Genomic DNA, 69,849 nt, shown 5'->3' with positions numbered 1-69,849 from the left:
GACCTGAATCAGAAGAAAACATAAACCGTCTATGGAGATGAAATCACGCAAACATCTGAAATATGGTATTATTGGCCCTGTGCACAAATTAAGAAGTGTAGGTGTTTGAAAAAGCAACTGCAAAACTGATCCTAATGTTTCATAGTGCAGAATACAAATGGTCCGTCATTTTTCACGATTGATGCAACTTTGCCTCGAGGGTGGGGCTGGAGGTGGGCGGGTCATCCAGCACCAACAACCCGAACTGACATCTGTTACCAAAACCCAGAACTGACATCAGACACCAACATACAGGACTCACAATAAGTTAACATCTTCCCACAACCAGAGCTGACATCAGTCAACAACATCCAGCACCGATATTAATCACCAACACCCAGGACTGACATCAATTATCAGCATTCATCAACTGATCCATGAGTGAGACTGAGACCCAGCTGCCTGACGGTTGTTGATGCTTAACTCACTGGAAGCTAAGGGCCGGATGTAGAAACCATTTTTGCGGTCTGGGCGTTTCTGGCCCCAAAACATACTTTTACATATGTACAAAACATACTTTTACATATGTACAAAACATGCTTTTACATATGTACAAAATATACTTTTACACATGTACAAAACACAAGTTGTGATTCGGTAGCACATTTCCGAATTTCAATTTGTCTTTGTGATTCAGTATTTGAAAACGGCGTGTTTAGGACGTCCCGCCCAAATACTGAATCTGAATGGGATGTATCAATGTTTTGCTACCAAATTACAGTTGCATAATTTTCAAGTTTTACTGACTCCTTAAAGGAGGTGTTAACCCATTCGCAATGGGATCCCGTCCCCTTTGAGAATAAAAAAATATATATATTTTAACAGCAGGGAGTGGTCCTATGGGGACCACTGCCTAATCTAAAAGAGAGAATCGCAATTAGGAAATCGCTTACCCTGAAATCTGTACATATGGCCCTAAGCTGCTTCTTATATCGCCTGAACCTGCCGAAAACACCTGAAATACATCCATTTATTTTGTTCTTGAATCCTCAGGTGATTAATTCCACACATCCATAAATGTTCGCTTTCATTGGTTCAGGCAAAGTGATCTACTGAATCAAGGCGGACAACTTATTGGTGGTCTGCGTTTGCCTGCCCCCAGTCCCTTCTCAAAGCAGTGTTAGCGCTGCAGCCTGCTGAGTATAAGGATTTAATTACCAGGGCCTGTTCACCCTCAGTTACAGAACTCTGTAATGTGCCGAAATAAAATTAAAATGTGTCTCTGAGGCAAAGTCTTGTCACTCATGTTCAGTTAAAAATAAAATAAAAAACTCAGGAAACACACAAGAGCTGAGACATTCACCGGAAGGCTGTAAAACTCTACATTTGGTAACCAGACAGTATTCCGAACATCTTGGCTTCTGTGGTGTGGCTTGGAGTGACCGTCCTCTAAATCTGACTCCTCCCACATAATCCGAAAAATGTTACTGATTTTGTGTATCACAGACCCTGAACATCGGGATTGTTTCCACTGTAAAAAAAAATCCCACTCATCACCCTTTACCCTGGTTTTTCTGCATAATGCCAGAAGCTGAGCAGGATACATTATCCAGTCTAACACGATGAAGGCCGTTTAACTAGGGTTTCTGCCACCCATTCTGTGTTATGTAATATGCTCTTCCCTGTGTTCCTCCTTTGTTTTGTAAGCCTTTCTTTTGTTAAGCACAATGTTTTCATTTCAGTCCTTTGAAACAAATAAGCCTAGAAATTGTACTTTGTCATGTCGTGTATAAAACACAACCACACGACCACCCCTTGAAGGCAAGGTATGGATGGGAGAATTATTTCTATTGTGACACTCATTCTGTCAGCACACAAGAAGATCCCCCTCATTTGTCGCACTTCATCCAGATATTGTATGATCACATGCATTGGTGGCCTGCTTCCTTCAATGCTGGAGATGTTCTGGTACTGCTTCCTTAACCCATTCGCTGCGTTTGTCGGCCAACAGCTGTCGCGAGCACTACCCGCACGTCTGTTGGCTGACGCGGCCCGCCCACTCCGCTAAACTGCCGCACTGTGTCGGAATTGCCGCCACAGTTAAGCAGTTAAGAAATACATTTACTGGACCTCTTTCCGCTGTTTCTTTTGAGGAGAGCTCTGTATACTTTTGTCTTCTCAGTGCATCTGCACAGCTGCGGGCATGCCATGATGTGGCCGGGGCACTAATTTGCCCTAGGATCAGGTAAGACACCATTGTTTGTCTCTTTCAGCTAGCTTGTTGATGCATAGCCCGGACATCCTTTTGCTCTACATACCACGCCCCTTCTAAAAACAAATGCTAACATTTTGATGCCATTAAACAAAAGAGTTGCATCTCTGAAAAGCTTGGGCGTGTTTTAACTCTTTACAGATTGATTTTGAGAGACTCACCGGTGTACTCTAGTTCTCCTTTTGCAAGCTCCTGCTTGGCCCGCAGGCATTTTATGACTAGTTTGGACGCAGAAGAGGGAAGAGTCCCTGCTAGAGTCAAAAGGAGGTTGTTACATCGAGAGGAACATTGAAAAGGGTCTCTCTCCATGTGCCTTGAATCTTAGCCTTCAGGGGTTGAATCTGATTCACAGGATTATTTGACCAGATTCTGTTATACGCACTGTTGATTGGATAAAATTGCTTCGAGAGGCTGTGAGATGAGATGCTGCAAGGGTTTTGTAACCAGAGGAGTACAGATGCTCACAGATACCCCCGAAAGGGCTCTAGGTTTGGCAACTTCTAGAACTCTACTGAAGAGGAGAATTATGTGAAAATGGCCAACCCATTTTAGACCAGTGACAACATGCAAGTTGAGCCATGATCCACCTCCTACTGTGCCAGCTTTGAGACAAGCCAATAGCTTTGCTTCTTTGCCAATGATCTGCCAGCACCATCAACAGTTTTGAATGATGGACTCCATCTGTGATGCAGAGGGCCATACTGAATGGTGCTCGTTCCCACCCACGTCTTGAACGTCAATCAAAGGGGCGTTCAGTCCACAGGGACAATAGCCGCTTCCACTCCTTTCACAGAGGTGCGGCTACTTTTTTAAACATGTTGTTTGGCACCTGTGAGCTGAACTGCAAGCACCTGTACGCCACCTTGCTCCTAGCTACTCTCTGCCACCCTCACCTAGGTTGAATATCCCTTCAGGATTACAGTTCGAACTGAACAACACTCCCCAGCAGAAGTGGAAAATGCGCTTTACTTCTATAAGATGTCTGTAGGTGTTAACCCCAAGTCGGGAGTTATTTTTATAGACTTTTGTACATTTTGAATCCCAGAAATGAGCTCCAGGAGCATTATTTGTATTCATTCATTTTTGTCTTGCAGCGTTTTAATCTGGCCTGGAATATTACATTCTTAATTTCATAACTGTATTGTTTGTTTTGCGGACAATACATCCCACTACAAACACCCACCACTCCCGGTTGACAGAAGAATCAAAATGTTCCTTTTGACTGTCCTAAATCTCACCATGTGGCCAGTTCTGTTCATTCTGCTTGGACACTAGATAGTCGCCAGATCAATACTATTGAGACATTCCTCTCGTTGAGCTGCCAGCAACCCAGGAATGCCCAGGAACACACAACACAGAATATTTACCACAAGTCGCTAGTTCCTTCCTCAGCCCCAATAACTCCATCCAAAGGAATACTATTCTCGGACACTACCTCTCGGGTACTTGCAAATTATAAGTGTGATTATTAGTCAGATGGTAAATGGATATTACTGGTCAGGTCGTCTAACTCTAGTTCAAATCATTGCAAAGCTACACATTTCACATCTACCTGTGTGAACCTCACTGTAACTCTGCAAGAGCTTGTCTTGTACAAGCCTAAAGTCAACAACCAGACCAGAGACGGGCCAGGTACCACAGCTTTCATCCTAATTTGAATGATATCATCTCACCAGGGAAGCGCCAGGAGGCGCCTCAAAGGAGAGCTCCGCTCGGCGGAGCGCGTGGGACACTTGAACCTACCGTCCTAGAGGAGGGGGGAGGAGAGCAAGCACCCATTGTTGCCACCACTGCCAGGAGTCCACTCGTGCAGCCTACAGCGCCGCCGCTCCGGGACTACATCTCCCGGCGGCCCTAGCGGCGGCCCTAGCGGCGGCGCTGCTTCTCACACACCAGGGAAGTGCCAGGAGGCGCCTCAAAGGAGAGCTCCGCTCGGCAGAGCGCGGGGGACATTTGAACCTACCGGCCCAGAGGATGGGGGAGAAGAGCAAGCCCCCACTGTTGCCGCCACCGCCAGGAGTTCACTCGTGCAGCCTACAGCGCCGCCGCTCCGGGACTACATCTCCCGGCGGCCTCTAGCGGCGGCGCTGCTTCTCACACACCAGGGAAGCGCCAGGAAGTGCCTCAAAGGAGAGCTCCTCTCCGCTCCGCTCCGCGGGATGCCGGGCTAAGCCCGGGCAAAGGGCGGGCCCTTTGTGGCCCGAGGAGGACCCGAGGAGGACGGGACGGGCCGCCCCACTTGGCTCCATCAAAGGAGGAGGTACAGAGACGTGTAATCCTTCTAATCTTTACCGTTTTGAACTGCTTACTGTTGTTTCCGGGGTTTTGTTTCCCAATTACTATGTCCTTCTGGGAGGAGCTGAATGCCCTATGTGGCACAAACTATGTCCCGGATGTATCAACCCCCCCCCCATAGCGGGCAGGGACACTGACCAAATAATCTGCACTCCCCAGGATGTACCTTTATCCCCCGAAACAATCCTCTCTCAAATCAATACACTGCCCCGGGGCTTAACCAGTAAAAGTCATCATGACGAGGAAATAGACAATACCAATCAGAATCTATCAAATACCGATCAAATGTGCTGTAGCCCCTCATTATCCCCCCCCAACCCAACCTTATCAACGTCGGATAAGGCTGGGACTCGAACAAATGACTCTGTATCGCCCTTCCAATCGACCCTACTGGCTCAAATCGAGCGACTGCTAAACTCTGCTTTATCACCTCTGGTTGCAAAAATCAATGATTTGGGGGACAGGTTGACCAGGATTGAAAAAACTGTAACAAGGACCTATCCACTCACTGAAAATACTGATACACCCATACACTCTACTCTCACTACCAACCACGAAAAGCCTATGATCATTGCTCCCAGGAAAGTCCAAACTTTTGACTCCCCTGTTACAACAACCATTCCAAGCGGCCGCAATCCTACTTTTAATCCCGTACATGCCCCTCACAGAGTTCCTAGGATTTCTCAAGAAAGAAGGCATCGAATTGATCTACCCCCCGAAGCCGCCCCATACATCACCGTTCTCTCTGGGGTCCCTGCACTCAGTCAGGGCAAACGTGAACTACACCAGGACCTGCTGAATGAAGCCATCTTTTGGCTCAAAAACAATAGACTGTTACCACCTGCTCTAGATGGCGGGATCCTGAGCGTCAGGAGGGTGGGGTGGCTAGGTTTGCTGCCCGAAGATATTCCGGGGGACTTGATATTAATTAAATTTAAACACAGGAACATTGCCCCCTATTTACGATCTACCCAGCCCAAAGTTGGAGATGGTCCCATCTGTATCTGGGACCTGTATGACTTTTACCCTGGCCCCCGAGCACCGAATTATAATACCTGGTGAAAAAAGGGGACTCTGTGTATCTTGGGTGATTATTCTGATTAGGCAATTTGCTAAACTGCTTTAGCTTGTTTTAAATAGTCGGTTTTCTTTTATCCTTGCAATGAATTGTTGAGTTATTTGTGCATGTATGTATTTCTTTCTGTTGCTTTTATGGTTTTAAATTCAGAAACCGTATAAAGCTTATTTGAAACTGATATCATCTCTCCAGCACCTTATGCATGCCCATGTGATATCTGCGCCATTAAACAAATATTGAATAACAAAGTGATGGGGATCAATTGAAGAAAATTATCCCTGCTTACTCATTGATTATTACAAAATGTGTATTGTTACAACTGCTACACCTATTGTTATATACACTGTTTTATGCTTCACATGCAATTTATAACTACAGTAAGCGTGTGAATAATATCCTTCCTGATCCTCCAACTAACATACCAAATACTACATTTTCTCTTGTTTCTGTCGCTATTCATAAAATTGCTAAACTTTCAGTTGTGGGCTAAGGTAGATTCAGTTGCATCTATTAAATATCAGATGCAACAACTTGCTGACAGTTTATACATCAATATACTTATTGTGGCTCCTTTTAATCAGTGAAGTAAAAAGCGAACTTGTTACTCCCGCGCTGATGGCAAACACAATTCGGACGTCTCACCCATACTTTCACGGCTCTACATAAGACTGGCCCAGAATACCTCAACAATCACATCTGCATTCACAAACCTTTCAGACACCTCTGCTCATCCAGACTCCTACTTGCACAAATCTCCGGCATGGTGAAAACCAGATTCGGTGGTCGAAATGTCTCGTACATAGATCCTAAAACTTGGAACAAACGACTGCTACACAGAAAGACCTCCTCCTCAGTTCTTGAATTCTGCAAGAAGCTGAAGAACCGGCTCTTCGAGTAGTCCCACTAGGCCCAAGGAATGCCTAGACTCACAACTACTCTGCGTCGGGCTACCCTGGTGGGTGATAGTGCGCTCTACAAATCTGCAGACCATTCTAACCTTGCGCTCCTCTCACTCACAAAATGAAGTAATTGAACGCATCAGGACAATCAACAAGAACATTTTATGATAGTTTTTATCTATTATTCTAATTGTCATGAATATTTGTTCTAGGAAAATATATTCACCATAGCTTTATTTGATCACTAAAAATATAATAAAATCATGAAAGCAATAAAAACATGCAAGATATTAAATGCATATAATGCATAAAAACATCCAAAGGGAAATGTGGCCATTCGGTCATATTAGCATAAGCAAAATAATGATTATAAAGGTTGAAACATATTCCACCCCACCCTGATATATATATGTTGTTTCAGATCCTTCTTTCATAAAAGAACACTTGTATTCTCTCGGGGCAGTTCCTTTTCCAAGCCAAAGTGAACTGAACAATTCAATCAGTTAAACCACAAAGATGTCCCTGCTTAGTGATGAGTCGGACAGACTGCCAACAACCCCTGAAGATGCTTTTCACACGTTAGTATTAGTACAGCTGCGGAGTATTGATTTAATACAGTAACTGAACAACTTTGACTTATTGATCTATCATTGCCTGTGATGACATTCAAGGACATATGCTGTTCTTAAAACCTTAGGTTGGTGCCAGAACATTTCTGATTCCCATTTACACCTTCTGTCAGGTCCACCTTCTTAATACCATTGCCTGCATGTTACTTTTAATGAATATTTTAATAATATTATCATTAGTAGTATGTTACATTCTAGTAGCAATTCAATACGTTTTATTTCGACAATTCATGTCATATAAGCATTTTACATAGTTACATTCGGCATAGGAAGTATTACATTTTTTTTAAAGCATTACATAAATTACATCTTATTTTTTTCTCATATGAGAGCCAAAGCATCGCAGCATACAAATAGATTAGATTCACAATCTGGGCACCATCCATTTTCCAATGTCCTCAAATAATAATCCATAGTGTTGATGTAAGGCCTCTATATGATACATTAGGAGAACAGAGTATGGGCCAAAACACAGCTTTGGCAAACAGGTTTGTCTATAGGTAGCTGATAGGTAAGTTTACCCAGCCCACCCCAACGAACCTGGGCAAAATTACATTGATGCATATAAATTACCAGAGAAAGCAGATCTAACGTCCTGCCCAATTCAAGGAGGAGTGACCATAACTACCTATGGGGAACCAAATCAAATGCCGATTTGAGGTCGACGAAGTTAGCATACATGCCGCCTCTGCCGATTTACACACCCTCCAGTATAGAAGTAAGGAACGGAAGATGTGATCAATAGTGCTGCTCTTCTTGCGGTAACCTGCGCGCGGGCATGAAAGGGTATCATTATCCATTATGCAATCCTGGATTTTAAACAAAACAAGTTGGGCAAAGATTTTTGGGCAGAATCAATTAAACTAATAGGTCACTAGCTCCCAGGCAGGCACCAGTCTTTTTTTATAAATAGGAATTAGTGCAGTTCCCTTGGAGGAATCCGGAGTGGGGGCACCACTCGAGATGACGCTAGCCAGAATGAGTAGATACTTAGACCACTTTGCCCAACCTTGCAAAAATACCTGAGCAGAAATGCTGTATTTTCCCAGCGCTGCCTCTGGTAACTGCATATAGGGCTTTAGTGACATCTGCAGCATCATATAGACCTCGGACTGGGGCTACAGGGAAAAATGCCAATGCATTATTTTGCACACTCCTGGCAGAATTGGAGGAAGTGATCTAAGACTATAGATGGAAAAATTGAGCAACTGAAAGGGACAATAGAATGATGGGGTGGGTGGGCTTGCCAGTCTCTACCCCACTTAACTAGTGCCCAGAATCTAACAGAGTCTTGGCAGAACAAGCAGCTTGGAGGTCTTTCCATCTCCCCTCATCCCGCTCTCTTTTCACTTGGGCATGAGTTTTAGAGAGATTCCTTGCGAAGAATGCCTGCTGCATATCTTCAGCTTTTATTGCCCTGACCAATAGGTAACAATTCTACTGTGCTCCTTATTAACCCCTTCGACGCTGATGACGGCTCCCGGCCGTCATGCACTACAGTGCTAATGCGCTGATGACGGCCGGGAGCCGTCACGACCACGCCCGCAATTGGTATGTGCCGCACAGGAGCAGAATTCCGGCCGCGGTCAAGGGATTAAGCCAACTTTATGCTGTGAAAGGGGGTCTACTGTGCTGAGGGGGGAAACGCCGGCCGAGCTCCGCTCCGCTGAGGCGTTAAAACCCCAAGCTGCCCTGTGTCCTGTGCGGCGGCGGGGGGCTCTGTAGTTGGAGGGGCTACATTTCCCAGCAGCCCCTACCAGGAAGACGCCGCCACTGTCAGCAGCCAGCGCCAGGAGGTGCTTAAAGGACTGCATGCTGCCGAGGACACTGTGGTGCTTTGGTCCTGCTGTGCTGAGAGGGGAAACGCCGGCCGAGCTCCGCTCCGCTGAGGCGTTAAAACCCCAAGCAGTCCTGTGTCCTGTGCGGCGGCCGGGGGCTCTGTAGCTGGAGGGACTACATTTCCCAGCAGCCCCAACCAGGAAGACGCCGCCACTGTCAGCAGCCAGCACCAGGAGGCGCTTAAAGGACTGCGTGCTACCTCGTCCTGCGAGGACGCGCGTGGGACACGCCGGACGAAGCCCGGACTAAGGGCGGACAGTCTGTAACAGTCCGAGACAGGAGGAGACTGGGCTGGGCCACAGATCTTGATTTTTTCGCACCGCCGCCTTCGGTGTCCCTTTACAGTGAGATTGACACTTATTATTTTATATTTAATTAAGTTAGTAAATAACTGTGTCATCAGACATTTATTGCCTCAGTCATATAATAAGTTCTGGAGTAGCAGAGATTTCACAGGATATATCATGTCTAAATCCAAAAGTGAGAAGGTTATAGCGGGGGAAGGCACCATTGATAATTACCTGGTTAAAATGGTAAATAAAATAATACCGACAGGAGAGCCTCCCTAGGTAGAGAGGGTCCCCCTGACGCTCCCCTAGACATTCCTACCCCTGTGGTGGTACCACCGGAAGATGATTATACTGGGATGGGCTCGCGGGCAGTCATAACAGTGGAGGCCCAGGTTCACCCTGAGTCGCAGGATGAAGATCTAAACATATCCTCTAGTGAAATGGAGGAAGCCCTACCAACCCCAAGACCAATTAGAACCTGCAGGAAACAACAAAGCAAGCGTGGGGGAAAAAAAGTAAAAAATGGGCAGACACCTCCAAATCAGCTAAACATATCCCTACTGTGGCTACCATCCCACAGGATGGAAGTAATGCAGCCAGTATTAACCTAAACTCAGAACAGTTTGAGCTACTGATTCACTCTCTAGAAGCCAAATTCGAAGCCAAATTATTAGAGCGTGTTCAACCCCTAGTGCTCAAACTGGATACTCTTGCGGCAGAAGTAAAGAGGCTAGGAGTGATGCTAGAAAAACAACTGGCTCTGACCGACAGAGTAAAACCTACCGAGAAGGGTCCAGTTGGAGTAGAGAAGGAAGTCACAGTTGATACCAGCAGAAACCTTCTCAGCCCATGGCAAGAACTAACGCATGCATACCCGCCCCACCTCCTCAACTAGCGCAGTCTCACAATCTCAATCAGGCCCAGAGGGTAGATTGGGCAGCAGCCAAGTAAGGAAAAGTACATTTATAAATCTTCCGCCTGACTGCGCCCCTCATGTAGTAGTTCTAACTAATGTCCCACTCTTTGATCCCCGTTCTCCCCAGTTAATCGAGGAATCACACGAATCACTTAAAAATAAAACTGTGTCATGGCTAAATAGGAGCTGTGGCTTCCCTGCAAAATTTGCTACAGAAATCTTATCAACTAGAAGGGCAAACTGGATTGGGCCATCCAGGAAGACGTGTAGCGGTGTCATATGGATACTTCATTACATATATTGCGTTAAGTTAGCATGAGTGTATTACATGTTTAAACAGCCGGTTTGCCTTCGGCTTCAGTTTTGCACACGACACATACTTGTTGTTGTAGCTTTCACCCTAGAAGCGGTGAGGTGGTTTATTTGAGAATAATATGTTATTTCTATGCTATCAGCTTTGCCTGGTACACTTGGTACAACTGTCTGCACACTGAGAGCTGCACACTCTAAGATTAACCTAACACAAGGTTGCTGAGAGGCCTGATCCTCGCACCACATGAGACATAACACAAATAATGTTGATGCCAACATTTTGGGCTCTACGCGGGTTTAAGATAGAGTTACACGGAATGAACGTAGACACTTGGTGCTGCGCATGGAGAGAGCTGGTTGTGAAATATGAGTTTCCCCTCGCTGGATTGGAGGGATGGACTATGTTCAGCTGATGGAGAGTACAATCATGTGATGTCGCTGGGGATAACGTCAATGTGGCACATGACTTTGGAAATCGGATACGTGCCTTGTTTTTTCTCTTCCAAACATTTGAATTGATGAAACCTGGTCCTACGTTTCATATTTTTGAGACCTGGTGGATGACTTTTGGTTCAAAAGTTTTGTTTTTATTTTTAGATTTGAGGCCACTGTAGGCATTCATACATATTCATTCATACATGTTTTAGCTCAAGATTATTGAACTTTGCTTTCAATTGTTGTGTCTGATTTAGTATTGCCTTTTCCCTTATGTTTGACGGTGCTCGGACCAATGGGGGGGTGTCATATGGATACTTCATTACATATATTGCGTTAAGTTAGCATGAGTGTATTACATGTTTAAACAGCCGGTTTGCCTTCGGCTTCAGTTTTGCACACGACACATACTTGTCCCTACTGTGGCTACCATCCCACAGGATGGAAGTAATGCAGCCAGTATTAACCTAAACTCAGAACAGTTTGAGCTACTGATTCACTCTCTAGAAGCCAAATTCGAAGCCAAATTATTAGAGTGTGTTCAACCCCTAGTGCTCAAACTGGATACTCTTGCGGCAGAAGTAAAGAGGCTAGGAGTGATGCTAGAAAAACAACTGGCTCTGACCGACAGAGTAAAACCTACCGAGAAGGGTCCAGTTGGAGTAGAGAAGGAAGTCACAGTTGATAGCCAGCAGAAACCTTCTCAGCCCATGGCAAGAACTAACGCATGCATACCCGCCCCACCTCCTCAACTAGCGCAGTCTCACAATCTCAATCAGGCCCAGAGGGTAGATTGGGCAGCAGCCAAGTAAGGAAAAGTACATTTATAAATCTTCCGCCTGACTGCGCCCCTCATGTAGTAGTTCTAACTAATGTCCCACTCTTTGATCCCCGTTCTCCCCAGTTAATCAAGGAATCACACGAATCACTTAAAAATAAAACTGTGTCATGGCTGAATAGGAGCTGTGGCTTCCCTGCAAAATTTGCTACAGAAATCTTATCAACTAGAAGGGCAAACTGGATTGGGCCATCCAGGAAGACGTGTAGCGGGAATGCATAATTGTACATTTTAGACATCCACAACATGTCACTACAGTTTTGCTAAGGGCAGCCTCCATGTCGTATGACGCAAATAGTATTTGCCCCCACAGTACATTCATTTTCAATAAATTAGGCCCCCAGGGGCCCGCCGTGTGCCCCTGTGTGCAGCAGGCCCCCACAGTACATTCACTTTCAATTAATTTGGGCCCCCACAGCAATATTAATTTGGGCCCCCGGGGCCAGCCGCATGCCCCGTGTGCAGCGGGCCCCCACAGCAACATTAATTTGGGCCCCCGGGGCCCGCCGCGTGCCCCGTGTGCGGCAGGCCTCCACAGCAACATTAGAAAAATTCATTTGGGCCCCCAGGGGCCCGCCGCGTGCCCCCGTGTGCAGTCGGCCCCCACAGTACATTCATTTTCAATCAATTAGGCCCCCAGGGGCCCGCCGCGTGCCCCTGTGTGAAGCAGGCCCCCACAGTACATTCACTTTCAATTAATTTGGGCCCCCACAGCAATATTAATTTGGGCCCCCGGGGCCAGCCGCATGCCCCGTGTGCCGCGGGCCCCCACAGCAACATTAATTTGGGCCCCCGGGGCCCGCCGCGTTCCCCGTGTGCAGTGGGCCCCCACAGCAACATTAAAAAAATTAATTTGGGCCCCCGGGGTCCGCTGCGTGCCCCGTGTGTGGCGGGCCCCCACAGCAACATTATTTTGGGCCCCGGGGCCCGCAGCGTGCCCTGTGTGCGGCGGGCCCCAACAGCAACATTAAAAAAATTAATTTGGGCCCCCGGGGCCCGCCGGGTGCCCCGTTTGCGGTGGGCCCCCACAGCAACTTTAAAAAAAATTATTTGGGCCCCCGGGGCATGCTGCGTGCCCCGTGTGTCATGTAGAAACAACAGTGGTCCCTGGCAGGGAGATGAATGTTTGAAAATGAATATAGACTCAGTCAGTTCTATATTGATGAAGACATACCCAGCCGGGCAGTGGTCTTCAAAGTTTTATATTTAAATGAAAACGTACAAAACAAAATAACACCTTCAACAGTTCACGTGCGTGGGGCACAAGCCTGTACCCAACCACGACCGTGCACAAACAAAAACATACACAAAAGGGCTTTACAAGGCAAAATCAACAATCTCTGTAGAGTTCCAATTTTTGGACAGAGAGATTACTTATAGGTACCATTACAATGTTTTATATTGTACATTTCACAGGTATATGGTACACAATGGGTCGACGACGTTTCGGACCCCCTTGTTAAATAATGGGGTCCATCATCAGGACAAAGCAATGGTTGCCTTTTTAGTTATTAGCCTCTTTAGCCAGGAAAGCAATAAACAAGCTCAGTTAGGAGCAAGCAGGCAGTGGGTTGAAACAGGAACAGTAGAATACTCTATTCCGTGTTTTTAGAGTTTTTAGATTGATTCGGGAATTCAGTAGGAATTATGGAGGTCCAGGGGCGGGAAAAGATTAGTATCTTGGGTCCGCTTGTCCAGTAATTCAGTCAAGGATTCTCAAGGGTCCAAGACAGGAAAGAATAATTATCTTGAGTCCGTTTGTACCAGAAGATCAGTGAGAAGTTCTCGAGGGTCCAGTGGCGGCAGACGAGCAGTGTCTCTTGTCCGCTTGTACCTTCGGAGCCGAATATTGTCGGTAGCGCCGAGTCGCGCTGGGGTCCTGAAACCAGGGGGCCGGGTCAGTCGGCAGGGATTGAGTTCCTGGTAGTGCGGCGGGCCCCCACAGCAACATTAAAAAAATTAATTTGGGCCCCCGGGGCCCGCCGGGTGCCCCGTGTGCGGCGATCCCCCACAGCAACATAAAAAAATGTATTTGGGCCCCCGGGGCTTGCCGCGTGCCCCGTTTGCGGTGTGCCCCCACAGCAACTTTAAAAAAATGTATTTGGGCCCCCGGGGCATGCTGCGTGCCCCGTGTGTGGCGGCCCCCACAGCAACATTAATTTGGGCCCCAAGGGCCTGCCGCGTGCCCCATGTGCGGCGGGCCCCCACCGCAACATTAAAAAAATTAATTTGGGCCCCCGGGGGCCGCCGCGTGCCCCGTGTGCGGCAGGCCCACACAGCAACATTAATTTGGGCCCCCGGAGCCCGCCGCGAGCCCCGTGTGAGGCAGGCCCCCACAGCAACTTTAAAAAAAATTATTTGGGCCCCCGGGGCCCGGCGTGTGCCCCGTGTGCGGCGGGCTCCCACAGCAACATTAAAAAGTTATTTTGGGCCCCCGGGGCCCGCTGCGTGCGCCGTGTGCGGCGGGCCCCCACAGCAACATTAAAAAAATTAATTTGGGCCCCCACAGTAGCTGCGTGAGGTACCTGATCGGGTCTCGTCGTCCGTCCCGGTCGTTGGTTCACGTCTCCCTGCCTGCCGCTGCTTCCTCCTGGTTCCTTCTGACTCCTCTGTGTCTGCCGCGAAATCCTGGAATCCTCGACTGGAGCTGGAGTGGTGAGAGTGAGAGAGTGATTGGAGTAAGGAAGTGAGGAGGGCAAAATAGAAAATAGTCGGAAGAAGCCTCCGTGTAAGCCAATACAAAACGGCGGATTTCGCGGGCGGTTTGGCAAAAATCTCGGGATTTTAGCAAAGCTGCCGATTTCGCGATTTTTTTGCAAATCGCGATATCCTGCAGGGTCTGACTACACCTCACTTTGGTGCAGTATAAGGAGCCAGTTTCTTACAATACCTCACTGTATGTCTCTCTCAATTTAAATGTGATGTTGTTGCCCAGTCGAAGAAGCAAGCTGCTCTGGTAACTTCTTCAACACTGGAGTTACACACCCGGATGAGGGAAATATAACTCTGCTGGGGTCTGTACTTCAGCATAGCATCTTGAAAGGTTAGAGTGTTCACCAATTTTTTTTAACAGGGGATTTTAACACTCATGTGTATGGACATCATGCAAGGAGGAGTGGAAGCTATGGGCTATGCACGACAAGCAGGCTTACACATGGAACATACTCCCAAGGGTGTTGAGCTTAACTCCATCTTGCTTGAATTTGATCTAACATCTGTAATAAATAAGCTGCCTCATGGGAAAACAGACATTACTCCCACCTTTATTGGGAGAGGGTGAGACCGTTATTGATTTCACCTTTGTATATACACCCTTTTACTCTCTGGTTACCGATTTTTCTGTGCAGGCGAGTGAATGTAGTGTCCACAACCCCATTTGTGTCTCAACTGGCTGGACCCTAACACTCGAACACACCAAGGTGGGCGGGGGGCTGGTGTCCCCCTTAAAGAGGTGGAAGCAGGAAGGAGCATAAAGTGGGGGTGTATTGTCCCAGAGCTACTCCACGAGTCCCTTTTAACTCGGTGTCGTAGCGGGTTTGCCACCTGTCTCGACGATGAGGCAAGTGCTCTGGACATCATGAGTGCATTTGGATCCATGTCTACTGTCATAAGGAACTTTCTATGGGGTCTGTTAGCAACCAGGTCCATGATGGTCTTACTTGGCGTGCTACCTGGCTTCCAGGAACCTGAGACAGGCCTTGGGTGGTAAGCCCCGAGACCGGGTGGCGGTCAACGGACTACGAAGAGCATATAAGGTTGCTCTAGCAACTCGCGAGTCTGTCCTGAAGGAGGATGCCTGGATCAATTTACTGGAGGCTAGTACACTGCGTAATAGCTCAAAGTTCTGGGGCTTTATTAACAGCCCATTTCTATCTGGAAATAATGCTAATTTACTGGATGCCCAATTCACAGAGGACTATTGGGTACATAATTTCGAGGGTATCTTCCAGTCGGATACCCCTCCAATTGAGGGGCAGGAAAGGGTGGAAGGCAAGTCGGAACTTATTTTCACCACGGAGTGCCGGTATTCTGGGTCTATCTAAAAACAAGTACCCGCACCAGATGCGATCCCACCAGATCTCTACATTGCCCACTTAAAAACCTGGGTGCCTGTCCTCACAGCTGTCATCAATACTGCAGTCCAGATTGGCCGTACAAATTCTTGGGCTTTATCGATTATAGTCCCGGCATTTAAAAAGGGATAACGGGACAGTACCTATTGTTATAGGCCCATTTCTCTGCTGGACTCTGTGGTGAAGGTGGTGGGCCGCATGGTACTTGACACACTTGTATCATGGGTTGAGGAAAACAACTTTTTATCCGATATCCAAAACGGCTTTCGACCAGGGAACTGTGGAACAGTGTTTAAACCTGTACATGGTTCTGAACAAATACACTATGGCTCGTTCCAGCCCCATATACCTCGCCTTCATGGACCTGTCCTCGGCATTCAACTGTGTCAATAGGTCCAAGCTGTGGCAGTTGATGTCCTCCATTGGCATTGACAGTAACATAATTTTATTCATTATGTACAAAGTAGGATGATTATGTCCTGGATAGCTGTGGCGCTTCACGTTATTCAGGTGGTAGTTCTGCCGTAATATATTGGTATTGGGTGCCTAGAGTAGGGTTAATCATCCAAATTACCCCAGATATGATCATGGATCATTAGCAATTTCTACAAATCTATATCACACCAATATAAAATATTGATATACAGTTTGCATGTACAGTTATATCATAATAATAACAAAATAGATGGTTCCAAAGGTCTTTAATGTGTGGTATCTTGGAATACTTCACGCCAACACTTGTTTCGTCGTACTGGGAATACCCATGACTTCTTCAGGGCTTCCAAATATCGAAGATTGTCAATAAGCCTTCTGACTGGTTATAATTCCGTCCCAGCCTTATGGTGGCTGGGTATAAGATGTAGTGTATTCGTCAGTACTGAATATCAAACGGAAGCCTCCTTATCTGTGTATGTCACTGCTTGTTGACAATAGGTTAAGAGCAGGAAGCATCAGTAAATGCCATCCCAGATCGACAATTATGTCCGAATGAACGATGCTTATGATTTTCGCACTGTAAGAGGTCCACTTGCCATATCCGCCTTTTATTTCATTTTATTCACCGTAATTAAACTGCGGTTGTCTGCTATTCAAAGGACCTGAAAGTGACCAGTCAGCTTGACATCAAGAGAGGGGTGCATCAGGGGTGTATTTTAGCACCCTTTCTTTTTAACCTATCTATTAATTGCTTAGAGAAAGCCCTTTTGGCCACAAATGCGGATTGTCCCCAGGTAGACAAGCATAGCCTGCCAGTCCTCCTATACGCGGACGACGGAATCCTCTTGGCGAGGACAGCTAGGGGCCTACAACTTCTTCTGAATTCTTTTGCCCTTTTTATGGAGGACTTGGATCTGTTGTTTCATCATGCCAAGTCGTTCATTATGCAGGTGGGACCTCGTAAAGCTAAGCAGTTCACTATTAAACTCTGACTTTCATCAATACCGAAGACCAATGTTTTCTCCTATTTGGGAGTTGTGTTTGACGATTCCTTGAGTTGGTGCCCTTTGCTTACTTGGAAGAAAGGGGATCTAGTGAAAGCTTTTGCAGCTGTTTTTAACTTTACCAGCAGAGGGGGAGGGAAGCCAATAGGGGCTCTTTTGAAGACATATGAAGACAAATATATGTCAAAGGTTAGTTATGGGAGTGAGATTTTGGGCCACATTGGGGTAGGAGCAGTGCAAAGTACTGGAAACTCTTTCCTCCAAATGGCCCTTTCTGTCCCACAAAGCACTTTGTTTTATGTCGTGCACAAAGAGTTGAGAATGCTTTTCCTCTAAAATGTACTGGCTTTCCGTCCCCTGGCTTTGTGGCTTAATATTTGGGCTAAGCAAGAAAATACACTTAGCAAAGACATCCTACGGGAATGCCTTTCACTTGACCGTGTCTCACGCATCCGATGGCTCCAGTATATAAGAGTTGGCCTCTCCAGGGTAGGTAGGAACTATTCGCTAACCCTGAGCGCAGATGTAAGAGTGACTTTTCTCTGGTCAAAGAGTGTTTTTTAGGAATAAGCCACTGTGATAGAGAGAGAAATGAGCGGTGTAAGCCTAGTGTGCATATATACATTGTGTTAAAAACCGTACCAACCAGCGAACTTTATCTTCTAGGGCTTAAAAGCATCCATAATCATTTTCAATGACCCGGTTTTGGCTCAACCTCTTCCATTACCACATGGCACACCCTCGCGTCCTCCACAGAGGCCAGTGCCTCATGCCCTGTAGCTGGAACAGTGAGTCTCGTCAGGACATGATGCACTTTATAATGTTTTGTAGTTTTTATGCTGTTCCTAGAAAGTTATTTATTATTCCCATTCTCAAAAAAACTGGTTTTAGGAGGGTAAGACCAGCTCTTATCTTTTTACAACTGCTCTCTTATGACACTGTTTTGCATACGCTTTACTTTTTACGGTTCGCTGTTAGACTTAGGTCAAACTGCGATTAACTTCTGTACTGTACTTCATGAATTTTTATCTTGTGTTTTGATTAACTTGTACATATTATATTTGTCAATCTGTAACTTGGAAAATGTTTTATCATTTTATGTATGACTTTTATGGTTTTCTTTCATAAAACCGAATAAAGTTTGTTGATAATAATCACTAGGGGATTCATTTACAGGGTAGCATGGTATCCCTCACAATAACTCAAGGAGTCACAGTCCACACAATGTACATGCGTTGTTCCCCCTACTCCAACCTTACATATACCCCCAATCACCTGCCCAAAACTCTGCCTGCTGATGCCAATGTGGTACTCCGTCAACCCGCAGACAATATTTTTTGGCCCCTTTGAAAGTGCCCATACAATAAAAATGCTGCAGTTGTAAACACATATCAACTACCATTTGTTGTGTTTGAAACATTTTATTGAATAATAAAACCTAATAAACATAAGCTGATTATTAAAGCAAAACAGAACATCAGTTGCCATACACATAAGAGACGAAAGTTGTACATAAAAATCAACAAACTGTAACTTAGCAAAGTTAGGAACAGCACAATTCTTAATTTCGGGCAGTCTTTAAAGTTCAACAATAGAAACGTTCATAAAGAACAGGAAAGGAAAGAAAGAAGGTGGGATACAGTGGTTTCATTAATGTAATGCTTGCTACATATAGAAAAACAAATACTAATTATTTTCCTTAAGCAATAAAGTCCTCACATTAAAATACTAAGAGAAATATATTGAACAATGAACATTTCATGTGTAATTAGCATTCAATTTGAATATTTTAACATTCTCAGCATTATTTGACTCATGATTACAACCTGAATGCTTTCTGGAAAGGAACCACCTCATGGGGTTCAAAATTACATCTTTTCTAACAATAGGATTAAAATGATAAACTTGAATTTCAATTCGATTTTTTGATTCAAGCCTTTTTAGAGATCAACAATTTTAAATATATACAAAATCCATACACTTTTGTAAAATTGTCACCTAAACTTGAATTCAATCCACCTTTTGATTAAACACTTCCCATTCCAGCAAGCATCACCGGACCACTTGTTGTTATCTTCCCAATTAGTGATCATGTTTCAGATGGCAACAACAATAAATATGTTTAGAATTTTACCTCCGAAATAAAAAAACATGCTATTTCTGAATCATGGTGCACAATGAAATGTAGGAACAGAAGGGCATCTTTAGGTATAGCATTCATTAAGGTTTGACCAGGCTTGAAACTAGAATTCTTAAACTTTTGAACATTTAAATGTCATATTTTAAAAGAATTCACACAGACACAGCATGAGCTCCGTGAAAAATTGAAGATGAGTGAATTGTACTTAGACAACATGTGCTGATTAGTAATCTATTGATGTAAAATACAGTGGTCAGGCAATGCTTGTGGATCTAATCTATTCAGATTTTAATTCCATAGTTTGTTCAATAAATTGACTTTGAAGGTCCATCTCTCATATCAGTTCTATTACAGTTTTAATTGCGATATCACTAAAAGAGATCAATGATAAATAGGTTTTAAAAGCCATGGGTGGAATAGATCCTTGGTCTAAATCTAGATTATTGTCTGCAATAGAAACCAGTACAAACAGATCAAATAGAAAAGCATTGAAAATGTTTATTATAGTGGTTTAGAGTAAACACAGATAACACACATTGTTCCTGGAACTCAAAAAATGTATCGAAAGATTATTATTACAACCTATTTTATGTCCAGAGACGGGTTTAGATGCTTTCCTGTTTAAGTGACAACATTTGCAAATATATTTAAGAAAACATTAAAGCTGGATGTCACAAATTCTGTCTTTAAGTATTGTGTAAGAGTTATGTGTGATGGTTTTTATTTGATCTGAAGCAACACTAACACTAAATAGGTACGTGCACCGGTTATCATTCAACTAACATTATTAGCAAACTTAATTTGGAGGGAATTGAGAACAATTGACTCATGTACCAAGGGTTTTATTGTTCAAAAATCCACTGGTTCGGTAATTCACAGAGTTTGCAAATGCTAAACCGCTTTTTGAAATGTACTAAGCCCATTTAACAATTAAGAATTTGGAAGGGGAATATTAATAGTGTCCCTTCTAAATACGGAATACATCCTTAAGGTATGCATTAAGCTTTGAAACCATACGTGGGCTGAAAAACAGTAACAGGAGGTAGTAACCCAAGGGTAAATTTGTGAATCTGAAAGTAAAATGGGGTGCATTAAAAATGCCTTTATTTAAAAGCCATCACAGACACAGTAGTGTGCTGACTCCACAAGCAACCCGTTTTACCAAATGGATTATTAATACATGAACCTCAGTATTTCCTATATATTATTGAAATGTAGTCTCTAATGTTTTTGTCATGTGGTGTAAATATTTGTTTCTATTATTTTATTTCCCATTTCCATATTGTCATGAAATGTACCTATTCTTTTTGTCAAACATATTGAAATATCTTTATCACAATTTTTGGGGCATTCTAAAAAGTGTTTTCACTCTCTAACCTAAAGCTTCCTAAGAAAAATACTGACGCACAGTCCTAGTTTCTCCTAGGTCATTTAGCTTTCTCACTAAACCAAGCACAATATTGCTTTGAGAGAGGTGGTTATTGTAGTTAAAACACACTGGAGTTAGTTTAGAAAGGACAGATATAGAATTTCCTTTATCTTTAGAAATAATACTTGCAAAAGTATATGTGCAATCATTTCAGATAATTTACTGATAAAGATATCAGATAAAGATCCCCTAATTTCTTATACCGTGTGGTATTAAAAATCTGCTTGAATTAACAGACTTCTCTTCTAGATAAATCCAGGTATGAGAAGGTATTAATGCAATTATCAACTTTCCGTTATTTTAACACATTTTCTCAGTGCAAAGAGTATTTTTCCTACATTGATCACAACATTTCATGCAATGGTCTGTGCTTAAACGTACAATGAAGGGGTAAAAATGTATTTCCACCACAATCAAGAAACCCTTGGGTCTATGAGGATTACTGTGGCAAATGAAAACCTAGCTAAGATGAATATCCCTTTAAAGGGAAGATTTCCCTCACCCACCATAGTTGGCATGCTTCCTCATTCAGAACCTCCTCCCACCGTTATACCTAGTTACAGTACAGGGTCCAGCCCCCTCACTGAGAGGGAGGAGTTCAGGCATGTTTTGTTTTAGAGAAGGGTATACGAAATACCACAAAAATGAGCTCAGGGTAGTGGGGGCAGCAGAGTGAAAGTTAATAAGAGGTCAACATGTTTCAGCCTATGAACCCTCCAAAGAGGTGCTTGCGGCTTTCTTCGGGACCTAATCAAAAGCGCTGCCGCTCATTGTACTTAATCAATAACAAGCATTGGCATAGCCAATAGGTCTCGCCTTTGGGACCTAATAAGTGTTTAGCCATGCAGATCCAGTAACAATGTGAAATAATTTCTCTTAAAAAGAAGACTAAACTAACTAAGCTAGATGTGACTTTATAACTGGTTAATCAAATGTTTCTGGAGGTTTAGTATATATAAAGAACTCCTTTTTTCTATGGCGTGTCATATAATGTACACAATGTCAAAAAATTCAATACTGCTTTAATATCAATATACTTTTGAAAGCTTGAAGTGAAAGAGAATCCTAAATGTCATTTGCTTATGAGTAGGCGCTAATGACTATTTGGAGATGACAATGTAGTTAACATTTTTTTCGTAAAAGATGTGTTAGAAGTATGGGTAGGGAAAATGGCTATTTTGGTCAAAGGCTCCCCTTTCTTTATGCATGCTAGTTTTAATTTGTAAACAGAATCACTATTTTTTTAATGTGGTACACTGTAATGTTAGATGAATCTGTTTTACCCTTTTGATAAGCAAGAGAAGACGATTAACCGTTTCTTCGTCCCTGGTTTTAAATGGATTCAGGTTGGAACAGAAGAGGTTTTGGTTGACTTTGCCTCAGATAATGGTTGTTTCCCGCATGCTGCTTTCATGCGACTTAAATCCCTTCAATGGAAGAGGCGGCTGCATGCCTGCATATATGGCCAGATCAGTACTTGGCTGTTTCGATTCTCCAGTGGGGCTAGAATAGAAGCTGTTAAGGGCAGGGGCTTAGCTTCCCATTGGTGCAGCAGGTGCAGTGGCACCAGGTCCCAGGTACCTTAAAGACCCACTGAACCCTGATAACTGCTGTTTGTCACAGTACAAACAAAGGCCGGAGGGGCCCACAGAACAATGATTATTGCTGTTTTCCACAGCCCAAATAAACGGCAGAGGTCACATTTCCTTTCTTGCCTTGGGGCCCAGGGCACACTGGCTAGGCCACTGGTTAAGGATGCAGTGGGGAAGAAGTGGCAAGACAGGTGAATTATCTAAACAGCTCGACGATGACTTCATGCCTGGGTATTAAAGTATTCATTACAATTAAAGACTGAAGCAGGAATAGAAATCATAATATAGGAAGGCCTATGTACAAATGCAGCTCGATTAGGGGCTGCCTTTAACTTCTCACTTATCACCTCTCCTAATTTACAGTTTTATATTAGATGCAGACATAAATCGTGACCTATGAATATGTTTATCTATCTTTAGGTTCAAATGACCCATCTTTTCCATATGCAAGTATCAGACAGGTCGGAAACGCCTAATGGCTTTGAACTTGATAAAGCCACATTAATCACTGTCTTGAAATACAAATGGCAGCATTAGGCACGCAGAGGTGTATTCTACATAATCTCATTATGTTCAGGGTATGGGAGAGTATTAAGGGCATAAAGCACTCTGACAAAAACATTTTTGCCACCATAGAAATTCAATCTTCCTTGTCCTACCCTAGTATACAAGTAGTACCACATTCTTTGTATACCTGAATTAAATAGGCACACAAAATAGTACCGTATTTAAAGGCCCAGTTCAGAATTACATGGAAGGTGCACTGTCCCAGACTACACAACGGTGCAGTTTTCAGTGGGTGCTATCATCCCACACAGGGGGGAGCACACCCGATTATGCTGGAAAAAAACATGTGGTGCCCCAACGTAGGCGCAGTTGTAAACCACCAGTCTGCTTACATAGTAAAGCGTCTGGCAGCTATTAAGTGAATGTGGCACGTTTCCCCTGCAGGTGGTTGGGGTCTGTCACCATCCTGTCAGGTGGGGGGTATACAATCAGTGTGCCTCCTGACTGCTTGTTTGCCTTTTCCCCTGTGTCAATAATACAGTGCAGTCCTTGGAGGAGTAGTCAATTTGTATTCATGAAAGATACTTGTGTTTCTCGGATGTGTAATCCCCAGATGATGCCTGAACTGTTCCCCAATGGGCTATTTGTACATCGTATTGAATTGTATGGTCTTATGAGGACTGTTAATAATAATAAAAAAGATTTAGTGAGTGCTTATTGCCCTCTATGTCACTCTACTTCTAAGCACCTAATTGTACAGTGCTTACTGTCATCTGCTCACTTACATTATGCTTAATATAAATAGTGCACAATTTTGGCGTTTGTGTCTGCCTTCAACGTGAACCTGATACAAATAGCAGTACCTACAAGGTGGATGGTACAATTCAACAAGAGTCTAAGATACTCCAGCACAGATGATTTTGCATCAACATTACGGGGCATCAGTCTTGATGGCAAGCCAACTTAAAACTTATCAGTATTGTATACATTATTATCAGAGACTATACTTGCCTCTTGGATACAACTTTACAACGGAATTTTATTAATTTGTGTACAGTTGTGTGTATACAATAAAACAACCTCCCCACCATAATTGATCTGTCTGTTCATCTTTTTGGGATCTGGAGTAGCATGCTACTCGCCGAAAAGCACTTCAACACTTCATCAGGGGTAGCAAGCGCTATATAAATGCAAAACCTTCCCTCTTCTATCCCCCCCACAATCTTTCTTAATCCAACTAACCGACCAACATGTCCAGCTCTCATATACATTTTATATTTCCCTATACTAATTCACCACTAATCATTTTTGGATCCTAGAGTGGTGTGCTACTCGCCGAAAAAGCGCTTTAAAGTTCGTATGGGGTAGTAAGTGTTATGTAAATCTAAATACATTACAATTACTGTTTACATCGGGCTGCACTAACACGAGGATAGAAGTAGAGTGGGGATTAGAGTTTATCTGCCCAGAACAATGCATACTACAGAAAGTGTGTGAACAGTCTATATGTTGTGCGCCTGGCAGAGAAAAACACAGCAGAGGTGGGAAGAAGGTAGGTAATCTGATGGTCAGACCTATGTGGAAAGAGGCAATCACTTTGGGCAGAAAAGAGGGCTTACACGGAGGACTACTTTGTTCGGATGGACAGCAAGAAAGGGAGGTCTTGAAGATAAGCCTGAAGCTCACTCATCCTGCAAGCAGAGGTGATGGCAAGCAAAAAAGCAGTCTTCTAAGGAGGCGAAGAGGACAATTATGTAGGCGCTCAAAGGGAGCACACATAAGATAAGTGAGGTCAACTCCCACTAGGGTATTACGAAAGATGAAGGAGGAAAGAGATGAGTAATGCACTTCAGAAATCCAAGAGCTCGGGGTACCAGACTTGGGACTGATCGTGTTTGATCTTCTTCAGCAATCTTGGCAGAAGTGGTACAGGAGGCCGCAACTCCACTCGCCACGAAAAGGGTCGCCGAGCGAGAGCCTCTTTGGAAACTCTAACACGCAGAACTGCTGACATTGAGCGTTCTCTTCGATGGCGAATAGATCTAACCAAGGCTCTCCCCACTACTGAAAGAGACCTAGCACGACCTTCGAGTGAAGATTCCATTTTGATCCATCGTGCACTGGCGGCTGAGTTTGTCCGTCCTTGCGTTCAGTGAACCTGTTAAGTGTTGAACCACCAGAGATATGCCCTGATGTTCCAGCCATGTCCAAAGGCGAAAAGCCTCTTGACATACGGTCCACGACCCCACCCTGCCCTGTTTGTTGCAGTACCACATGGCGGTGGTGTTGTCCGTGAACACCTGCACCACTCTTCCTTTGACAGAAAGAAGGAATGCCTTCAGTGCAAGACGAATCGCCTGGAGCTCCAGAGGGTTGATGTGGTGCCTGGACTCCGCCAGAGACCAGAGGTCTTTGATCTCCACCATTCCCATATGGCTGCCCCAACCCAGGAGTGACGCATCCGTCACTACTGTGAACTCAGGTTAGGGAAGGTAGAGGGATCTGCTGTTGACCCAATCCTGGTTCGTGAACCACCACTGCAACTGACTTGCAGTCCCCTCTGAAATCTGAACATCATCGGAAAGATTCCCCTGGTGCTGCGCCCACTGAAACTTCAGGTCCCACTGCAGAGCACGTATATGCCATCTGGCATGATGCACCAGCAGGATGCAGGAGGCCATGAGGCCCAGCAGCATCAGGGTCATTCTCACAGAACACCAGGATGGAGGCTGAAACATCGGTATCATAGCCCCAATATACTGGACTTGCTGCTAGGGAGGATAGACCCAAAACTGTGCTGTGTCCAGAACCGCTCCGATGAAGAGGAGCATATCGGATGGAATCAGGTGCGACTTCAGCACGTTAACTGAGTACCCCAGCAAATGCAGGAAGTCCGTCGTAGTCTGGAGGTGGGAGCCTTCAACAGCCAGTCGTCGAGATAGGGGAAGACTGGAACCCCTGATCTGCGCAGATGAGCTGCGACCACCGCCATCACTTTCGTAAACACCCGGGGGAGGAGGTGGGCTGGTAAGGTCCAAGGGGGAGCGTGGTAAACTGAAAATGCGCGTGGCCTACCGTGAACCGTAGGTAATCCCTGTGGGCAGGCAAGACGGGGATGTGAAAGTAAGTGTCCTGCAAGTCCAACGCTACCATCAAATCTCCAGGGTCGAAGGCAGATAAGACCTGAGCCAAGGTTAACAACTTGAAGTTCTCCTTTCGGAGAAAGCGGTTGATGTCCCTGAGGACTAAGCTAGGATGCAGGCCTTTGTCCTTCTTGGGTACCAAGAAGTAGTGGGAGTAGCAACCCCGACCTACTTCTGGCACAGGGACGCGTTTGACAAAGAGATCCATAACTTCCTGGAAGAGAAGGGCCAAATGATCCTCCGACATGGGATGAAATGACCACAAACTGCATGACCCTTACGCACTCCGCTGCTTGCGGAACTCCGCGTAGACCACCAGAGTTTTTTTGTCACTTTGCGGAGTTCCTCACTGAGGAACTCTGCATAAGCTTAATCTTATCATGAAAAAATAGATATCAGTCATATGTTAAGAAACAAGGGTGAGTAGAAACCTTTTTGGTGGAGTAAAATTTAAGACATTATTATTGTAATTTTTTGGGCAATTAGTTGATTTTTGCAAGCACTAACACTTGTCTGTGTAAAGTAAAGACCTTGAGAGTTTTGTAACTTTCAGATACTCAAATTGTGGATTCTGTTTCAATGAAAAATATTTCCAGGCCTGAAATTTCTTTGGAGGTTGCATGCGGGCAGCCTAAGTTATCCTGCAAGAGTTTCTTGATGAATTCTATTGCAACTACAATATGTGCTCTCTCATGTAAAGTCAGGTTGTTAGAAGCTTTTCTGCAACTCAAGATACGCCTTACTTTTCACCTGGTGTGGATGCATTTCTCATGTTTAGTGATATCTCCTTTCTGAGTATAACGTTTCTGGCTTTCCCCTCCTGCATATGGCTTTAGTCCAGTGTGAATTCTTTCATGTGAAATGACATTGTATTCAAGACTAAACCTTATCTAACATTCAGAACACACATAAGGCTTTTTTCCCCCGTGTGAGTTCGCTCATGTCAAGTAAGTATGGGCGGAAAATCCGTTCCGCTCGCGGTTTTTGCGGATTTTCGTTAGATTCGCAAACCGCGAGATTCGCGAATTTCCCGCAAAATCCGCAAATCCGCGAGCAGCGGATTTTATGGCTTGCTCGCACTGTTTGCGTGAGTTCGCGGCTTCCCAGTTCAACTTCGCGCCCCGCGAATAAGCGCTAAATTGCAGAAATACGATCTTAGCAAAACTGAAACTACTTACCAGGTTCAAAAGTTCAAGCTCATTATTAGTAGCCATTTCCTGTAGTGCTTCCTGAGGGGCCCCTCCAGAGTTCAGTTGCCTACTTGCAACTATTATGTGACCCTGCTCTGACCCTCAGAATAGTTACACAAAGGTCCTGAATTACAGCTAAGGCAGACAAGCAGGAGCCAGGCTGGAAGTTCAAATCCAGTGACACATTAATCAGCCCCTAATTCATTATTGTCAGTTGGGGCAGGGCAGGTGTTGTAACTAATTTTGCAACAATGAAAGCACTTAGCAAGTGCAAAAGATCACTAATCAGGAAGCACTAAGGAAGCAGGTGCCAGCTAAAAAAATATTCTGTGACACATTAATCAGCCCCAAATTAATTCAGGTCACTTGAGACAGGGAAGGTGTGCTTTGCTTTGCCACAATAATGTACACTGGACAACCAGAGGGTGCTGTGATGAAACAGAGGGTGGCATGGGTAGGCCAGAGTGTGGCATGAGTAGTCAGAGAGTGGCAGTGGTGACAGAGAGTGGCAGTGATGAAGAAGAGTGTCCCAAACAGGCTGGACACGTAGAAACAACAAGTTGGCAAAACTTGCGACCCGACAGGTAAGTTCGCGTATGCGAAATTGTACAAAACCCTCGCGAACTGGCAGAAACCTGCGCAAACACACACAAAAAAAATCCGCAAATTCGCGAGAATTCGCAGATTTTGCGGATTGCGAGTTCGCAAATCCGCAAAATTCGCGAATGCGAGATTCGCAAAATTCGCCCATGCTTAATGTCAAGTGAGAAGTAATTTGTACCCAAAACATTGCTTGCATTTTGAGCAATCATAAGGTTTTTCCCCAGAGTGACATCGCACATAAAGCATAACACTGTCTTTCAGATTCAACCTTTTATGGCATAAGGATTTTCTCTAGTGTGGAGTTTCTCATGGTGAAATAGCATTTTTTTCTGCAGCTTTTCTGGCATTCAGAGCACTCATAAGGTTTTTCATCAGTATGGAGTCGCTTATGGTTAGTGAGGCTGTGCCTATCAAATAGGAATTTCTGGCATTCACAGAAATTGGTAATGTTTTTCCCCTGTGTGCGTCTGCTCATGTAGAATGAGATTGAGTTTAGAATGTATGCTTTTCTGGCATTCGGAGAACTGATTATTTTGATGGTGTGTTTTCTTATGGCGCTTGTAACCATCTCTACCTCTGAATCTTTTCTGACATTTAGAGCACTGATAATTTTTTTTCTCCAGTGTGGATTTTCACATGTTCAGTGAGATGAGATTTTTGTCTGAAACATTTTTGGCATTCGGAGCACTGATAAGGTTTTTCCTCAGTGTGGGTTCTTATATGCTGAGTGAGACAGCTTTTTACACTGAAACATATCTGGCATTCGGAGCACTGATAAGGTTTTTCCCCAGTGTGGATTCTTATATGCTCAGTGAGACTGCTTTTTTGACTGAAACATATCTGGCATTCAGAGCACTGATAAGGTTTTTCCCCAGTGTGGATTCTTATATGCTGAGTGAGACTGCTTTTTGTACTGAAACATATGTGGCATTCAGAGCACTGATAAGGTTTTTCCCCAGTGTGGATTCTTATATGCTCAGTGAGATTGCTTTTTTGACTGAAACATATCTGGCATTCAGAGCACTGATAAGGTTTTTCCCCAGTGTGGATTCTTATATGCTGAGTGAGACTGCTTTTTGTACTGAAACATATGTGGCATTCAGAGCACTGATAAGGTTTTTCCCCAGTGTGGGTTCTTATATGCACAGTGAGACTGCTTTTTTCACTGAAACATTTGTCGCATTCAATGCACCGATAACGTTTTACCCAAGAGCGGGTCCTTGTATGTTTAGTGAGTCTCATTTTGTCACTGAAACATCTCTGGCATTCAGAGCACTGATAAGGTTTTTCCCCAGTGTGGAATCTCACATGTGCAGTTAGAAGTGATTTATGTTTGAAATGTTTTGGGCATTCAGAGCACTGATAACGTTTTTCCACAGAGTGGGTTAATTCATGTCGATATAGACTCGGTTTGATACTAAACCTTTTCTAGCATTCAGAGCACTGAAAAGGTTTTTCCCCAGTGTGGATTCTCATATGCTCAGTGAGATAAGATTTACGCCTGAAACTTTTTTGGCATACTTTGCACGGAGAGTGTTTTCCCCCAGTGTGGATTCTCATATGCTCAGTGAGATAAGATTTACGCCTGAAACTTTTTGTCATACTTTGCACTGAGAGTGGTTATCCCCTGTGTGCATTCTGTCAAATTCTGAGAGATAAGATTTATGGCTGTATCTTTTTGGGCACAGGTAACTTTTTTCCCTAACTTCGGTTATTTTGCCTCAATTTTAGAGTCAGGCTTGTTTAGATAATGTTCAGCACTTATCTCTAAAACAAAATGTGTGTAATCTTCTCAACACTTGAATTGAGCAAAAAATGTCGGGAAGCAGTCCTGTAACACCTGTTGACATTTTTCTAGCAGATAATAGTCTTTAGGTAATAGCCTCTCCGGCAGTAACTTAATTTGTGACTGAAGTTTTTCTCAAATCTATTTGTATAGGTTCTTAGCAATGCAGTAATAAGGTGTTAGTCTGATATTTAATGATTAAACTGATAAGTACCTTTTTGCACTGAGGTAATGGCAGTAACTGAGGGCGTTAGAACGGCACAGTACTATTGTGGATCATTAGTCGCAGAACATCAGTTCCTTCTACCCGTTCTATGTTTGGGGTAAGTTTTAGGTTTGTAGTTCTGAGGATGAGGATTTATTTACATTAGCTATAGCGCAACGGTGCTCCATTAATCCATTTTTATATTTAACAGTTTTACATATCACTCCTGCACAACAGATAATGTTGAGGCGATTTACATAGATTTACAGAACAGTACACAATAAAAAGGAAACAATCTGAGATGGTCATTAACACAATATAGTGGTGAATTTTTAAGGTTTTCGCAAGAGTGAGCAGAATGGGTCAAGGTGTTATATCCCGAGGCAGATAGTCTCAAACTTGCGTAACTGGTTAAAAACGGTTGTTGAACAAAGGTGATTTTCCAATCTTTTAGTTGTTAATGTGTCAGCTTCGGAGTCTTCTTTCAGCGTCTTTTCTTTGATGGTATCCAGAAGAAACCTTTAGTTGTAACTTTCTTTTATGTAGTGTGTGCTTCCTCTCTAGAAGCATGATGCTTTAGATGAACGTTATTCTGTCATGCTGAGGCAGTTTGTCTTTCTGATAATATTTCAGATGAGGATGCTGAAGCGGTCTTTCTACATTATTTCTGATGCTGTGTGCACAGATATGGCTTTTCTCTGGGTTAATGAAATACAAAATTTGAGACTTCACTTACAGGTATAATACTTTCCTCGCCACACTTAGATTTTTGGAAATTGTTTAAACGTAGAATGCTGGATGTCCTTCAGTTTTTCAAAATAATCCTTCTTATGGCACTGACACTCAGTTGCTTAGTGCTAAATCTTGCTTTCTTCGTCAGTAATTTCAATTACCTATAGTATTAAAATTAAATAGTTAACACATGTACATTTCCAAAAATATAATTTACAAGCCAAATCAATGCAGAATTTTGAATATGCTGAGCTGTTTTTCAGACAGAGCAGAGTGTAGAATGGTAGCATGAGAGTACTTGGATGTAGGAGTGAGGTTTTGTAGAATTTTCAACATTTTATTAAGCTCACAAAGGATACATGTACCCTATGGAGTTGCAACATAGAATCCCAAAGGCAGATATGAAAGTCATATGGACTGGCACCAAACAGATATTAAAAACATATATACTATTAATTAATTTGTAATGCAGATTTCTGGGAAGGGAATGACTCCTCCACGGACAACAGGCGTTTTCCCCTGCCCTGAGTTACCACCTACTTGTATCTGGCTTCCTGACTTTTGAGCTCTGGCCTCTGCCTCAAGCAAATCAATTGTGTGCTGCGAGGACTATGCCTAGACCTATCCCTCAACTATGGTCCAGAGTATGAATCAAGGGCAATGAAATTAAGGCGTACTTTCATGTGTTCATTTTATTCCACCTGATTATCAGTTGCTAGGTTTTTCTGCACCTGGATTTACTGGGTGCAGAAAACCAGGACACAATCTTTTTCCAGACAGAAAAATTAGACTGAAAAGACGCACATAGGGTTAGTATGATCACTAGTCCCAAGGTGCTACTAATGACTCAAGTTGGCTAGAATGATAACAGGTCACAGGGGCCAGTACTAACAGGAGCTGGCTAGTAGGCTTACTTACAGGTCCAAGGGGCCACTACTGACTGGAGCAGGCTCAAAGAATAACAGGTGCTAAGTCGCTTGTGGTGCTGCTCGTGCGGCGGCTGCTGCAAGGCACAGAGGAGCCTTGGCCTGCCACCTGATTTATGTCAAAAATGTGTTCATTAATTTTTTTTCCACAGTCCACAGGCAACAATTACATCATCACTTGGTCCCACGCAGGGGATCAGAAAGCTTCAACAGAATTATAACAGGTGGACAAAGTGCATTGATCAATATAAACCAGCTCCTCCTCTTATTAGATGAGCCAAATGAAAGATACAGCTTCTAAGTGCCCCAGAGCTGAGACAGAGAGATAAAAAAGAAAAAAAAGAAGAAGATCATGCAACTTTGCTAAGCCAGCAGATAGGTCTAAAGAAAACTTAACAGCCTTCTGTAACGGTAATTTCTCCAGGTTGCTCCACCGGGGTGTTGTATGCAGAATAGCCAAAAAGCGTGGACAAACTCATCCTAACATGGGATAAGTAATTATGAATCTAACAAGGAACAAAGAAAAAAACCACAAAAAAAATCCACCCCCACCCATGGTGGCTGTGTGTTCATACTAACGAGAGGTTGGTCGACACTGGGAAACTGGAAGAGATGGCGGGCTCTGATGGTGGAGGGACACACCGCAGACGGACGGCCCTGGGAGAGGAAGGAGACAAGGGGGCCCCATTTAAATTCGAAATTCTTATAATTATCCCTGAAAATATCAGCCATACGTTCTAGACTAAGCAGTCTCCAAAGACGCGAGTGCCATAGGGAAATAGCTGGAGCCTCCCCTCTCTTCCAGGCGGCTGCCAGGGTGACCTTAGCTGCCTCACACGCACCACTCTTAAAGTATGGGACTCAATTTCGGGCGACGACAGGTGGACTTCTTTTCCATCCCCATTCACTCCAATCCATTTCCCTCCAGCTTTCCCCCCGGCCCAACATGAGGGACCATTTGATGCCTGGAGAAGGGGAGGCTGCTTGTCTCTAATACATTTGTTCCACAATTTTGATCCCCTTACTTTTGATCAATGTCAAAGGGACTTTGAATGGAAGAACACGGAAAGATATCAGTATATCCAATTGATACTCTGGGCCCTCACACCTCAGATACGGGAGGCTGCTCCTCGACCTCTCACAAAATTTGAGGCCTTTCTCACCAAGACTGCTAACATGAAAGGGGTGATCTCATTTATCTATAGCTTCCTCCTTAAAACAGTGCTTTCCCCACGCCCCCGGTATATGTTTAAGTGGGAAGACTTAATTCACTGTTTTATTTCCGATGAGGAATGGACGCATCTATGGTACGACATTGCACGCTTCAATCATTCCTCAGAACTCAGGGATCTGCTGCCTGATTTTACGTATACACCAATCATTGAGGAGAGCAGAGATGAGCAGAAGAGTGGAGGGAAGTGTTAAAACGGTACGGGCACACCCAGCTTGCTTGCTAATCTGCACGCAAATAAAAGCACAAGCTTGCCAACAAACTGTAAAGCAAAATTTAAAACTAGGTTAGCAAACTTCAAGCGCTGGCTCGAGCATCCTGTGGGGCTGTCAGTAGATTAGCCTTGTGTGGAGTTATAGGTCAAATGGCACGTTTAATGTCTCCATAACAGAGAGTGGGAGGAGGGTGCTGGGCAGTAGAGAGGAGAGCAGGGCCAGGGGAGAGGGAGGCTAGGAGCAGAGAGAGAGAGGAGACGGACAGCAGGGACAGAGGAGTGCTGAGAGCGGAGACAGGGAAGGCCAGGGGAAGAGACAGAGCCCAGACAGAAGGAAAGCGAGAGTCAACAAAAACAAAGGGAGACGGGGGCAGATGAGGCCTGAGAGCAGAGATCGAGAGAGACACATAGCAGATGGGACGGGTATCGGCAATGAAGAGGTGAATGAAAGATTAGTAGGAATTAAGTAAGAGCAGATAAAAGAACGGCACAAACAGGGGGGGGCAGAGGCTTACCTCATGTTCTGTTAAGACGCTGCTCGAGCAGCAAAATTGCAGCCGCAAGGGAGTGAAATGTTTGGATTCTGGGGCGTTTTGGCCGGAATGACGTTCACAAAGGGGCAGAGAGGGAAAAAATCTCGGGAACGCCCACAAATCTGCTCCGACAATGACAGGCAGATCTCTCTTCCAATGGCTAGCCTCCATTTATGGGGCTAGCCAATGGAAGAGAGAGGAGGGACAACAGCCGTACTGTTGTAACATAAGATTTCGCCTGCGCGAACGCTGCTGTGCAGCGGACGCCAGGCAAAACCTAAAAAACTACAAATGCATCAGATATAGTGAGATTGAACACTGGAAACAACCATGACCAAATATCATATTGTGAAGGTGAGGGTAAACAAATGTCTCCAACAAAACCCTTCTACCCTCTATTTAATAAGGATCTATCGGAGGTACAAGCAGTTATGAAAAATAAATGCCTAAACAATCAAGCTGATAGTATAAAAATGATAGAGAATGGGAAAATGCAGTCCTTAGAAATGCTGCAAGTGGAGGAAAGTAATAAACAGGTGGAAAGTAAGCCATCACAATTGGAAACAAATAGAGCAAAGAGTGAGAGTATCAGAGGGGATGAAACGAATAGAGATTTGTTAAGTGGTGCAGGTAATTTTTACGCCGGAATATAAATCTAAGGGTAATAATGAAACAACTTGCAAACAACAGGACCCAACGCAAGATGGCAGGAGTATGCAAAGCATGTGCATCTACAGCACACATGCCTCAAACAGAGGATTAATGGCCCCAAATCCCTGCCGTGGAATCTGGTCATGTTGTGGCTGAATGTGCCATGTGTTGTGGCAGGCTATAGTGCTTGGTGTGATTTGGTCATTTTTGACAAGGTGGCGTGCTGAACGGTTAGGCAAATTTTGAATTTCTTTGTTTTCGGGATCGTGTGATATAGTGCGGTACCTACCGTATGATGTAAATAAATTACATTGCTAATATACCATAAGGATGTGGGGTGAGTGTTATTATGGCCGAAGCCTTGCTGATTATATGCAGAATAACAGGTCTGGGAGGTCACTACTGACTAGAGCAGGTTAGCAGCTGCACAGGCCTTGGGCATTGATCCTATTGAGGATAATATGTGACGGGCACTGGTGACTGAGTTGGCTAGCAACAACGCTGGCCTCTGTTATTCATTACATTCAGGGTAACAATGCATGTCAATATTGACTGGATCTGGTTGGCAGTAGAGTTGACCTCTGGTTTTGAATATTTGCAGGATTTAAGGAACAGGGGTCACTACTGACTGGAGTTACTTAGCAGGATAATAGGTCTCAGGGAGCCAATACTGACTGAAGCTGATTAGTATGATCACTAGTCCCAAGGTGCTACTAATGACTCAAGTTGGCTAGAATGATAACAGGTCACAGGGGCCAGTACTAACAGGAGCTGGCTAGTAGGCTTACTTACAGGTCCAAGGGTCCACTACTGACTGGAGCAGGCTCAAAGAATAACAGGTGCAGGGGAGTCGGTGTGAGTGTCACCTGTAACCATAGCTGGCTAGAAGCATTGACGACCTTTGGTATTAAATGCAGGATTCAAGGTCACAGGAGGCACTGCTGAATACAGCTGGATAGCAGCAGTGGTGGCCTCTAGGAAGAAGGAATTGAGAAAGCATAACTGGATATACTGGTTTCTTTAATACCGATAATTGTTTACACATCATACACATCAATGCCACAACGTGCATTTATATATTACATTACCAAATTACAATATTCTTATATAATTTGATGTGTCTGTTCGCCTTAATATGCCTGCAAAGTTATATGATTCTATTAGGGCCCAGAACCATTTTATTTAGTGATGTCCATCTGCACACTTTCCTGCATCTTGTAGTAAATTGAATATTGACAAACAGAAGTGTTATTTCCAGAAACAGTGAATTCTGCAGCTTGTCTGTGTATCTTTTATCTGCACCTCACGGACTAACCACATTCCTCTCGAGAGAAGATCCTGCCTCCAACTCATTACTGTTGTTTTAGTAACTGTTTCTATCACGTGTTCACGTTTCATTGACTTCTATTAGGAGAAAAGTGTATAAAAATGCATTGTGTAGCATTAGCATTATATACTCCAACTTGCTTTAGGGTGTAAGTCCTGAATTTTAGGAGGGTGTCTGTAACTAGTGCACTCTGTTAGGCAGCGCTCACCTGTGGTAGTAAGATGTTAACAGGCACCTTATCACCTACGCACGGTGCAGGGCTTTGAGTTACAGAGCTCCTCACGCTGTGGAGAAGATTAGGTCACATTTACCCATTTTCCCATATTTGGTCCTGATGAAATACCAACAGATTGCTCCATGACTACACAAGGCATGAAAAAAGTTGACCTGAAGTATAGACCCCAGCTTACCAGCAGGTCCATAGGTGATCGACACTTTCACACAGTGATAGGGGCCATTAGTTCCTCAATTTCTCTGCCACTGTTTTTAATCTCAACATGGACCAGGAAGATCACATGAACTATGTTGTAGCAACTGTTCGATGGTTGATCTTATATTCAGACTTCACCAATCTCACATCTAATGACACAACATCCTCTGTCCTACTATGCTCATCCGGCGTACTTAATAAAAGATCTGCGACAAAGTGCCCTCTTGTGGTGCCCGCCAGGCATTGTAGCGCCGGCCTGGTGAGGAGTATAGCCCAATGATGAAGCATGTCACCTTCAGGTGAGTGAACGCAACTTGTCTTAAAAGCACATGGGTGTCTGAGTTCAGTTACGATAATGTCTCTGGGACTAAACCTCCGGAACAGTATACTGTGATTTGATTGTGTTTTATTTTAACAAATGTACATAGAAAATATTGGTGCTTGCTTGTTTCACAAAAACAAGCATTTGCAATGCAATAGGTCTCGCATTTACACAAGTTTGATCTACTGGCATTGTAAATGACAATTGCTCTATTTTATGTTTTGATTTTTAAAACATAAATAAAAGGCATTGTCATTTCCAATGCCAATAGCTTAAACTAGCGTAAATGCGAGACCTATTGCATTGCAAATGCTTGTTCTGCTTGAACATGTATTTCCAAAGTCTGTTGTGCTAACCTTGCTCTTGAGTGTGGGGACAGCCAGAAACTGCATATGCTTGCAATAAAATTATTTTAAATTGAAAAAACATTGAATATAATATGAGTAATAGGAGTACTTCCAAGCAGGCCGGTGTACTTGGATCTGGTGTAGAAACTACATTTAGTTTTCATATACATCAAAGAGAAATTTGATTCCTATTGGTGCAAAGAAAAGGGATTATTGGCTTTGCATTGCTGTTCCCTGAAGGCTTCGATAATCACAAGAATTACATGGAGGTAAACTTGGGGGAAAAATCCATCTGTCTTGGTACTGAAGTTAACTTTATTTTTTAATCGGATGTACACATGCGAGCAAGTAATACAGTAAGAAATAAAGGTCTCGGTGCATGAGTACCAATGGCTGAAGTAGATAGACCACTGCCCGATTCTATTACAGGACCGGAGGCTTCGGATTATGCTTCTCTTTCTTATATTTGCTACTCACAGCAGCCAATGAAAAACGTTTTGTATGCAAATAAAACTACATTTCCCATGATGCTCGTACATACATCACATCCTGTATAGCCCAGTAAGAGCTGCTGTACCCTGTGTCTCCTCCTCTTTCTTTGCTGCTCACGCAGACAGTTAAGTGCTCTGAACATTATGTGATGATCGTAATTGATTGTTGAATTATCTTGGTGATGTGTCGATTATGTTTGCGCTTATATCGCGCTATGTTACATACTTTTGTTCGGTATGTGTATTGGCTATTAGGGGCCATTACGTTTTTTCCTTGTAAAATGCCATGTTTTTTGATTAGCGCTCACTGGCGCCATTGCTTTCAGGCTATTGTCGGCTTCAGAAGCTCCCGCTGGGAGCGGTGTGATTTTGTGGGGGGGCTCATACTGAAGCATTGTATGTGGTTATCTGGGAACCCCCCGGCACGTTTTCACTTTCCCGATTGCCCACTGATGATTGAGAGGGTTCCCGCTGGGAGCGCCATAATTAATATGTGTTCCCGTCCGGAGCAGAGTTTCAGGTTTTCGCCAACGGCCCGTTCGGGCTTCGCTTCACTCCTGCGGCCTCTGAGCGCCGCGCTGCTGTCATGGCCCATTTAGATCTTTAGGGGGCACACGCCGCCATGTATTTTTCTAAACGGTGTTTTTTTCTGCAGTGTAAATTCACCGCGGGTGGCCTAATAAGGCTTGATTGTGCCCCGCTGTCCTCACAACCGCGCTGTAGCTGGTAACCTTCCCCCATTGACAGAGTCTACAGACCCACTCAGACTCACGTGCCTAAGTCCATGTGGCCTAGGGGCAAGGATTTTGTCTATTATCCAAGAGGTTCAGGGTTCGATTCCAGGTTCTTCAGGTTGTGTTTTTTCACAATGACGAAATTATATTAAATTACACTTAAGATTGGTATTAATCGGATGAGTGTTTACAGTTGTTGTACTGTAATGGTTTGTGTGCACGTGCTAGCGCTATTGGTTTCATCCACCAGAGTCCACAATGCGATCTCCTGTGAGAGTGGAAATGTCACGCAGAGGATATCTGCGACATGCCTGTTGGACCTGCAATTGATTGTCATGACAAGACCTGGCTTGGCCGCACACTGAATCAAACGCTCCTTCAAGAGCTGCGATACTGCGCTGGCGTTACAGCGCTACAAAATGAGTTACGGTGCTTTGTGTATAGATTTTGGCTCAAAGATTAGATGTTTCAATGATTATCATTGCTGAATTAACACTATTCCTGTCGCTACCCTAGGGTTGTTCTGATCATTGCGCGGTCTCGCGCTTTCTCCGCCAAAGGCTTTCCCTAGTAGCCGAGAGCGGTTATGGAGTCATAACGCTCCGGTGTGCGTAACCCACTTGAGCTTCATTTTGGTGATTTGGCCTACGCACGTCGCACGCGTCCCCTGTTTGTTTCGAGGTCACATTGCCTCGTGCTTTATATGAGCAGATGTCTCCAGCCTCCAGGCGATAACAATAGGCTGGCCCTCGGAGTGCGCACACGCTCCTTGTATTTTATGATGACTCTGACGCCCACTGGGCTGAAATAATGACTACAGCTTTGCTGAGGAGCCGATACATTATTCATTTCTCTGTTTTAGTGTGCACAGGGTTGGCTCCCCCTCTACTCCTCCATTGCGCGGTGCTTTGCACTACTATATATTGAATACAGATATCCCTTGAAGGTGATTGGTGGGATGTATATTGGAGGATGACAACTAATTGATCGGAGCGCATGAGTCTCCTGAACTAATTATGTTGACACTCAGGTTCTCCAAGTTCTTGTGTGGTCAACAGGGCCCCAGGTATGAGATTCCCTGACTCAGGGTTACAGGGCTTGATTGATGCCCGTCATTGTTCTTCTACCACAAATCCTTGAACATGATTTTGTTTTATTCTATTTTTATTTTTTATTTTATTTTATTTTGTATTTCCCTTTCGGCGTGCGACGGGATCTAGACTAGCAAGGGATTATTCAGACTAGACAGGCTGCAAATCAATATCCTAGTCGTAGTCAGCCACGCTCGGCAATAGGCGTCGGTAGGACGCCTCTCGCGCCAGCTCCTCCCAGAGTCGCAAATCCTTCAAGGTTGGGCATCCTGACATCTGTTCCAGGTAGGCCTTTTGTGACAGATCCCTCTGGGACAGATTTATTGCATCTATAATGGGTAGACTTTTTTGCTGGCATATATTCCCATCATATTCTGCTGTTTCTTCCATGTAGCGTTCAGGAGAGCGTCTAATGGTCTCCTCCTTCCCTTCATTGGCGGTTGTTTTGGTGACGGTTCTGATAGTTGATGCTGGGTATGTTATCCCAAGCTCTCAGCACTCTAGGTCTCTCCGAGTAACAAGTTATTTGACTTTTCGAGTTAGCGGTGTATATATACGTAGGGATAGGTCTATCTTAACACAGTCACAGGCCTTAGCCTTCACACTTCCAGACATCGAATTATGATGTTCTGGACAAGTCAGGTTATAACCTTCATGCAATTGTGACTCTTAGATTAGGTTTCCAGGTTTATCTCAATCCTTTGCAACTCAGTTGTTGTACGACCCAAACTACAGCGCTAGAAATATGTTTCCGATGGTATCAGTGCAAGTGTTCCATCGGGTGAGTGCCAAAGTGGCGGTGCGTTGGGCACCGTCAATCAGTTTCGATCTTTCTGTTATTCAGGTTCTTTATCGTGCAGGCCTCTTGAGGCTTACTATCAGCATGCGCAATATCTCGACTGCGGGAAATATCAGCGGGTATAGGCATATAGGGCACCTTCTTAGTGGACTCGTTCCAGGATTCAGGCCTTTCTGCCGAAATTATCAGATTTGGGTTACTGCGGAATACCTCCTGTAGCATACAGGACAGTAATGGACTGGTGCCTTTGGTACCTTCAGATGGCTGGGGGTGGCATCTCATCCGAGAGACAGTCAGTAATTGTAAGCCCTTTGAGTTCTACCTCACAGATCCTTTCGGGGCAGGATTGATTTGTCAGTTACAGTTGTTACAGTTGGACGTCAGTTCCATCTGAAAAGAATGTAGGTCTGCTCCCACGAAAGTTGAGGGAAAGGATTTTGTTCCCTCCGATTCGGAGTATTTCCGGCGACTGGGGTCGCAATTTTCGTGCATGGAGGTCTCCATTTTGTATTCCAATGCTCCTTGGATCGGCGGCGGCCGGCTCGGTCCCTTGCCTTTCCTTTCAATTTTCCTTTTTTCTAATGCAGCGATACTCATGTAGATCGAGGCAAAGGTTTTATGATTCACCAGGGAGCTACGGCTCGTAGGTTACTTGTTGCCTTCAGTAAGCACGGATCTGGGTTTGCACATGGCAATGTGGTAAGTACAGTTTTTTCCCAAGCTGGTATGTATTCCGGCTTTGCTTTTATTTAGGATCAAGTTTCCGGTACCTACAATGCTTTCCACGTCTTTGTAACGCGCTGAGGGCGACCATTTCGTATTTCTGGGTCCTTCCACTCACGCAATATGGTTAGACAATAGAGGGTCACTTTGTTGGTATGTACACATGTGGCAGTCTTGTGAGGACTGATTTCTCTAGTTTGTGAATTATTTACCAATAATGTACAGGGAGTTCAGTAGCTTTCACCTTATAGCAGCCATTTTGGCCGTTTTTCTACGGTTCTCTCTCGGTCCAGGGCAAGTTTCTGAACTTGCGTCGGGTCCTTTTCTCGAGTTCTTTTTTGATGGGGAAAAAATCCCAGCCCGGATTAATTCTAGTGATTTTTCTTTTGATTAATAGACAAATAATAGTATGTCGACCGGACATTAAATATGGTCAAGCTGTGTTACGAGGTATTACACCTTTAGATGTTTCTACGGCGAGGCAAGCCCGCGCTTTACAGGTACAGTATCTACTCTAAGAAGTTTGCTCTAAGCAGTGTCTGGAATGCATGTGGACAGTGCCTGGTCACACGAATTCGAAGTAATGCATTTTTGGAGGTTTTCTTCCCATTCCTGAAGGATTACAACAGTGATTCTCGGATTTACTATCTGAAGTTTTCACATATAATTGGTCATATTACTGTTGATGATTATTGACATTTCATATGTGGGTCCGAGGCTATTATAGCCGATGGTTGAGGGCATTTTTGCCGGAATGGGTATTCAGAATCAATGGTGAGACGCAGTCTGTTCAAGAACCATACTTATCATTCGTGTTTTGATGATTCTCATTGTTTAACAAGTTTCAATTCTAATGATTGATTTTCTCAGAATATTTAAACAGTATTTTATGTACCAGTGGGAGATTTAAGAGTGTAGTAGTGTGGATAAGCGTTGAACTAGCATAACCTGAAGCCTCCGGTCCTGTAATAGAATCAAAAATTAGCTAGCATTCGCGCCAAGAATTTTCAATTCTATTAAGGACACGGAGGCGAGGATTATCCCACCCGGTTTATTACAGTATTGTAATAATTACCCACCCGCATGTACTTGATACTCTGTATCAGCAGAAGTTACAGGTTTTCCTGTCTCATTCCTTTCAGCTTCGAGTAACGAAGAAGGAGCAGGTGTTCTTCTGGGTTACAAGACGTAAACTTTCCAGCTTGAAGAGGGTTCTTCCAGCTTCGAGTAAAAAAGGAAGGAGCAGGTGTTCTTCTGGCTTAAAAGACATAATATTTCCAGTTTGAAGATGGTTCTTCCATGTTGAAAGATGTTTATTGGGACTCATATTCTGTGGATTGGACTGGATTTATTAATGTGTGGACTATATAAGTTTGAGCAAAGAAAGAGGAGACACAGGGTACAGCAGCTCTTACTGGGCTATACAGGATGTGATGTATGTACAAGCATCATGGGAAATGTAGTTTTATTTGCATACAAAACGTTTTTCATTGGCTGCTGTGAGTAGCAAATATAAGAAAGAGAAGCATAATCCTCGCCTCCGTGTCCTTCATAGAATTGCAAATTCTTGGCACGAATGCTAGCTAATTTTTAATCCTTTATCCTTGACCTTTATGCTTTGTTGGGTGGAAACAAAATGCAGATGGCAGTTGAACAGACCAATGAATTAAGAGGGCTGATTCAAAGCGCGTTCGTGCGTGTGGGCGTGTTTATTATATGAGGCTCCCGAAACAGTCTCGTGGACTGACGCCAGGAATACATCTTGGCAAGGCCTGCATGCAGGGGGTATTGGTAGCTGCAAGTGGGGGTGGGTGAGAGGGGGTGTTTTGCCTCTGGACTATGAATGTATGAGTCATAGTAGGTGCAGTGTGGCGCCGCCTGTCCAGGGGCCACTTAACAGTTAACACATTTAAAATGCGTCCGTGCATAACCCTTGCCATGGATACTTCATGTACAGGCAGAAGCACGTGAAATGCGGCGTGATTTGTTGGCCTATGAAAAGGAAGGAGGGCTCACTGTTGGCAGCCCCTTCAGAGCTGTTTTCCATCTGCCTCAGAATAATTATTTCATTAGTAAGTCCGAGTTGTCCGCATTTGGGGTGCAACGGAGCCTGTTGCAACCCAAATACTGACAACTCTAGGCAGTTAGACACGTATTGTTCAGCATTTGCGCTGTAAAAATGGTTAAGTCTTCTGAATTAAGGTAGTATATGGAGGGAGAGTGGGAGAGAGAAAGAAAGACAAGCATTTGCAAAGCAATAGGTCTCGCATTAGGAAAGTGTGACCTATTGGTATTGTAAATGCCACCTTTTTTAATATGTGTTGGCTTTGAAAATATATAAATTAATAGCATTGTTATTCACAAAGCAAATAGCTTACACTTTCCTAATGCGAGTCCTATGCTATGGCAATGCTTATTGGTAGCAAGCAAGAACAGTGCTGTTGTAGTGCTGAGCGATGATGTGGTTTGGCTGAGTGATGTGGGGGTGTATTAGAGTGATGTGGGGGTGTATTAGAGTGATGTGGTGGTGTCCCAGAGTGATGTGGTGGTGTCCCAGAGTGATGTGGTGGTGTCCCGGAGTGATGTGGTGGTGTCCCTGAGTGATGTGGTGGTGTCCCCGAGTGATGTAGTGGTGTTCCTGAGTGATGTGGTGGTGTCACCGAGTGATGTGGTGGTGTCACCGAGTGATGTGGTGGTGTCCCTGAGTGATGTGGTGGTGTCCTTGAGTGATGTGGTGATGTCCCTAAGTGATGAGGTTGTGTCCCTGAGTGACGTGGTGGTGTTCCCGAGTGATGTGGTGGTGTCCCTGAGTGATGTGGTGGTGTTCCTGAGTGATGTGGTGGTGTCCCTGAGTGATGTGGTGGTGTCCCCGAGTGATGGGGTGGTGTTCCCGAGTGATGTGGTGGTGTCCCTGAGTGATGTGGTGGTGTTCCTGAGTGATGTGGTGGTGTTCCTGAGTGATGTGGTGGTGTTCCTGAGTGATGTGGTGGTGTTCCTGAGTGATGTGGTGGTGCCTCTGAGTGGTGCCCCTGAGTGATTGAGTGGTGCCCCTGAGTTATGTGGTGGTGCCCCTGAGTGATGTGGTGGTGTCCTTGAGTGATGTGGTGGTGTTCCCAAGTGATGTGGTGGTGTCTCTGAGTGATGTGGTGGTGTTCCTGAGTGATGTGGTGGTGTTCCCGAGTGATGTGGTGGTGTCCCTGAGTGATGTGGTGGTGTTCCTGAGTGATGTGGTGGTGTCCCTGAGTGATGTGGTGCTGTCCCCGAGTGATGTGGTGGTGTTCCCGAGTGATGGGGTGGTGTTCCCGAGTGATGTGGTGGTGTCCCCGAGTGATGTGGTGGTGTCCCCGAGTGATGTGGTGGTATCCCCGAGTGATGTGGTGGTGTCCCTGAGTGATGTGGTTACAGTGGGTTGCCTCTGGTTTCAAGGAATTGAGTTTATCGGATAAAGAAGGAAACGGGACCCAGCAAAGGTTTTGACTAAAAGGCGTATGGGCTGCCAGAAGAGAAGAATAACATTCGAATACTATGGAATGTTTACATCTGCCTGGAGTTTCCCCTTTAAGTCAAAGAAATTCCCAGCGGGGCAGCGTTTTCCATGAACTCGGCTGTATATCATGTTTCTAAGAAGCGTGAAAGATAAACTCTTTTTTTTTTAAAGAAAAAAAGGGGAGTGCCTTGCATGTTTTGGTATGAATGAGCCTGGTCTGTAGAAGTGGCAAATAAGAGAGTAGCGAACTCACTGACCCCTTGGTAGTACACTCTGATTGGATCCAGTTGGGGCCTCTCATAGCTGCTCACAGTACAGGGTGCAAAAAAAATAAAAATACTGCTACATTCAGCTGCGTAGGGTTAAAGTTACCAGATGGCTCAATGCTGCCAAAAACGTGCCTCTTCAATCCTGGGCCTTTAATTTACCCATGATTGTTTCCAGGTTTGTTAGTTTCAGTGTATGAACTAACGCGCAGCTGCACCATGACTGCCAGGATTCATTAGGCTATTAAGGAGCTTGGTAGGAGCGCTACTTAACTCCTTGGACGCTCATGACGAGCTGAGCTCATCGTGAGCCACGGCACTCCGGTGCTCATGACGAGCTGAGCTCGTCATGGCCTGTGGAACGCTCAGGTGCGGGGAGAATTCCCCCGCTGTGCTGAGCGTTCCACGGGAGGCAATACACCTGTGATGAGCTGAGCTCGTCATGAGCACAAGAGCGCCGTAGCTCATGATGAGCTCAGCTCGTCATGAGCATGGGGGCGCTGTGCGCGCCCCCCTCTCCCCCAGCGCAGCGGGGGATTAACCCCCACAGCGAAGGGGTTAAAAATGCAAAAAAATAAATAAATACACCAAGGCTGCAAGTGATTGGTGGCAGATCATTTTGTTGACTAATATAGTGCTTTGCGTGTTTTGGTATGAATGAGCCTCGTCCGCAGAAGCGCCAATAAGGGAGTAGCGAACTCACTGACAACTTGGTAGTACACTCTGATTGGATCCAGTTGGGGCAACTCATAGCTGCTCACAGTACAGAATGCAAAAAAAATCGAGTGTTTCAACCTGCATTTTTACAAGTGAAGGGCAAGGCAGGGCGTACAAAGTCCAGAGCAGTATTTAGTAGAATAATGCTTTTGTTCTAACAAAGCGAGCAGCTAACCAGGTGGTGCTAATGGTTGCTATTTGAGCCAATTATGGTTAATAATTTAGAGTTTAGTCTGACCCCTGGTGTTATTTGCAGTGCTCAGCATTGTAAGATATTAACTTATATCTCAAACCGCTACTGCACTCCCTGAAACACAGAAATGTCACCATTTACAACTATGCGGACGATTTGCAGCTGATATTCCCCCTCAACTCTACGGACTCTACTAAGGAATTTCAAACCACCATGCTGCACATCCAGAGCTGGATGGACCAGAACCATCTTAAGCTCAACCCAGGAAAGACCGAGCTTGTACTCCCCGGCAACAGCGCTTTAAGTTGGGGCCCCCACTTCTGGCCAGCCTCGTTGGGCCCCCCTCCTTCCCCCTCTCAGTCAGTGAAAAGCCTCGGGGTCACTCTCTGCTCCGACCTCTCACTGAAAACCCAGGTCGGAACAGTGATCTCTTCCTGCTTTTTTCAGCTAAGAAAGATTTAAAAAATCGCCCATTTGCTGTCTCATTCTGCTCTCATTCAGGTGGTAATCGCCTTGGTCCTTTCACGACTGGACTTTTCCAACTCCATCTACTTGGGCCTACCTCTCGCCCTCGTTAAACGCATGCAGATTGCTCAAAATCAAGCGGCCAGATTAATATATAAGAGTAATCGCAGGAAGTCGGCCAAACCCCTACTAGCCTCCCTCCATTGACTCCCTATAGCCCAACGGATTACCTTTAAGGTAGGCTGCATAACCTTCAAAGCCCTTCACGGCAAAAGCCCTAAGTTCGTCAATCATCTCATGAATAAATACGAACCGACCCGGGATCTTCGCTCTGCCCACTTGTCCCTTCTCTCGCTGCCCATGTTCAAAAAGAAGCGACTAGGTGGATCTCGTTTCGCTTACCTCGCCCCTAAAATTTGGAACTATTTTCCCCTGTCTATTCGGAACTGCACTAAGCTAGTAGAATTCAGGAGAGCCTTGAAGACCTGGCTATTCAAACAAGCGCACGGTTAGAGCATTGTTACCATCTGTCTCTTCAGTCACCATTTGTCTCTCAGCGCCATGAAACCTCTGGGTGACCGTGCGCTTAACAAATTCCGAATAGAATAGAATAGAATAGAAAGTGCTGACACCACCTCCGGGGTTGCAGCGCTTGGTACACAACACTGAGATTGTTGCCACAGCTTCTGTGGTTCAACTGGAAGTGTAATGTGAGCCATCGATGAGATGCATGGATGATTCTTCAATTACACTTTTTGGAAGAACTGGTTTAATGTGATTTTTATTTCATTTAAGGTGTATGCATTCTAATTTGTGAAGCTGAAGCGCAGTGTGCCGCACTGCTTTAAAAAATACTTGAATATTGAAAAAAAGAGCTCAAAGTGCCGTACTCATTAAAGAAAACATACACAGATACCATGTACATGCCCAATGTGGAGTGGGGCGGGGGCGTCTTTAAAAGAACAAGAGGGGGGAGTGCACGGAACAGGAACAGGCACCCTCGGAAGCATTTGGTGAGCCAGGGGGCGGGTGAGTGGGAGGCATTCCTTTGTAGTCTGATGGGGGGGGGGGTGCGAGGCGCAAATGGTGTAATGGTTGTGTGTGAGCGGCTTCTTTTCAATTCGGATGGGGGTGCGGGGGAGCAGGGGAGCGAGCAAGCGGGAGGGAACAAGCATATGGCGAGTGGCGGGGAGCAGCTTGGGAGCATGGACGTTTCTTAAATTAAACTTTTTGGGAGAACTGGTTTAATGTGATTTTTTTCATTTAAGGTGTATGCATTCTAATTTGTGCAGTTACCTGAATGCATTGTTAAAGATGAAGATCAAAGTTCCGCGCTCATTAAAGAAAACATACACAGATACCATGTACATGCCCAATGTGGAGTAGGGAGGGAGCGTCTTTAAAAGAACAAGAGGGGGAAGTGCACGGAACAGGAACAGGCACTCTCGAAAGCATCTGTTGAGTCAGGGGGCAGGTGAGCGGGAGGCATTCCTTTAGTCTGATGGGGGGAATGCGAGGCACAAATGGTGTAATGGTTGTGTGCGAGCGGCTTCTTTTCAAGTCGGATGGGGGGGGGCGGTTTCATTAGTCTGATGAGACTATTATTTTAGCCCGATGACTGAAAAGATATATTAGATTGAGCCCCCTTAACGTATAAGCTCTCGGGGTGGACGCCGCCGGTATCTCACATCTCTTTACTCATCTACCTGGAGAGCAGAAAAGACTGCAACAAGAACATATCTCTGTGGGCAGTGCCATTCCGTTTAATAGAGCCAATCCAAAGAGAGAAGTTATTGACATTAGGAGTTGACGATGAGAAACCAGGGTCCTTTACTGGTACTCGCACTCTGCTATTACTTCATTGTTTTAGTTACTTTTTGGTTAGGCGAGTTGCAAGTTTTATTAGACAGAAATATTGTTTTGTAAGAAAAGCGCGTGACCTGCATTGTTAAAGATGAAGCTCAAAGTGCTGCACTCATTAAAGAAAACATACACAGATACCATGTACATGCCCAATGTGGAGTGGGGAGGGAGCGTCTTTAAAAGAACAAGAGGGGGAAGTGCACCGAACAGGAACAGGCACCCTCGGAAGCATCTGGTGAGTCAGGGGGCGGGTGAGCGGGAGGCATTCCTTTGTAGTCTGATGGGGGAATGCGAGGCACAAGTGGGTAATGGTTGTGTGCGAGCGGCTTCTTTTCAAGTCGGATGGGGGGGGGCGGGGGAGCAGGGGAGCGAGCGAGTGGGAGGGAACGAGCATATGGCAAGCGGCGGGGGAGCAGCTCTGGTGCGAGGCTGATGGGTTTGACGAGCACGCGCATCTCATACGAGTGCATCACATGAACTGGACGTAATCCGTACTTGGTAGAGATTTTCTTTTGCCTACTATATACTCGCCTATTAATCCCTGCGCGATATAATAGGCAAAACCTAATGATCGGATAACTGCCTCCGAGCGCACTTCTTACAGACCAGTATGGGGTTATCATGTTGCTGCTACAAGCTCCTTACCTGTGTGAGTTATCAGGATCGATGCAGGGAGCAGACCGAAACCAGGCACACATGGAGGTCAATGACAAATACTGAAGAATTAACAGAGCTTCCAAGCTGGTGACCATTACTTAATTGACCCTGAAAATAAAAGACACGTTTTAGTATTCTGGTGACTTATGACCATAAAAAAAAAAGGTTATAAATTCAATATTGTGTCAAATACTTAAAAAATGGAACTGGATGTGCTGAATCGGATGTTGCCCCAGGTCATGCGTGACACCTTCCACCACTATTGCTTATGGAACTTGTAGTTTTGTTTTTCTCATTAAAAGGATGGGCTCTAAAGTCTCAGTGTTCTAAGCGATGTTAGTTAAAATCAGAGGCCTGAGTGAGGGTGAAGCATGACACTGCTCTGCTTAGCAGTGAGATGAATGACAGTTCCCCAGCCCTTCCATTCTTCGACAGCCAGAGGCTCGTCAGCCGTTCATATTTTTTTGCAATAGGAAAGAAACTTTTATTGCAGCTTGTGCCAACTGAAGAGATAAAACTCCTGAGCATGTTTAATTGACTACTGACAAACATGTACAATCAAGAACATGAGTTTCTGGAAAACTATCAAGCACACAATCAGAATCAGCCGCCCTTCACACCCAGGAATTCTTGAGGCTTTGGAGAGGATGAATTGCACGTGGTATAAGAGGAACACTACATCGACTCAAAGCTCACTTCTCAGGGATGTACTGAAATGCCAGCTTTATGGCACACTTAGCCAGCTCTTCACCTCCTCCTCCTCAAACTGTTAACCAGCTAACAGCGCAAATGAGCCTGCAACATAGCATTGCTGACTTGGTTCCACACCGGACAGGGCAAGGTGGTCAACTCCATGCTCCTCCAAGTCAGCAAGCACTCTGGTCGAGCCAGTCCTAGCCCCACATGGATGTTCCCCATCACAATTATTTTAATGGTACTAAGTTATGTTTCTGCTAAATGTATGAGTCAAAAAGTTAAAGATTTTACTAGGAAATGCTGAAAGAGAAATCATGACGTTTTTCAATATTTCTGAGTCTGCCACATTACACGGGAACATTACTTCTCTACTGCAGCAAATCATGTATGCGCCCTGTAGAAAGCATGTTTGAATGAGACATGGAATGCATTGCAGCCAACAATCTATGCAACATCATAGCAGAGTGCAAGATAACTTGTGTTATTATTCCAGCAGAAGGAAATGCCATTCCTAATGTGTACGTCATTTTAAAGACAAACCCAGGAAAATGTACGGTCAATGTTGTTCTTCGCCAGTTAAAAGACTAGCACCATTAATGCGCCAGGAAATAGAATACTATGAGAAATCCTACTTGTTGGCAGGGTGCTGCCTGCCATTATATTGCAGGTTACTTCTAACATAATCTGATTTATACATACATATTCCAGGGTGCTGCCAGCAATAGGGTCTGCACACAGCAGTCTTGAGTCAAGTACTCCGGTGGCCCTAACACTAAATATTTGGGACAAGGTACTGAGGCATAGAGAGCTGATCATATTCCCTCCCCATACACTCTGTTCCAGTTTCCTCGCGCACAATCATACCTGCTCTCGCCCCAGGAAGCTCCAGGAAGCATTGGACGCCGGACGCCTGAAGCCGACGTATTGGATCTCACGTGAATGCGCTTGTGTTCGCGTGCGCGTGCCCGTTTGTCCCGGGGGATCCTGTACCTGCACCCGCTCCGCTCTTGCTGCATGCCGAGCGAACGCCGAGCAGAGCGTTGAGTGAATAGAGGATCCAGGGGCCCGTTGCGCCCTGCTGGAGGCCGAGAATTGCAGCCGGAGGGCAGGGGGGAGGTCCAGATTTTAGCTGAGAAGCTTGAGGCGGTGAAACCCTGGCACCTGGCAGATTAACCTTAAAATTAAACTTAAAATAAAACACAGGCCCTAAGAAGTGCTGTAGGCACCAGCTGAGTTAGAGTTGGTGACAGCACCTCGGCAGACAAGTAGCCGACGGTAGCAGGGGGCTGGAAGAGCGAAGGGCACTGCGGCAAACCGTGAAACAGAGGTAAGTGAGGAGCAGTTGCCCTACATAGGTTTATAATATGGAAGGGCTGTAATTGTTTTTCTTAATAATCAAGGACATTAAAACTAACCCAAAAGCAACGGTGCTAGTCACATGGGTACAGGTTATTGAACTGGTATTGGCAAAAGGGGCCTCGTGATCTAATCCCAGCGGAGGATTGAAATAGGGAAGCAGCATTTAAAACAGGCTATAGGATTGGTGACCAGAGACCAGAGTGCGAGTAACGAAGAAGGAAATCTAAAAGATAGCACTGGCCAAAGCAATAACCCGTAGGACTATAAAAACCGGGAAAAAGAATGAGATGAACATTCCAGTGGCAGGTGAAGGGAGCGGAGTAGGTAAATCAAAAGGGGCGATGAGTAAGCCAACTGGAAGGAAAAATAAGTAGCAAGGAATGTACAATCCTTGACGCTAACACTGTAATCAGCAAAACCAAAAATAGCAAAAGGTGATACATCAGTGTCTAACTCGAAGACTTTTTGGGAAGACATATCAAGGGGAAGGATGTGAGGGACAAGGAGTCAAGTGCCGAGGCCTACCCAACCTCTGAGTCCATGGGCGAGGTTGGTCTAGCCTCTCCAAACCAGACCATATTTAACATCTCTGGGGTTTCTTTGAATCCACGGCTGTCCTCTTCGCCAAGAATGTTCCAGGGGAGCAGTCGAAAGCAATGTTGGGAGAGTTGACACAAATCAGAGGGTTAATGCCGGCATTAGTTAGACCGATTGGTGGGGAACAGGATGCGTTAGGCAGTAAGGATGAAGAGGTAGCTTTGTTAAGGGCTCCCAAGGTAAAGAAAGAGGAACCAACTGTACAAATATCCCAACAGTCAATGATTGTGAGGAAATGGGGTGAAAGGAGATATTACATGAGTGGATTCCCGAGGTCAAGGGGGAAGTGGAGATCGCCCTTAGAATAAGACAACAAATAAGACATCATGTAAGGAAGGTGAGAAGAGTGAAAGGAGAAAGGAAGGAACAAGAATGTCAAGAGAGGGAAATAATGCAAAGATCAAAGGAGTATAATGCAAAGCCGATAGCCGAACGAGAAGAACCTTGGAATAGGCTAGAAAGATCAAAGATCAGTAAAAGTAGTCTGGCACCAACAACGAAAAGGAAAAAGGAGAAAGAGGGGAAAGGTACAGAATTGAGGATAACTACACAATTGGGACCTGGAAATCCTAGACGTAGTAAGACCACCAAAGAAAAAGATTAGGGAGACATTCCAACAAAGAGAAGGGAAGCCCGATTAATGGGAGACATCCACGGCGTAAGGCAAGATTGTACCCCCGACTTATGGGTTTTCCTAGAACCTTCCGGCCAGGGCAAAGGTGGGAAAAAAGCCAGGGAATTAAACCCACTAAATTGATCACAACTTATATTCTCCATGTCAAAATGTGCAAGCCTCGGCAGCACTGGCACAGAGGACCTTAGAGAAGTAGGGTTTGTTACAAATAGCAAAGGGGGTGATGTGACCAAGCTCCTCTTCTACTCTGCCTTGGTGAAAGCCGCTGCATAAAATGCCAAAAATAAGCTGCAAAAGGAGGGGATTAGATTGGTAAGAAAGGAGGAATTCCAGGGGAAGCACTTCCTTACGAATCATGCTGGACTAGGGGTACGGCAGATAAGGTCAATCAACTCAAGTTGGAATAAGAAGGAGGATCTTGCAATAAATATAACTGATAACGAATTTGCAAGATACTACAGATATATTTGCTGGAAATAGGTTTAATGTCCTAGCATCCCCAGAATTTAGGGAGTAAGAAGAGGAGGGGTTCCTGAGTGAAATCGACTAGGAGCATGGGTCGTCACACAGCCTATCAGTTCTATCATGGAATATAAATGGCTACAAGAAAATATCGACTCAGAATAATTTTGATAAATTCATTAAGAGTAATGATATTGTCTGCCTGCAGGAGACTTGGCTATGCGACGATACCCGAGCAACCCTAGCTATAGAAGGTTTTGCCGAACACTCTAAAGGAGCCAAGAAAAATACTCTGGGGAGGCCAACTAACGCTGAGTTCGACACAGATAGCTAGGAAGGTTCAGAATATGTAACTACATTGTGATTGAGCATTAGGCTGTAGGGTCCTACTGCAGAAGTCGGATCCCTGCTATGATGGAATATGTATTATAAACGTTTATATACAGAAGGGAAAGGACAATGAATATAAGGTGAATTTGGGAAAACTGAAAGAAGATTTAGAGTCTGTTAGCGTAAAATATCAGAAGGATATATTATTGGTGTTCGGTGATTTTAATCATAGATTAGACCCCCAAAGGGTGGATAATTGGCACAAGGAATTTTTAGAATCTTATAATATCGAAGTAGCCATTTTCCTTAGAGGAGAGATCTCGCCAAAGGATGCGACTTTTACTCAGCTGGTGGGTTCACTGGGCATGGTGTGCGTAAATGGGAGAATGCAGCCAGATCGGCCAGCAGGACGCACTTTTTTGAGGGGCCAGCAACTCTGCCCAATAGATTATGTGTTTTGTCAGGCCTGGTGCTTTGGGCTAATTAAAAATTTTGAGGTGATGAAAATGAAAGGTAGCGACCATTATCCACTGAGGGCAGAATTACATCTATAAAGAAGCAAAAATAGAGAAAGGGTTTTGCAGGTACATGTGGATTATCCAAAACGGTTGAAAACTAGTATAACAGAGGAATATATTGAGAAATTAAAGCAAACCCAGCAGGCTATTCCTGTAGAAGAAATTCAATTAAGAAATGGATTTACCTAGTTTGAATCCACCATAGGCAAGCTGGTGGACACCTTAAGACATTTTAAATTAAGAAAGGCAGGGCCTGGGAGCCATAGTGTTAATAAAAATGTGAACACCTTGTTTGACGGTGAATGCCGGGTAGCCAAGGCACAGATCAGGCAGAAGACGAGAAGATTAAGGGTCAGGTTTAATCTGGAATTATCTCTGCCCCTCCAGTTACTAAGGTTAAAATACAAAACACTCATTCAGAACAAAAAAAACTATAAAGATAAGTGCTGGGCAAATATGTTGGAGGTCATTGAAACTAGAGATGTCAAATGATTTTGGAAATTAGTTCAAGAAAGTGTGGGTAGAAAAGCAGGTTCTGTAGACTGTATGGTCCCTGAAGATGAATGGGTGGGCTACCTGGGAGAAATATATGGGAAATGGCCTATACAAGAAGAGTCAAGGATGCCAGTTTGGCCACAGCTGAGGGTTGACATAAAAGAAGACTTTACCTCAAGCTATATAAAGAAAATTATAGCAAGTTTGAAGCTTACCGGCGCTGCAGGCCCAGATATTCTTCCGGCAGTGATAATAAAGATTAGACCAGATTGGTGGGCTGAGTTTTTTGTAATCTTGGAAACAGGAATTGTACCAGAAAGCTGGAGGGGTGCAATTATAAGACCAATACATAAGAAGGGCGACCTAAAACTACCGAAGAACTATAGGTTAATAAATCTCCTAGACATATGGGAAAAAGTCTTTGCAAAAGCCATATTGAGTTTACTTAAAGATTGGGCAGAGGAAAACCAGATTATACCCCAGAACAGGGGAGGTTTAAAACAGGCCACTCCACAATTGACCATTGCTTTGCTCTCTGAGCCATAGCGCGGAAGTCAATTGAAACGCGGGGAAGTTTATTCTGCTGTTTTGTGGACTTCCGTGCAGCTTTCGATCTGGTGGAACGGGAGCTGTTGTGGGAGGCCTTAACTAGCTACTATATCCCAAAAGATTTGTTAAGTCTGATTCAAATACTCCATACTAAGGACTGGGCGAGATAATTCTTGATATATATGGAAGTTTATCTGGGAGCATTGAGATTGGAAATGGGTTGCGGCAGGGATGTGTATTGGCCCCCCCTGCTGTTTTCCTTGTTCCGTAGGAGTAGGCGAGAACACCAAAATATCACAGGGGTGTAAAAATGAAATACAGAATAGCAAATTAAAATGCGCACGAGAGACTAGGGGGATCATGAAGGAGCTATGTGGTATGATGATGGTTAAACTGTGCCCCGTCACCTATACGATTAGTATTGATAAGAAAGTACTTAGAATGTTGGGGAAGGAAATATCTAAGGCACAGGACCAAAATCACCTCGCTAATAAGATCTCAGTGATCTTTATGATTGACACAGGGAAAAATGAACAATGTTCTCCCTACATTGATAGGTTACCTGATTGTCAATTAGTGCTATGGAAATAATGTGGTAAAAAGCTCAATGATTGATAAGAAGGGAAGATGCATTTGCACTGTGGGAACCTCATGTGACTTGTTACATATTTTATTAGATTGCCTGAAGTTTCTAGATGTACGAATTATGTTTTTAAAACCGACATTTAAGAAATATGATATTAAATCTAGGACCCAGGCTATAACTTTGGTGACGGCAATGATCCATTTAGATATTGCCGCTGCTATTGGGAAATGTATGCAAAGAGTGAAGGCACTTATCTCTGTCCTTTTCAATGAGTTTTAGTAAAATAATTTTACCTTAGTGGGGCAACGGAGGGTTTTATAAGTGCATGCGTTTTACGATCGATTTTAGCGTATTTAATTATGTGTACTTTGTATGTGTGGTTGTGTGTGTGTGGTTGTGTGTGTGCGGTTGTGTGTGTGGTTGTGTGTGTGGTTGTCTGTGTGGTTGTATGTGTAGTTGTCTGTGTGGTTGTCTGTGTGGTTGTGTGTGTGGTTGTGTGTATGTGTGTGTGTGGTTGTGTGTGTGGTTGTATGTGTGTTTGTGGTTGTGTGTGTGGTTGTGTGTGTGGTTGTGTGTGTTGGGATTGTGGTTAAGTGGGTGGCTGTGTGTGTGGTTGTGTGTGTGCTTATGGTTGGTTGTGTGTGGTTGTGTGTGTGGTTGTGCGTGTGGTCGTGCGTGTGGTTGTGTGTGTGTGGTTGTGGGTGTGGTTGTGTGTGTGTCTGGTTGTGTGAGTCTGGTTGTGTGTGTGGTTGTGTGTGTGGTTGTGCATGTAGTTGTGCGTGTGGTTGTGTGTGTGTGGTTGTGGGTGTGTGGTTGTGGGTGTGGTTGTGTGTGTCTGGTTGTGTGAGTCTAGTTGTGTGTGGTGGTTGTGTGAAGTTGTGTGTGGGTGTGGTTGTCTGTGTGGTTGTGTGTGGTTGTTGTTGTGTGTGTGGTTGGGTGTGGTGTGTATGTGGTTGTGTGTATGTGTGTGTGTGTGTGTGGTTGTATGTGTGTTTGTGGTTGTGTGTGTGGTTGTGTGTGGTTGTGTGTGTGTAGTTGTGTGTGTTGTGTTTGTGGGTGTGGATTTGTGTGTGTGGTTGTGTGTGTGTGGTTGTGTGTGTGTGTGGTTGTGTGTGTGTGTGTGGTTGTGGGTGTCTGGTTGTGTGTGGGTGTGGTTCTGTGTGGTTGTGTGTGTGGTTGTGGTTCTGTGGTTGTGGTTCTGTGTGGGTTTGGGAGTGGTGTGTGTGGTTGTGTGTGTGTGTGGTTGTGTGTGTGTGGTTGTGTGTGTGATGGTGTGTGGTTGTGTGTGTAGTTGTGTTTGTGTGTGGTTGTATGTGTGCTTGTGGTTGTGTGTGTGGTTGTCTGTGTTTATGTGTCTGTAGTTATGTGTGCGGTTGTGTGTGGGTGTGTGTGGTTGTGTAGTTGTGTGTGTGGTTGTGTGTGTGTGGTTGTATGTATGGTTGTGTGTGTGAGGTTGTATGTGTGGTTGTCTGTGTGGTTGTATGTGTGGTTGTGTGTGTGGTTGTGTGAGTGTGGTTGTGTGTATGTATGTATGTATGTGTCTTGTAAAGCGCACTTCTGCCCTGAGGCGTCGTGGCGCTGTAGACCGCTGGGGAACCTGTCCTTGCTATCCCTGTGAGATGGTCCCTACTGGGTATCTCCAAGGTGAACCAAGGCATCCCCGGCGAATGTGGGGGGCCATTGTAGAGATGAGGCAAGCTAATGCCCAGAGTTGCCGAGTGTGATCCCTGGTTAGAGTAGGCACCGAGGCGAGAATTATCGTGTCCGCTGACCCTGGTCCACGACCCTGCCGCGTCGGGAACTGAACCCTGGTCCCGGGCCGTTCTCTGCTTCCGGGTCTGCCGCCTCTAACCAGTGAGCCACACCACTGTGTGGTTGTGTTTGTGGTTGCGTGGGTGGCTGTGTGTGTGTGGTTGTGTGTGTGCTTGTGGTTGGTTGGGTGTGGTTGTGTGTGTGTGTGGTTGTGTGTGTGTGGTTGTGTGTGATTGTGTGTGTGTGTGGTTGTGGGTGTGGTTGTGTGTGTCTGGTTGTGTGTGTGGTTGTGTGTGGGTGTGGTTGTGTGTGTGGTTGTGTGTATGTGTGTGTGTGTGGTTGTGTGTGTTGGTGATTGTGTTTGTGGTTGTGTGTGTGGTTGTGTGTGGTTGTATGTGTGTTTGTGGTTGTGTGTGTGGCTGTGTGTGTGGTTGTGTGTGCTTGTGGTTGGTTGTGTGTGTGGTTGTGTGTGTGTGTGTGGCTGTGGGTGTGGTTGTGTGTGTGTGGTTGTGTCTGTGGTTGTGTGTGTCTGGTTGTGTGTGGGTGTGGTTGTGTGTGGTTGTGTGTTTGCCGTTGTGGTTGTGTGTTTGTGTGTGGTTGTGTGTGGGTTTGGGTGTGGTGTGTGTGGTTGTGTGTGTGTGTGGTTGTGTGTGTGGTTGTGTGTGGTTGTATGTGGGTGTGTGTGTGTGGTTGTGTGTGATGGTGTATGGTTGTGCTTGTGTGTGTGGGTGTGTGTGTGCTTGTGCTTGTGTGTGTGGTTGTGTGTGTGGTTGTCTGTGTTTATGTGTGTGTAATTGTGTGTGCGGTTGTGTGTGTGGGTGTGTGTGGCTGTGTGTGTGGTTGTGTGGTTGTGTGTGTGGTTGTGTGTGGTTTTGTGTGTGTGTGGTTGTGTGTTTGTACATGGTTGTGTGTGTGGTTGTGTGTGTGGTTGGGTCCGGTTGTGAGTGGTTGTTTGTGTGGTTGTGTGTGTGGTTGTGTGTGGTTCTGTGTGTGTGGTTGTGTGTGTGATGTGAGGTTGAGTGTGTGGTTGTGTGTGGTTGTGTGTGTGTTTGTGATTGTGTGTGGTTGTGTGGTTGTTGTTGTGTGTATCTGTGGGTGTGGTTGTGTGTGTGTGTGTGTGTGGTTGGGTGTTTGGTTGTGTGTATCTGCGTGGTTGTGTGTGTGTGTGTGGTTGTGTGTGTGGTTGTGTGTTTGTGTGTAGTTGTGGTTGTGTGTGGGTTTGGGAGTGGTGTGTGTGTGGTTGTGTGTGTGGTTGTGTGTGGTTGTATGTGGTTGTGTGTGTGTGGTTGTGTGTGATGGTATATGGTTGTGCTTGTGTGTGTGGTTGTGTGTGTGGTTGTGTGTGTGCTTGTGTGTCTGGTTGTGTGTGTGGTTGTCTGTGTTTATGTGTGTGTAATAGTGTGTGCGGTTGTGTGTGTGGGTGTGTGTGGTTGTGTGTGTGGTTGTGTGTGTATGGCTGTGTGTGGTTTTGTGTGTGTGTGTGGTTGTGTGTTTGTACGTGGTTGTGTGTGTGGTTGTGTGTGTGGTTGGGTCCGGTTTTGTGTGGTTGTTTGTGTGGTTGTGTGTGTGATTGTGTGTGTGGTTGTGTGTGTGATGTGAGGTTGAGTGTGTGGTTGTGTGTGGTTGTGTGTGTGTGTGGTTGTGTGTGTGATTGTGTGTGGTTGTTGTTGTGTGTGTCTGTGGGTGTGGTTGTGTGTGTGTGTGTGGTTGGGTGTTTGGTTGTGTGTGTCTGTGTGGTTGTGTGTGTGTGTGTGGTTGTGTGTGTGATTGTGTGTGTGTGTGTGGTTGTGTGTGTATGTGTGGTTGTGGTTGTGTGTGGTTGTGTGTGGTTGTGGTTGTGTGTGTGTGTGGTTGTGTGGCAATGCGTGTGGTTGTGGTTATATGTGTGGTTGTGTTTATGTGGGTTACAGTAATACTAAAAGCATCTCAAAATAAAGAAACACAAACATTGAGTTTGTGGAAAGAGAAAGCACGTAGTAAGTCAGACGGGTGCAGCAAAGTATTAACACAACAACATGTTCTTTGATGTTTGATGTTCTTTGAATGAGAACATCAAAGGGGCGCCGCAAAAGTGATTGCGGGCAAAAGTGAGAGTTATCGCGGGCGCTTAATGAGCATGACGAGGTTTGCCATATGGCGCCTCTGCTCCTAAGGGCTTGCCCGCGCACATGCACTGTAGCTCCAGGCTGGCAATGGTAGCATTTTTTGAGCCCTCAATAAAAGTCTCGCCAGACCAACGCATGCGCTGAGTCAGGCGAGACCTAAAAAACTAAACAAAAAGCAACAAAACTAGAAAATGCATTTCCAAATGCTGCAAAAGAGAAACAGTTAATACAAATGAAAAATATTAAACTTTGTTGGTACCTTAGTAATGTGCTTACTTCTGGGCTTCACTCCATCTGCAGCAATAACGCTCTGAAAGGAGAAATTACTGCAGTGAGTCTCAAGAGTCTTCAGTGTTACTGGTCACAGTCACGAAGACTGTGGTGTCGGAAGATATCTTTCTCTTATTTGGCTTTATAGTTCCACCAGTCACGCCATCGCTTTTAGCAGACACGCTACTGTTTGCATCGTTACAACTTCAGGCAGACCAGCAATTCGGATATCACCACTCAAATTGGGTGAATATTTGACAAGTACGGTCTCGGCTTACCAAGTAGAACAAAAGAATCGGGTCTCATAACCATACCCATAGCCACAGTTAGCTCTGCCGCCACTTGAGCACACCCAAACACCTCAGCACTTAAGCACCAGTCCCAGGGGAGACCATCTGTGATGTCCTTGTTAACTTGCACCACTCCTGGGTCAGCACAAGCAGCATCATGGCCAGCGTCCAACACCGCTACCACAAACATTCATGAACATCCAAAACGCTCGTCACCCAAACTACACAAAAATGGCTTTCTAGATAAGCAATGTATAGTTATCAAGGACCCCTGAATACAATGAATACAGAATTCCTAGGTCAGGGAAAAACAAATAATCGAAAAACAACAACCTAGGCAATCATGATTGGAGTTCAACAATGAACATGAGAATGAATTTCAAAGGAAAGAGAGCTACCAGTAAGTTCAGATTCTGATATTTATTAACATATATGTTTAAAAAACGAGAAATGACATAAATCTCATATACATAAAAATAATAACAAATCAGTTAATCAATATACATAAAAACGTTTCATAGGAACTGTATGTAATTATTTTCATTTTTGTATTTTTAACCTTTTATTATAGAACATATGTGGCTTCTCCAGAGGAAGGCGATGGTCGCCGAAACGCGCGTCGAGAATTATTAAGCCATTTCTTTTGTTTTAATGAATTTTTGTAAAGAGTTTATAAGTATGCATTATATTGATCTGAAACGTTATGTATATTGATTAACTGATTTGTTATTATTTTTATGTATATGAGATTTATGTCTTTTCTCGTTTTTTAAACATATATGTTAATAAATATCAGAATCTGAACTTACTGGTAGCTCTCTTTCCTTTGAAATTCTCATGTTCATTGTTGAACTCCAATCATGATTGCCTAGGTTGTTGTTTTTCTAGATAAGCAACCAGCCCTGTAGTTTCTGTCTCAGTGTACTAATTTAATGCCAAAGTTGTAATTTTAAAAACAGCCTTAGCAATCTTACAGGGGCATTACTGACACCATTAAGGGTTCAAACCAAAGGGCTGTGGTCTGTGAACTGTAAAAGATCAATGCCCCCATATCTTTTCTGGACAATAAAAACTGGTGAAACCATTCAGAGGAATTGGTGACATCATAAATCCAGAGGGCAGTAAGGTCACTCCGCTTCCTCTGGGTCGTTGAGCGCTGATTTTGGAGCTGGCGGGCCGCTCAAGCATCTTGGACCCACCGAGTGGAAATCCTCAAGATGGCCGCCGCCGCCGCGCGGAGTCCCGATCCTTTGCCAATCCACTGTCCGTGACCGGTCCCGCTTGCCTGTAGTGGGAGTTACTTGTGTGGCGAGCTCCCTCCCCTCCTGATCGAATCGCCGCTTCCCCTACGTGACCCGCAGGCACCGAGTCTGCTGCTCTATACAGCCGGGGAGAGACGGTGGAGGACTGGCACTGTCGTCCTGGGCTGGCTGGCTCTCCCGAGGTGGAGCCAAGGTGTTTGAGATACCGCAGCTCTGCGAGAAGTTTTAGTGCTCGCTGGCCGCCTGTAACGCTCCTGCTGACCCTGCTGGATCCTCCTTGTTGCTCCTGAGGCCTGGCCTGACGTGTCTGGAGCTGTTGGACCTCGCCCACGGTGCAGAGTACTGGTGCCGTTGAACCTCTGTTGGTCCTGGGGCCCGGTCTGGCATTGTCTACGCCAGGGGCTCTCAGCAGCGGTGTGTGTGGTGGGCCGTGGTGGTCCCTTGTTGCCCTTGGAACCAGCCTGAGGTGTGGCGTTCTTCGGTCGCCCCCTGGGCCCCAGACTGACGTCGTTGACCCCAGGGGCCTCTGTCTGAATCCATGTGGGGAAGACCTGTCTACGCCCCTGCTGTGCCCTGCGACCTGGACCGCTGCTGCAGGTGCTGCAGGTACTGCAGGTCGTCGTCTGCTGGATGGTGCGCTCCTGTGAACCTGCCTGCAGATAAGGAGTGGGGGGTGCGGTGGTACCTGGTCCAGGGATGTGGGTCGGTTGTCAGTTGGGCAGCAGGGGGGATGAGGGGGGCCCCCTTGGTTGGTGCGGCTCCTCTGTCCCCACCTCTTCCACCGCTCCCCGCTCCTGGCGGGTCACCTAGGACTTGATGGTAGGGGGAACCAACCCCTTTTATGTAGTGATGGTGGCGGCGTAGCCCGCTGGGCTTCTCCTCTCGGGCGTGGGCGTGAGCGCTTCGGCCGCTATTTCGGGCGGCGGTGTCCCTCTGAGGGTTATAGACGGAGGTCTGGTGGCTCCCTTGGGGCTATGACTGTAGCCTAGTGAAGCAGGACTTGCGGGACTCCCAATCCTCCCCTTGGGTCACCAGCATACCCCTGGGAACAACTGCCCGCATCGACCACCCAGTCCGGGACCCGGTGCCCTTCCTGGATCTCCTCGTCTGCTGTGAGTTGTTGCCCCGGCGGAACGGTCTGTGGCTCTGGCGGAAGGGGACCAGCACACGGCCCTTGACCACGACCCTCTCCTCTACCCCTCTCCGCTGGCAGCACCTCTTGAGAAGCGGATTGGGCCATCCCGGGTCTTCGCACCGGCTGCTTGCTCCAGACAGCTCCCTAGCTCACCTCCGTTGCTTCGTCGGCCTCCCATTTGTAATAGTTTGCGGTCTAGTGTTTGCACCCTCATGCACCCACAGATCCGCAGGCCAGGCGTGGCCTGCGGGGAAGTAATAAAAGGGGGACGCCTGCATGGAGGCGTCACTTCCGGTCAATACTACGAACTGTCAGTGAGTCATTTGCTGCCGCAGCGCGCGTCTGCCCTGTGACCTATCTAAGTGACTATAGGTATTTACCCCCACCAAGGAACAGAACACTGGCGACGGAGGGTGGGATGCTAGCAAGCACCCCTGGCGCCCACAAGACGGAGAAAACAAGGGTTCGTACCTGAGCCCTGCAGGAGTGGTGCACTGAAGCCGCGCGTCGATGCTGACACCAGAGGTGTCCCGTGGCGAAGCACCCGCCCGAGAGGAGTCCCCTCCCCACCGGTAAGTAGGAGGCATCAGGAGCGGCAAGACGGCCCGGCTGGGAAGGTCCCGAAAGAGCGGGAAAACAGGCTGTGGGTCAGAAGACGCCTCTCGCTGACAGGAAGGGCGCGCATGCGCACAAGAAAATGCGGCCTACCACAGACACGCGAACTGCGTGAGGTAGCGGTGAAGGAACGCTGAGGCCCAGGACACAGGGAAACGAGGGGCAAAACACCCGCGCGAGTGAAGTAGCCAGGAAAAAAAAAAACATTGGCAGCCCCAAGAAAATACGAGAAACTTTTACACTGGTAAAACAGGCATTGGTAGCTACAAGGAGCACAACCACCAGAAAAGGCCTAACAATCATTGGCAGCCATAAGATAACACTTGGGACTATTGCATATGTTCAACAAGCATTGGCAGCTACAAAGAGTTCCCAATCACAAGACAAAGCCCAACAACCATTGATAGTCACAAGTAACACAAGGGACTATCAACCCAACACGGGTGGCCACCGGAGCAAAAAGAAAGGAGGGAGGACAACCCCTGACAACTAGCCATGGTGGACGAGGAAGCGCCCGCTGCCCAGATACATGTCCCTTATCAACATGCTGCGTCTGGGGTACTACCACCCTTTAGCGAAATGGAGGACCCGTCCACTGCATCCCGCGCTGGAAAATATGGTTAGAGCGACTAGAGAACTATTTTATGGATAATGCCGTCAAGAGGTCTTTGCTACTCCACTATCCCGGAAATGAAATATTTAAATTGTTCAAACACCTATCAAATACCGGCGCTGCAGGATACTATGACGCAGCAGTAAATGCCCTCAACGGTCATTTTGACCGGCAACTAAATCTTGACTTCGAGAGCTTTAAGCTGGGGCAAGCAAGACAAAGGGAGGGCGAGTCCATGGACCAGTTCTATGCTCGAGTGACGGAGCTCGCCAGCACCTGCAAGGATAAAGATCAACCCAAAGCTATACGGTGACAGCTAATTCAAGGGTGCATGGACAAAACGCTACGAGCGCTAATCCTATGGAAACCAGGGATCACATTAGAAGACATTCTAATCCTAGCCAGGTCGCATGACCTTTCAGTGGTTAGGGCCACCGCAATGGATCAAGAGTTCAACAAACCTCAAGGAAAAACCGACACAATCAAGACTGAACGAGCTTGTTGGACATGGCCTTGTGGCGTGGTCCCACTCCCGCAACACGGCCCCCACCGGACAGCCCAGATCCGTACCCAGAAACCACCAGCTGCCCTGGCCATGCCCGGCCAACCATCCCCGACCCACAATTGGCCTGTACCCGGCCACCCTTCCAGCCTGCGCGCCCCGAACCCACAAGGCCCCATAAACCCCCTGGCAGCCATCTTCCCTTCCTGGGATCCCTGACCACGTGGGCATCACATAACCCTAGCCCCAGCGCAGCGTAGGCTCCAGACATGCCAGCCCCCGTTGGGAGGGTGAGGGCTCCCCTAGTGAGCGAAGACAAGGAGTTTCGGTGACACCTGGCTGAACATCTTCGCACAGTGATAGATGCAGGACAGACGGCGGCGCTTGTATTATTAGATCTAAGCGCCGCCTTTGATACTGTCTCTCGTCCCATCCTGTTGCATCGCCTGGAGGAGATAGGAGTGGGGGGATCTGCCCTCCAGTGGTTCCGGTCCTTCCTCGATGGTCGTTTCTTCAGCGTTGCGGTACCACCGTTCCAGTCCAAGTTCCATCCTCTGAAACAGGGAGTGCCGCAGGGATCCTCGCTGAGCCCCACGTTGTTTAATCTATACGTGAGACCGCTGGCTAAGGTTGTCAGGCAGTGGGGTATGACCATGGTGTCATATGCCGATGACACCCAGCTAGCGGTTACGATCAGCGGGGATGCGGACCAGGATGTCCCCAGGTTTCAGAGTGGACTTAGGGCGGTGGCAAGCTGGATGAAGGCCAACTGTCTCCAGCTCAACGCGAAGAAAACCGAGATCATGATCGTCGATAGAAGGGCGGATCTCTGGGGGGATAGGTGGTGGCCTTCGGAGCTTGGGTCGGCCCCTCTTCCGGAGACGGAATTGAAAAACTTGGGAGTGTGGATGGATCCCACTCTCAGTTTTGTGGGGCACACGAAGAACACGGCTGCCTGCTGTTCTTGGAACTGAACCATCGGAGCCCTGCTTACTTCGTCGCGCCTCGAGCTTGAATCTTGAAGACCTCTACCGAACTCTCTGAGCCCTGCTGATGTGGTCGCGGCTCCTCCTGAACACCTCCAGAGCGAGCCCTGCTGACGCTGTCGCGGCTCGAGGAATATCCTAGTCCGGCTGGACTAGTGAAGCTACCACCCCGAGAGAATCCTCAACAAGTGAGTAGGCCCTCCAGGACAACTACCACCTTCCGTATCCCCCCGGCTCGAGGATTGAGAGCTGTGCGCAGGGTACGCTACGTTCTGGCCTACCAACACTGAGACTGTCCCGCTACCCCCTCCCTAAAGGCTTGAGAATCTCTGCGATCTTTCGATCATTGTGTATACGTGTGATATTACTTTTCCTCGTTATTATAAAGAAGTTGAGAACTAATCCCTCGGTGTAGTGTCTGTTCATAAGGTCTGTGTGGTCCTCGTGTGTACGATTCACTACTGAGGTCCTCCCCGGTGGGGATCCCCCCAAGGCTCGGCTTTATAAGTGGGAGAGGTGGGTCACGGAGGAGTTGGGTAGACCTAACCCGGCCTCTGGGATCACCCCTTCTAACAGAGCTGACGCAGTGAAGACACAGACGTGAGGTCGCTACTCCAAAGAGACCAAGAGGGAGGGTCCTCGAACAAAATGGGGATACTGTGGACACGACTGCCCTGCCCAAGGGAAAATATGTGCACATTGTGGGATTCCAAACCATTTTGCATCGGGAGCCCAATGGAATCCAGGGAGGTATCTACCAACCGTAGGCGACGAATCGTCAGACTCGGAGGACGAAGAGGTACATATCATCTCTTTTGCACGAGAGTTGAAGCAACGCCGGCGACCACAGCCCACGTGCATCGTCCAGATGGGGGGAAATGAAGTCAAGGCGGTGATCGACACGGGAGCCACAGTAAATGTTATGGGTTTGCAACAATTCAAAAAACTGCGTCCCCGTCCGTCGATACTGCCGTCCAAAACCCGAATCTTCGCCTATGGAGCGGATACTCCACTTCCCCTAAAAGGGAAAATTACGGTCCCCATCAAAGCGGATGAACAGGAAGTAATGGCGACCATTCATGTAATTGATCGAGAGGCCGACACACTTCTGAGCAGCCACACGGCCGAGGACCTCAAACTGATAGCTTTTGCTAACCGGATCCGAGATCATCAGGTAGATTAACTTTTAGGACAATTTCCCGAACTCTTCACGGGACTGGGCTGCATCAAATGCAAGCCAGTGAGATTGCATATTGACAAGACGGTGAAACCCATCGCATTACGACATCGCGGGATTCCTTTCCACTTGAGGCCACTGGTGGGAAAAGAACTAGAAAAGCTGGAAGACCAAGGGGTCATTGAAAAGGTCTCAGGACCTACCCCATGGGTGTCCCCAAGGGTGATCGTGGAGAAACCCAGGCAACCAGGATCGATTCGTCTGTGCATTGATATGCGACTACCAAATAAGGCGATCAGAAGGGAACGTCACCTAACGCCCACCATGGACGACATCATCGCAGACGTGAATGGGTCGAGGTGGTTTTCTAAAATTGACCTAAATGCAGGATATCACCAGCTGCCCCTGGTCGAGGAAAGTCGTTTCATTACCACATTCAGCACCCACCTTGGGCTATGGCGCTATAAACGTTTACATTTTGGCATCTCCTCAGCGGCGGAGGTATTCCAGAACACTATCAGAGAGCTGATGTCCGGTCTACCCTGTGTCATCAATGTCAGCGATGACATTCTTATCCATTCCAAAACTGCGACGGAACACCACAAACATCTCTGAGATACACTGAGAAGATTGCGTGACTATGGGGCAACACTTCACAAAGAGAAATGCCACTTTTTCCAATCCACAATCGAGTTCTTTGGCTATGTTTTCAGCCAGGATGGTATCCAGGTGGACCCCAGGAAATCTAAGGCAATCAAGAATACCCCAGCCCCGCAATCCCAGACGGAAGTTAGGAGTTTCCTAGGCATGGCCACTTATTGTGGCCGTTTCATACCCGGCCTAGCCACATGTATTGAGCCGCTACAGGCACTGACCAAGACTGACACTGCATGGCATTGGGGACCGAAAGAGGACGAAGCTTTTCGAGGGATAAAGGACACCCTGTTAGAAAAAGCTACCCTGACTTACTTTGACCCTGACAAGCGGACAGAAGTATTGGTCGATGCCAGTCCGTAGGATTGGGTGCGGTACTAACCCAAGAACAAGAACCCGGCCAATGGACGGCCCTAGCTTTTGCCAGCAAGGCTCTCACCCCTACAGAGACCAGATATGCGCAAATTGAACGGGAGTTCCTCGCTATCAAATGGGCATGCGGTCACTTCCACCTATCCCTGAGGGGCCACGCATTTGTCATGGTCACCGACCATCAGCCACTGGTATCCCTTTTCAAAGGGACGGCCCCACACCCACCTCCGCGCATAGAACGATGGGTGATCCAACTACAACCCTATGAGATGGAGGTAATATACCGCCCGGGTGCCAAAAACCCAGCGGACCTCCTCTGCTGCCATCCGGATGAACAAAGCCAAAAGGGGGAAGATGGGGAATGTGACGAATTTGCCCAGTGGGTGGCGCTTACCTCGTGCCCCCAAAGCATGACCCTGGACAAGATCAAGGAAGCAGCTGCCACTGACGCAGTGTACGCCCGGACATTGAGAGCCGTACAGGAGGGATCATGGGCTGAATATCTTCGTCACACCAACTCATGGGTCACGGAAGACAAAAAGACACTCACGAAAATGTGGCGGATTCGACTTGAGCTGAGTGCCACCGCAGATAACATCTTGCTGCGAGGATCTCGACTAGTCATCCTACAGTCCCTGAGGCACCGGGCGGTACAACTTGCTCATGGAGGGCACCAGGGGATCACAAAAATGAAGACGAGAATGAGGGAAAAGATGTGGTTCCCGGACCTGGAAGCGATGGTGGAAGAGTATGTGCGAGGATGCATGCCCTGCCAATTGACAAATGACCCAGACAGGCCCCAACCTGTCATCACCGAAAAAGCCTGCTCAACACCATGGACCAAAGTGAGTGTAGATTTTGGGAGCTTCCCGGGGGAAGGACACACCCTGGTAATCCTGGACGCTTATTCAAAATACCCAGTGGTAGAAAAGGTGGCCTCTACCGCTTTCAGTCATGTTGGACCAGCGCTAGAGAGGGTTTTCGCGATGTTTGGATACCCGCAGGAGGTGCGCAGCGATAACGGCCCTCCATTTCAAGGAACTGATTTTGCCACCTTCCTCCAGCAGCGGGGAATCCATCACTTGCGCATAATACCCCAATGGCCTCAAGCCAATGGAGACGTGGAAAGAATTATGCGCACACTTAACAAGACTTTTCGCATGGCCCTGGCAGAGCATGCTAACCCCAAACAGAGGTTGCATGAGTTCTTGCGGGAGTATCGAAGCACTCTCCACTGCACCACTCAGAGGAGTCCCTGGAGCCTCATGTTTCAGGGATCTCGACGAGATCTCCTCCCTAGCAGACCAGGGGTAACACCAGCCCCAGCTATCCATGAGGAAGCTCAGGAGAGGAGGAGACAAGGCAACCAGCGAGCCAGCTGTCGCCGAGGAGCAACTGTGAAGAAAATGAAACCAGGAACCCCAGTCATCTTAAAGAACAGACGCCCTGGGGGAAAATTCCAAACCCGGTTTGAACTAGGTACCTGGACAGTCACGTCAACCAAGGGAACCATGGTGACGGTACGGAAGGGTAAAGAAGAAGTGGCACGAAACACCTCATGGTTCAGAAAAGTATCACCGACCAATGAGTGGAGAACCACCCCAGAAAACCTGCAGCCTGATGGGAACATAGTCACGGAAAATGAAGACGGAACTTCAGGAGCAGAACGGCCACTAGAAGCTGGTGAAACCACAGGCCCGCCGACATCTGATGTCCCCACCAGTAGCCCCAAACAAGATGTCAGGAGTGGGGATGTCCGGTCGCAGAGGTACGGATTGAGACCCAATCCGCGACCAAGCCAGAGACTCAGAGACTGAGAGAGCCTGCTTGCTGAGACCCTGAACTCCCACCAAAGGGACACGCAAGTATCATGCATGATTCCCTTTTGCCTCATTGAATGTAATATGTTTGGACTTTCATGTTTTGGTTAAAACAAAAAAAAAGTTATAGTTGGATAGGGATGTAATAGTTTGCGGTCTAGTGTTTGCACCCTCATGCACCCACACATCCGCAGGCCAGGCGTGGCCTGCGGGGAAGTAATAAAAGGGGGACGCCTGCATGGAGGCGTCACTTCCGGTCAATACTACAAACTGTCAGTGAGTAATTTGCTGCCGCTGCGCGCGTTTGTCCTGTGACCTATCTAAGTGACTATAGGTATTTACCCCCACCAAGGAACAGAACACCATTGTGGGGTCCGGTTGGGGGGGGTCTTTGGGACCCCGTGCCTCCACGGGGGCCGAACATGGGCAGAACGGACAGATCGGCGAAGGTCCCCGCCACCCAGACAAAAATGGACCGCTTCACCACCCTGGATGTGGGGGCAACCTTCTCTTTGATAATAATGTCATGCATGTTCCTAGTGCTGCAGAGGCCAGGGCTTCACAGCGCTTCAATCCATGCTCCTGGTCTCCAATGCATCCTCGAGGTCACACACAGACCCTGCAGGGATCCCCTTCAGCTTCCACAGCCCTCAGTGCAGCTCCCTCTGCTGGTGCAGCTGCATTGATGCTCTTCATTCAACGTGTGGACATTAGGGTTACCAACTGGCATTGGTGCAAATTCAGGACGGTGAGTGTAAAAATTCAGGACAAAAGGTCGAAATTCAGGACACAAATTCAGGACAGGAGGTCAAAATTCAGGACAAAACTTCAGGACAATTGGATACGTTTTACAGACACATCAGAGGTCGCGCAATAGTATAGAAGTAAGCCCAGCCATATCCAAACATATTCAACAATTTGCAAACCTATCCACCATGCATCCTTCCATCTATCATTTCACTCATCCATCCCTCCATCCACCCTTTCACTCATCCATCCATTATCCATCCATCCACGCTTTCACCCTATCCATCTGTACACTCATCCATCCACTCTTCCACCCATCCATCCATTCACTCATCAATCTAGCCATTTACCCTTTCTCCCATCCAGCCATCCTTTCACTTACTCATCCATCCACTCCCCCTTCACCCATTCACCCTTTTAGTCATCCATCCATCCTCCCTTTCTCTCTCCATCAACCCTTTCACTTAGCCATCCTTCCTTCCATCCATCCACCCACTCATCCATGTACTAATCCACTCATGAATCCATCCATTGACCCTATCACTCATCCATCCTTTCTCTCATCCATTTATCCTTTCACTCTTTCACTCATCTATTTATCCTTGTGTCCATCTACCCTCCCTTTCACTCACTCATCCATCCTTGCATCAACCCTTTCACTCATTCGTCCATCCATTCACCCTTGCATTTATCAATTCATCATCCCATCCATCATGTCACTCATCCATCCACCCACTCACTCACTCATCATCCACCTTTTCACTCATCCATGTTTTCACTCACCCATCCACCCTTTTACCCATCCAGCTACCCTTCCACCCATACATCCAGCTATTTCCCTTTTCTCTTTTCCATCCTTCCACTCACTCATCAATCCATCCATCCTCTCTCATTATCCATCTATTCAATCTTTCATTCATCCATTCACCCTTTCACTAATTCATCCAGCCATCCACCCATCCCTTCGCTTACTCACTCGCCCACCTTTTCATATTAATTTTGAGCTGAGCCATTTTGCCAAGAGGCCCCTCAAGAACTTCATCCTCGCTGCAGGAGCCATTCCAGGACTGGGACAGAAGCCACCCAGGGCAGAGACAGGATCGACCACCTGGGGGGGGGGGACAGGAGCCATCACAGGCGGCGGAGGGGGGGGGGGACCATCACTGGGGCGGGGAAGGAGCCATCACAGGAGGGGGAACAGGATCCACCAGGGTGGGCACAGGGGTGGGCATGCA

The 69,849-nt window shown here is 46.0% G+C and overlaps 1 pseudogene across 1 annotated transcript; it reads right to left on the bottom strand.

Moving 5' to 3' along the window:
* Positions 1-18,695: 18,695 nt before the first annotated feature.
* Positions 18,696-58,482, bottom strand: LOC147666189 (uncharacterized; annotated as a pseudogene). The gene is made up of 5 exons (XR_015304870.1): positions 58,431-58,482; positions 48,077-48,196; positions 34,969-35,150; positions 28,506-30,782; positions 18,696-28,341 (listed from the first exon to the last, which is right to left on the bottom strand). The product of XR_015304870.1 is annotated as an uncharacterized LOC147666189 (transcript).
* Between the last annotated feature and the right edge of the window lie 11,367 nt (positions 58,483-69,849).

This window comes from Lissotriton vulgaris, unplaced genomic scaffold, assembly GCF_964263255.1.
Source record: "Lissotriton vulgaris unplaced genomic scaffold, aLisVul1.2 SCAFFOLD_865, whole genome shotgun sequence".
Classification (NCBI taxonomy): Eukaryota; Metazoa; Chordata; class Amphibia; order Caudata; family Salamandridae; genus Lissotriton; species Lissotriton vulgaris.
The sequence above is the reverse complement of the archived record's forward strand: the minus strand, read 5'-3'. Positions and strand labels throughout refer to the sequence as shown.